At 58.1% G+C, this 67,446-nt stretch overlaps 3 protein-coding genes, 2 long non-coding RNA genes and 1 other non-coding gene across 18 annotated transcripts; 4 read left to right on the forward strand and 2 right to left on the reverse strand.

Moving 5' to 3' along the window:
* Positions 1-936: 936 nt before the first annotated feature.
* ZFP41 (ZFP41 zinc finger protein) lies at positions 937-13,604 on the reverse strand. Of its 10 annotated transcripts, none has more exons than XM_078071915.1 (5): positions 13,515-13,604; positions 8,318-9,923; positions 6,769-6,880; positions 2,719-2,842; positions 937-2,577 (listed from the first exon to the last, which is right to left on the reverse strand). In XM_078071915.1, exon 2 carries the CDS (start codon positions 9,731-9,733, stop codon positions 9,143-9,145), a length of 591 nt encoding a protein of 196 aa, XP_077928041.1. In that variant the 5' UTR covers positions 9,734-9,923; positions 13,515-13,604; the 3' UTR covers positions 937-2,577; positions 2,719-2,842; positions 6,769-6,880; positions 8,318-9,142. The 10 variants fall into 10 exon arrangements, with proteins under 10 accessions (XP_077928041.1, XP_077928039.1, XP_077928040.1 ...); XM_078071913.1 differs by lacking the exon at positions 13,515-13,604 and adding an exon at positions 12,516-12,757; XM_078071914.1 differs by lacking the exon at positions 13,515-13,604 and adding an exon at positions 11,831-12,509.
* A 168-nt stretch (positions 13,605-13,772) lies between these two features.
* Positions 13,773-17,424, forward strand: LOC118544130 (uncharacterized). Its single transcript, XR_013447638.1, has 3 exons — positions 13,773-14,190; positions 14,594-15,922; positions 17,340-17,424. It is a non-coding gene; the product is annotated as an uncharacterized LOC118544130 (long non-coding RNA).
* A 5,113-nt stretch (positions 17,425-22,537) lies between these two features.
* Positions 22,538-28,617, reverse strand: GPIHBP1 (glycosylphosphatidylinositol anchored high density lipoprotein binding protein 1). Of its 2 annotated transcripts, XM_036105753.2 has the most exons (5): positions 28,457-28,611; positions 24,806-24,910; positions 24,164-24,283; positions 23,048-23,164; positions 22,538-22,905 (listed from the first exon to the last, which is right to left on the reverse strand). In XM_036105753.2, the coding sequence occupies exons 1-5, from the start codon at positions 28,530-28,532 to the stop codon at positions 22,670-22,672; spliced, it is 654 nt and encodes a 217-aa protein (XP_035961646.2). In that variant the 5' UTR covers positions 28,533-28,611; the 3' UTR covers positions 22,538-22,669. The 2 variants fall into 2 exon arrangements, with proteins under 2 accessions (XP_035961646.2, XP_035961647.2); XM_036105754.2 differs by lacking the exon at positions 24,164-24,283 and having other exon boundaries at positions 28,457-28,617.
* Positions 28,618-39,529: 10,912 nt separating this feature from the next.
* On the forward strand, positions 39,530-41,855 carry LOC144381699 (uncharacterized). Its single transcript, XR_013447456.1, has 3 exons — positions 39,530-39,849; positions 40,884-41,033; positions 41,136-41,855. It is a non-coding gene; the product is annotated as an uncharacterized LOC144381699 (long non-coding RNA).
* Positions 41,856-45,105: 3,250 nt separating this feature from the next.
* Positions 45,106-47,494, forward strand: LOC118544138 (lymphocyte antigen 6H). 3 transcript variants are annotated; one of them, XM_036105756.2, is made up of 4 exons: positions 45,106-45,201; positions 45,725-45,851; positions 46,582-46,701; positions 46,985-47,494. In XM_036105756.2, exons 2-4 carry the CDS (start codon positions 45,785-45,787, stop codon positions 47,218-47,220), a joined length of 423 nt encoding a protein of 140 aa, XP_035961649.1. In that variant the 5' UTR covers positions 45,106-45,201; positions 45,725-45,784; the 3' UTR covers positions 47,221-47,494. The 3 variants fall into 3 exon arrangements, with proteins under 3 accessions (XP_035961649.1, XP_035961648.1, XP_077927793.1); XM_036105755.2 differs by having other exon boundaries at positions 45,129-45,249; XM_078071667.1 differs by lacking the exon at positions 45,106-45,201 and adding an exon at positions 45,355-45,465.
* Positions 47,495-58,753: 11,259 nt separating this feature from the next.
* LOC118544193 (small nucleolar RNA U13) lies at positions 58,754-58,853 on the forward strand. The gene has a single exon (XR_004921449.1). It is a non-coding gene; the product is annotated as a small nucleolar RNA U13 (small nucleolar RNA).
* Positions 58,854-67,446: the final 8,593 nt, after the last annotated feature.

Here is a 67,446-nt window from a genome sequence, read left to right on the forward strand (position 1 = left end):
GGCTGGGGGCTCGCCTCTCCCAGTTCCCCTTCTCAGTCTGTCCCTCACCCGCTCCTTGCTGGCCTGTGTGTGGCCCCCTGGTTTAGCTTCAGTGGCGTCGGGCACCCTCCTGTTTCCTTTGAGGGTGGGGCTGTGGAGACTCCTAGCCAATCACGTGTCCCGCCTGCCTCTGTCCCACTTTCAGGGGACCTGGCCCAGCCCCGCGGTGCCGCCAGGCTTCCTCAGCCTCCAAAGGCCTCCTGTCAAGTGTCTGGGTTTCCGCAGAGCTGCCTGGCCTCCCCCTCGCCGACAGCTCTACTCTTCTCTGTCCTGCCCGTGCGTCTCCCCCGCCCATCACCTGACTCTGGGGCTAACCTGGAGCTCCATCCTTGGCCGGGTCCTTTGCCACCAGGCATCCTGTGCTCTGCAGGGCCCTGAGCAGCTTCCCCGCTCCCACCAACCAGATGTCAGTAGCGCCTCCCCTCGGTTGTGACAAGCAAAAATGTCTCCAGGTATTACCACGTCCCCTTTTGGGGGGCAGGAGTGCCCTCGGGAGAACAGCTCTTCTGTGGAAGGCAAAGTAAGCAAGGGTATGGGAGGGTGGGCCGACCCGGGCTCTTCAGAACGCAGGGCAGCAGGCGAGGGGCCTCCCAGATCCCCTCCAGGGTTATGACTACAGGCATCAGCAACCAAGGAACCCCCAGTTTTCCAGAATCTGGGGCCAGGAAGGCCGTGTCTCTGGAGGGACATACTATTTTGTCCCATGAGGGCTCACTCTCATCCTGAGTCAGCAGATTCCTTCTGGTTTATATCGTTCTCTTACAAGTTTGGTTAATGTGAGGCAGCCCCCAAGAGACGCATCTGGAGGCAGTGACCAGTTGGATCCCTGGCTCTGCAGGCCCTGGGGCGTCCCGACTGCACCCCCAAACTGCAGGGAGATGAGCGGGACCCAGTGAATGGGTCAGAACAGATGTTTATTACAGGAGAAAACATATCATCCACAAGCAGCAGGACGAAGACGCGTTCGGGGTAAATGCTAGGGAGGCGGCAGGAAAGCACCCGGAACCGGTGCCACATCCGCTGGGAGGGAGACAGCACCACGTGGAAAGTGCACCACAGAACTAGGATAAGACAAGACGGAATGTGTCCCCCAGACGCAGAACACACTCGCTGAGGACTGAAGGAACTGAAGAGATCATAGAGCCGACGTCCATCAGACGGACTGTTTGGAAAGTCCCAGCTCCTGCACCATGACCAGCAGCTGTGCAGGAGCTCTGACAGCCCAGGGGCGCGCACTGCACCGGGGGTGAGGACAGCCCCAGCAGCCAAGTGCTCGAGTCATCAGGACACACGCACGTGTTAAAACCGGAATGCCACAGGGACCTGGGAAGCCTCTGTCTACAGAGACCGAGACAACCACGGGCAGCAGCGGCCACTGGCCCCCATGGCCCCGTCTGGGTCCTGGCAGGACTCTGGTCAAGGGGAGGACGCTGTGGTTCGTGGAACAGGCGGCCGGAGTTTGTGAGGAGGACACCAGGAGACCACCAACTCTACGCTCAGTGCACAGAGGTCCCTGGAGGCACGGGCTGCCGCTCAGAGCAGAGCTATGTCCTTGGGTAGAAGACACGCAGTTTGCCCCATCATCTTCGCAGCCACTCCCACCCTGAACTGGCCCTCAGCCCATTCCCTTTCTGGTCCCTTGGGCCTTGGGGACACGGCTTCCTTGGGCCTTGGGGACACCCCCTTTACCCCTCCGTCCTGGCTGAGAACCCTGCCCTCGCTGGTCCTACTCCAGAGCAAATGTCCCAGTATCCCCCGTGGCACAGGCTTCTGCCACGAGCACCAGGACTGGGGAGCCCCGGGCTTTGCTCCCTGGAGCCGAGGCTGCAGGGCTGCCTCCAGACCTGCATGCTCTGCAGCATGTCTTGGGGCCTCGCTCACTTGCAGGGGAAAGGGATATCACAGCTTGGTGTCCAGATTGGGGATGGACACAAGAGGTCACTGGAAATCAAGCCCAGGTAACACCCTGGTGCCTACAGCCTCCCCAGGAATGCAGCGGACCCAGTCACAGGTGAGCCCCCCAACCTGTGGGGAGAGGAGGAAGCCGAGCCCCACCTGCTGTGTGGCCCTCACTGCCCACTCTCCCACAGTGCTGGCTCCCACCTTCCCTCAGATCGAGGCCGGCAGGAGCCCCGTAGGGACAGATGCTGCTGGATGATCGACGTCACGTCCCTGGGACATCTGCAGGTGTCCTCCGTGGCCCCCGCCATCCCAGCGCCCTCCACGCTGGGCCAGGTGCCGAGGTGCTGCTCTGAGTGCTCTCCAGCAAGAGAACCATGCTCAACGGGGCGTCCTAAAGGTTTCCCATGTGGAAAAGGCATTTCTCTGGGAAATCCCCAGGACGCTGGGAAAGTTGTGGATGTTGCCTGTGGGGTTTCAGCCTGCAGCGCTTTCCTAGAAGGCTGGGTGGTGTCAGCATTGCCCTCCTGGGTGGGCGGGGCGAGAGGCGTGAACTCTGTGGCCTTTGGAGAGGTTGGGGAAGGCCCCGCCAGGAGTTCGAGTTCGGGAGTTTGGGGAGTTTGCTGCCTTCACGGGGCCCTGGGAAGAGACAAGGAGAAGGGAGGCGCTGCCCACCTGCGGCAGCCCCCCTGCCCCCCCAGCTCGGATTTCCTGTCTGGGCCCCGTGCCCCCACCCGTCCCCCAGATGGTTCCTCTCTGCTCACCCAGGGGCCTCCTCACCTCCTCCTCGGGGCTCAGGACTGGGGCACTTTGGTTAGTTGGGAGGTTCACTTCTAGGCACATTTCATCAGGAACCTCTTGACTGGGGTGATCTGCTCTCACGCCAGAAAAGGACAAGAATTACCTTTTGAACAAAGAAATGCAATTATTACCCGGCTGGCTGCTGGGAAGCTACAAGTACACACGTGAGGACACGTGTGTCTCCCCCCGCCCCCCAGTACACACGTGAGGACACGTGTGTCTCCCCCCGCCCCCCCAAGTACACACGTGAGGACACGTGTGTCTCCCCCCGCCCCCCCAAGTACACACGTGAGGACACGTGTGTCTCCCCCCGCCCCCCCAAGTACACACGTGAGGACACGTGTGTCTCCCCCCGCCCCCCCAAGTACACACGTGAGGACACGTGTGTCTCCCCCCGCCCCCCCAAGTACACACGTGAGGACACGTGTGTCTCCCCCCGCCCCCCCAAGTACACACGTGAGGACACGTGTGTCTCCCCCCGCCCCCAAGTACACACGTGAGGACACGTGTGTCTCCCCCCGCCCCCCAAGTACACACGTGAGGACACGTGTGTCTCCCCCCCGCCCCCCAAGTACACACGTGAGGACACGTGTGTCTCCCCCCGCCCCCCCAAGTACACACGTGAGGACACGTGTGTCTCCCCCCGCCCCCCCAAGTACACACGTGAGGACACGTGTGTCTCCCCCCGCCCCCCAGTACACACGTGAGGACACGTGTGTCTCCCCCGCCCCCCAAGTACACACGTGAGGACACGTGTGTCTCCCCCCGCCCCCCCAAGTACACACGTGAGGACACGTGTGTCTCCCCCCGCCCCCCCAAGTACACACGTGAGGACACGTGTGTCTCCCCCGCCCCCCAAGTACACACGTGAGGACATGTGTGTCTCCCCCCACCCCCCCAAGTACACACGTGAGGACATGTGTGTCTCCCCCCACCCCCCCAAGTACACACGTGAGGACACGTGTGTCTCCCCCCGCCCCCCGCACCGTGGAAGCCGACTGGCCAGCGCTGGCAGCAGGGGTTTGAGCCATGCACCCCAGACCTGGACGGCAACAGAACCAGGGGGAAAGTGCTCATGTCCCCCAAAAGTTCAGAAAGTTAGAAAATGTAACATTTCAAATGCATGTAAATCTTGGGTGAATATGATGTGATGCATGAGCAGCTCAAAGCCCCGCTCACGGTCCATGCGGTTTAGGACCCAGACACCCGCCTGCCTGCCCTCCGCCCGAGGGGGGCCGGGCTCCTCTCTCCCTCCGCCCCACTTCACTGTTGATGCACATTTGGGTTATTTCCAATTTTTCTGACATTCCACATGCACTATATTACTGCGCATGTAAAAAAGCTCACTACAGTATTTTAATGAGTGAAATTTCTGGGCTAGCATGGTATGGCACATCTTTAACTTGCTAGGAAATGCTATTTTTGTTTTTTTGTTTGTTTTTTTTTTAAAGATTTATTTGACAGAGAGAGACACAGCAAGAGAGGGAACACAAGCAGGGGGAGTGGGAGAGGGAGAAGCAGGCTTCCCGCGGAGCAGGGAGCCAGATGCGGGGCTCGATCCCAGGACCCTGGGATCATGACCTGAGCCGAAGGCAGACGCTTTAACGACTGAGCCACCCAGGCGCCCCTGGAAATGCTATTTTTGTTGCTAAAGTGAATTGATAGCTTTTTAAAACTGCATTTTGTTAACAGCACAGCAAATTCAATGGACTTTTTTCACTGTGGGGAAATATACATGGTGTTTATTATTTTAACTGTTTGTGTACAATTAGCAGCATTAAATACTCACCACGCTATGTACCCGTCCCCACGCCCTACCCCCAGAGCCTTCTTACCATTCCCAGCAGCAACCCTGCCCTCGTTAAACTCCCCTGCCCCCGCCCCTCCCGAGAACGGGTCACACAGCAGTGTCCCTGGCCGGCTTCTGGCGCTCAGCTCCGGGCTTCGGAGGCTCAGGCTCATGCGGGTCGCAGCCTGGGTCTTCACTCCCTCAGGGCTGGCGGCGGTGCCCGAGTCTGGCAGCGCCACGTGTCCTGTGTCTGTTCGTCTGGTGAGGGACACTCGAGCTGCATCCACGACGGCCACCGCGAGTGCCCGCTACAAACCTTCCCTGATGAGCCCCTGCTTCCCCTTCTGCACCTGGGCCTCCGGGGATCCTGACCCTGACCCTCTCGCGACACCTTGCTCAGCCCTTACGTTTCAGTGCGTTCTGCATAGACGGTGGGACCACCTGCTGAGAAACACGCTCAGGGTTTTCCACTGTAATCCTGTGTGTGTCTTCCTCCTGGTCTGGCTCCGGGCGCAGGGGGAGCTGTGAGGCCGGCCCTCTTGTGCTCTGCGGGCGGAGGGGACACCAGCTACACGGGACCCTAGGCCGCAGTGCTGCTCCGGGTGCTGGGAGATGTTCTGTAGGGGTTTAGACAGTTCTGTTATATTCCTGATTTATGAAGGTCTGTTATCAGGAGTGGATGGTGCAATCTGGCACACAGCTAACTATTCAGATGATAATATGCCCCTCCCCCAATCTGTTGATGTGAGAAATCACATCAGTTTTGAGCCAAACTGGCCTTCCTGACAGAGGCCTCATCTGGCCGCGGTCCGCGCTCCGCTCCTGCCCTGCGGGACGGGGTTTGCCCGCCCCGTGCTCGAGCCTCTGCAGCCGAGAGCACGGACATCCTGGCTGTCCCAGCTCATAAAATAAGGTGAGGTGTTTCCTCTTTTCAATCTCTGAGTCCGTAGAGGACCGGAATGGGTTCTTGAACTCACTTGTGCACCATCTGGACTTGCATTCTTTGGGGAAGACTCTAGACTCCGGACACACTCTGTGCGGCGGGCACGGGGTCTCGGGCCGGCTTCCGTACCTCATCTGTGCTCACGTTCCCTGGCTCCGAGTTTTGTCTCTTCTGATCTCTGACGTACCTGCTGTCACATCCCCTTTGCATTCGTGATGGTTCAGTGGCTCCTGCTCTTTTCCTGGACGCTGCTGCTGGGCGATGTCAGCCGGAACAGTCCTTGTGAACAACCAACGACCACCGCTTTCCTGCCTGAGACAGCCTCCGTTCCCACTGGCTGTGCTCCTCTCTGCTCTTTGTTATTTCCTCTCTGCCACTTTGCGTTTGTTACGCTATTGTTTTTATAACTTTCGAAGCCGGAGGCTCAGCTTCTGATTTCTAGCTCGTCCGCTGACGGGACCAAAGCTCTTAGGGCTACACGTCCCCGTGTGGCTTCAGTGGCCCAGGGAAGCTCTGACGAGTCCTATTTTCAGTGTCAGTGAGGTCTGAGTGTTTTATAGCTCTCATCATGTTTTTTTTTTAATTTGAGTCAGGTTATTGAGAAGGTTTTTTTTTTCCTAGGACAGGAGTTTTATTTGAAGAACAACAGAAACCCCTCAAAGCTGCCTGAGCGACGGGAGGCAGAAAAGGCCACTCACTGATTTGAGTTTGATTTTGTGATTCTTCTCATGACGGTAAACTGTATTCAAAAAAGAATTTCCAAGTCTTACTTTTTAAAAAAGTATTTTTCTGTGGCTCTTTTCCGGGCTGATGCAGCCTTCCTGGGAGAGGCACTGAGGGCTGTCGGCGTGCACAGCCACCTCCCATGCCTACAAGCAAATGTCTGCCTTGCTAAGAACACAAACACACGGCAAGAAGCTCCACACCCGACGTGGGGCTCGAACTCACAGCCCGGAGATCAAGAGTTCCAAGCTCCACCCACCGAGTCGGCCAGGTGCCCCCAGAGCTGACATTCTTAAAACACTTGGGGGGAGCCAGCCCTGCACCTAGGACTTCACGTGCTGACTCACTGCGTCAGGTTAAGCATCCCCATGTCACGCCTGAGGAAACTGAGGCAGCACGAGGAGGTTAAGGGACATGCCCCAAGTCCCACATCGCCAAGGCACCGGCTCAAGTCGCTAAGCCCTGGCCCGAGAGCCTGTGTTCTTCACCACCCATTTCCTCTCTAGAAACCAAAGCCATGGGGTCAGAGTGCGTTTCCCTCTCTTCAAACAAACTGGCAATGATGAAGACCCACCTGCCTGCCGCCGGAGCGGCCAGGGCAAGCCTGCCGTCCATGTGCCGCTGGGGCGCCCAGCCCGCACAGCCCCGAGGATCTCCACCTGGCATTCCGTGTCTGGGGACCCATCCTGTCGGCCCGAAATGCAGAAAAGGTATTTATCTCAGCATTATTTATAACGCCCGAAACCAGAAACAGCCCACACGCCCGTTAGGACACGGTGAGCCTCTGCTCACCGCACCTGTAGGCGGCGGTGGAGACCATGCCTGCCGCCGTGGGCCCGGGGAAACGGGCCGTAACACGCGATACAGATCACACAGCGGACACTGCACGGGAACACACGCGTCCTGGTGTGTCAGAAGGCCGCAGTAAAGACAAACGAAACCACGCCGAAGAGGACGCAGACACCCCCGGACGTGCGTGCCGTGTCCACAGCCCGCGCTCTGGCACCCAAGGTGGGCACCAGGACTCGCTGCTCGGAGCCCCTCCGCGGCCCTCCCAGGGTGTCTTTCGGCTTCCTGCGCCGGCTTCCCCCCCCGCAGCCAGTCCTGGAGGACTCGAGCGCACATGGGTCGGGCTGACTCTCACGCGCCCTCCACCTACAACAGGCCCAACACGGCCGCCGCTGGTCTCTGTAAATACAGCTCTGCTGGCACCCGGCCACGCTCATTCACTGTGTTCACTGCTGTCGCATGTCACAGCGGAGCTGAGCGGGGACAGGCCTTAGGGCCACAGGGCCAAGAACAGCTACTATCTGGCCCTTTACAGAAAATGTCTGCCAACCTGGCTCCGGGTTCAATTTGCTTCATCACTCAGTGCGGACACATGTCTTGTTACTCTGTTTCTCTGCTGAACATCTGACGGTAAAGTGCAGACATCATGACCCTGTGTCCCTGAAAACCTTAGGGAGCATCTTTCACAAGGACGAGGTCTGGGATGGCCGGGGCCGCAAGCCAAGCAGGAACTTGGAAACTGATGCGGGCTGCCACCCAGTGGACAGTGTGGACACGAGGTTTGCCGAATGTCCCAGTAACGTCCTTTACCATCCACTGTGCGTCCCCCCGGATCTCCTGCCACACCTAGGGCGAGCTGCGTCAGGTGGGAGGGCCCGCTGCGCTGGGGAGGGGGGCGGGGTGTCCAGCTCAGGTGTCATAACATCACAGCTTTTAGAAAGAACAGGAGCAAACACTTGCCAACCTGGAGAAGCATTTCCACCGGGAGCATCTGCCCTCTGGCGTCTGTGACCCCCGATGGAGAAACGGGTCTCCCCCCGATTCAGGACCTTCTTGCAGGACGGAATCCCCAAAGAGTAAGGCTATCTTGGGGGTCCAAACAGCTGAAAGTGTAGGCATCAACATTTTCCTAGTACAAAGCCCCATTACCTCCTGGTTGACGGTCGCCGGCCCCCCCTCACACTGTGGGAAGTTCTGGGACACACCACACCACTCTGAGAGCCCGGGGCCCCATCCAGACCACTCCCGGGGGAACCAGGGCTGGGCATAGCATGTGGCCTTGCCCGGGGGATAAGATGGATTTTGGGGGCCAGGCATGAGGAAGTGAAACTAACCTGGAGAGCCGATCCCCGGGGGGCAGGGTGCACTGCCTCATGTCTGAAGACCCCCGTGGCAGATGCAGGCTGGCTCGAAGCTGCGCTCACATCCTTGGGGCCTCCACCACGTGTCCAGGGCGGGAATCTCCCATGGTGGTAGTATGTAGGTCCCGAGCGATCCACCTGGGTGAGTCAGGCCGCTCACCTGGGATGGGGGCTAGGCCAGGGGGATGCACAAAGGGTGCAGTTCCTGGGGATGGGGTGAGGGATGGTGGTGGCACCGCAGCCCGAGGAGGGAAGCCGGAGCACAAACCACTGTCACCATGGCCAGCCGAGTGGGGACAGCAGGTGTCTGGTGCAGCGCTGTGGGCACGACCGCAGAGTACTGCTACCTAGCTCAGGGCCGTGGGCCTCCTGCCAGGCTGCGCAGGGATGACCCGGCAGGTCGAGTCTGCAGACTCAAGTCTTCAAAGGAGCAGGTGAAAGGGCTGAAACCACAGTGGACACCAGAGGCAGAGGCCGCAGAGGGAGGTGCTGGGCCGCTCACAAGCAGTCGCTGCCTCGCGAGCCCCACGGACAGCTGTTGATATCCCCAGAGTCTCCCATGCCGCGAGCCCCTCCCACGTTATCATGGTGTCTTGATCCAGAGATGCTCTGGACCAGAAAGGTCTTTACCATGCTCAAGCACTTGCTTACCCCACTGGGTTGATTTTCCTGATGATGAGGGGGATGCCCGGGCACAGGTGCGCTGAGCTCACGGACCCCCAGCAACGATCAGATGCTGAAGGAGGGACAGCTCCCATCAGCACAAACACCGCGTCTCGGCAGATAGCTTCCCCGCGCTCAGTGCTTCTTCCGTGGGTGGCGCTTCCGATGGCGAATGAGACATGAGCTGTAGGCAAAGGTTTTCCCACATTCCTTGCACTCATACGGCTTCTCTCCAGTGTGCGTCTTCTGATGTTTTAGGAGATTGGAGCCGCAGTTAAAGGCCTTCCCGCACTCGCTGCATTTAAAGGGCTTCTCTCCAGTGTGGATTCTCTGGTGTTTGGTGACATCGGAGCTGTGCCTGAACATCTTCCCACACTCCTCACACTTGAAGGGTTTCTCTCCCGTGTGAACCCTCTGGTGGCGAAGGTGGTCTGTCTTGTGCTTGAAGACGCGTCCACATTCGCTGCACTCATAGGGCTTCTTTCTCTGAAAAGGGATGAACACGGGAACCCCCTCAAAGTCATCTTTAAACGAAGCGTCAAAGGCATCAAATACGTGTTCTTCTTCAGGACTCAGGCTGGCTTCCTTGCTGTACTTTTTCGCCAAAGTGGACCTCTTGTTTGCCTTTTTCTCCCCAGACGCTTTCTCTCCTTTGGGAGTGTCCTTTAGCAAATCTCCTTCTTCCTTTGGGGTCTGTGCCTTCTTTTTGCCCGTGGGCTTTTCCATCTTTCTTTGTTCCCAGGAGAGAGGAAGGGCCACTGGAATCCAGGAAGGGCTAAGGAGAAAGGCCAGGGGCCAGACTCTCCTATTCTTCCGAAAGCTCTCCCTTTAGTCACAGCTCTTCATTTTTCTGAGCTTGTAACGAGACCTCCGGAGCAGGAAGTCTGCACCAGAGAGGACACCACCAATCCTCGTGCTGCCGGAGAAGCCAGACCATGAAGGTTAGATCACACAGGTATGCGGGAGGAACAGAGCTGTGGTGCAGCGGCTAAGGGACGGATGGGGGGGGCGGGAACGTGGCCCCTTCCCTGCTCGTGTGCTCCCCTTGGACACCTCATGAGCCTCTCAATGAGGCTCAACAAACAGCCTGTTCTGTTTGGACATGACCAAACAGAACACTCGCTCTAACCCTCTCCCCGGGGATGGGGTCTCCAGGCCTACGTCCAGTGGGGTCTGATACACACCATGGACCAAAAACTCCGTGTGGCCCCCACATTGGGGCTTTCCCCCCACCATTTTCTCCCTCCTTCTCCACTTCCTGTATTTGGGACCAGAGGATGTGCTTTTGGAGCAGCAGGACCCACATGTGCCCCTTTGGGAGTTATGCTCCTGTCACCTAGAGCCTGGATCTGAGATGGATCAAACTTGGGGCGCCCCAGCCCTCCTCCCATGGTCCACCTCCCTATGGCAGCCAGCAAACCCCTATCAGTACCTGCCCCGACCCCCAGTGGCTCCCCTCATACTTATGAGCCCTATACATGCCTGACCTGGCCCACTCCTCACTCCCCTCCAGCTTCCTTTAGGCTCCTCAAACATACCCAGTCCTTCCTGCCTCAGTGCCTGGCTGATTCCAGGAATTGGCCAAGAGCAGGTGTTCATGGGGCTGGCCGCTCACTTCAGAGCTCCGAACGGGCCCTTCTCAGGGAGGCCTCCCTGTTCCCTAACCGGGCTCTAGTCTTCCCTGGGGCCCTTAACCAGAGCCAAGTCCTCCATCAACTAGATCTTGTGTACACCCTCTGAAACACCTGATGTTCCCTGTCCCTAACTCCACTGAACAGCACCCAATTCAGCCACAAATTCAGACAGGACCCAACAGTCCCCAGTGTCTGTAGGAGCATCACCCACACAGCTCCTAGCTCTTTGTTGAGATCCCTCTTCTATTTCGTTTCTGTATGATTCCTGAGCTTCCTTGCCCTCGTCTTCTCTCACTGCTAATGGAATTCCAGCATCAAGCCTGGAGCAACTTCAGACTCTGCTAGTGAGGGACATCTCCACGACACTGAGAAGCCTCCTTTTTTTAAAGAGAAAACTCCCAAGGCAGGTCCTGTTCTGATCCTCCAACATTCCCTGCAAACAGCGTTCTTAGCAAAGGTATCTCGTGGCCTGTGACGACTACCCTGATCTACCAGGAGGCCCATAACACTGACAGGCTGTCCCACCCCAAAATGTGATGCCCTAGGTGGTAATATTCCCAGTGATGTATTTTTCTTTGAATTTTCTTTTCCATCCCATTTATTTACCATCAACATTTTAATCTGTGTGTCTTTGACTTTTGTACATGACAACACCGTAGCTTTCTTTTTTTTTAAGTAAGCTCTATGCCCAACTTGGGGCTTGAACTCAAGACCCCAAGATCAAGAGTCGCAGGCTCTACGGACTGAGCCAGCCAGGCACCCCCAAGTGGTTTTAAGGTATAAATACTTTGAACTCTCTTAAAGTCAAAAGGGTACACTTCGGCTTTCCTCTTCTCCCCCATGCAGAGGCAATAATAAAATGACTGTCAAGATTTCCCATCCTGACAAGGAGTTTGAGTCTGGCTTCTTCTAAATAAAAATGGTTAGGTACACTTGGTCTGGATTCACGCCTATGTCGCCCGGAAGGCTCTACTTGAGGCAGGTTCTGGGAGGAGGCTGCTCTCAGCATCAGGTGGGAGCCTGAACTGAGGGTAAAGGAAGCTCATCTGGGCCGAGGAGCATGCAGAAATGGGGGGGTGGGGGGCTCTGCTGGGGAGGGCAGAGGATCACCGCACCAGGCAAGTACACTGGAGTTAGTTTCGGTAGTAAACTGAGGAAAACCAAGAACTTGTATGAAGGCGCCCCCCACCTTGTACCCCTCCCCCCGACTGGAGGGCGTGCGTGGGGTTCCTCTGCGCTCCAGCTTCCTGCCGGGACCGGCACTGAGGGCAAGGACCACGGCTCTTTCATCCCTGCATCCCTGGCTACGGGGCCAGAGCCAGCACGAACTGGTGCTCAGGAATCATTCCGGATCTTCGTCTCCTCTGCCCAATTCAAGCTGGCAGGTGCTTGACGGCAGAGAGCGCACCAAGTTACAAAACAGTCAAAAACGGAGTGGACCCGAGGTCCCGGTCCCCACTCCACAGGCCCGTAGACGCGAGTGCCTGCCGCAGCACACAGGCGCTCAAGCCACCTGCCCCAAGGGCTGGTGCTGTGCCCGCGGCAACTTCGGAGTAGCTCCTTCCTCTCTGGGCCAGGCCTCCTGAACTCCAAGCTCTGCGTGGCCCCGCAGCCGGGGTCCCTGGAAACCCCACTCGGGCTGGCCCGCCCCCCCGCCTTCAGAAGCCTGGGTCTCAGGGGGAGCCCGCATTACTAGCGGGTTTGGATCCAAAGGCACACATGCACCCCAACAGTCCGCCGGGCCCCCCGCCTGCCAGCAAACACGAGCTGTGTCGAGGCCGAGGAAAGGGGCCCCGACGGGCAGCACGATGCACCCCCGCCAACGACAGGGCCTCGTCGGCCAAGCGTGCAGGGCCCCGGGGCGCCGCCTTCACCTCGATCCTCTCCGAGCTGCTCCTCGCCCTCCTGCCCGCAGCGCCCGGGAGGCGAAGGAGGGGAGGCCGCTGCCCTGGGCTGGGGGGCGGGCCCAAGCGACGCCGGAGGGCACCGGCGACTCCCTGTCTGGAGGTCGGGGGCCCGGAACGGACGGACCCTCCCGCCGCAGCCCCGTCTCCCCGCGCCAGGGCTCCGCAGCCCCCCAGCCGAGCCGCCGGGCCGCGGTACCCGCCGGGAGGCCCGCCCCTTCCGGCGCCGCTCTAGGAGGAGGGGCCCCGGGCCTCTCAGTGGTACGCCGGCGGACGGCTCCGCCCGGCTCGGCTTTCGTTTCCATTTCTGCAAGGGCCTCCTCGGGCAACCCCGCCCCCGCCGGAAGGCCCGCCCCTCAGGCCCCGCCCCTCAGCTCTGCGCCCGCACCCTCGCCCCGCCCGCCCCTCCCCCGCCCCGTCCTCCCCTCCCTCGCGCCTGCGCCCTCACCCCTGCGCCCCTCCCTCGCCCCTGCGCCCCCTCCCTCGCCCCGTCCTCCCCTCCCTCGCGCCTGCGCCCTCACCCCTGCGCCCCTCCCTCGCCCCGTCCTCCTTTCCCTCGCTACTGCGCCCTCACCCCTGCGCCTCTTCCTCGCCCCTGCGCCCCCTCCCTCGCCCTGTCCTCCTTCCTTCTCCCCTCCTTCTGTGCGCCCTCCTTCTCCCCATCCCCCCTCCCTCCTGCCTTTGTCCCCCTCCCTCGTCCCTGCGCCCCCCTCCCTCGCCCCTGCCCCCTCCCTCACTCCTCTCCAGCCCCCGGACTGCTCCTCACACACAGCCCGTGCACTTGGCCTGTGTCCGGTTGCACTGGTGCCCCCTCGCCTGGGACGCTCATCCCTGGCTGGCTGCCTGGCGCACTCCCACTTCCTGCCCACTGAGAGCTCAGCAACTCGGTGGAGCCCACCTGCCTTCCTATGTGTATTCAGTTCCTGCTCCCCACAAACTTAGCTGCTTAAAACAACACCTGTTTGTTACCTGAGTTCCTGTGGGACAGGCATCCCGGCGTCCAGGCATGGCTCAGCTGTCCTCTGCCTGGTCGTGCCAGGCTGCAGTCAGGTGTCAGCCGGCTGCGTTCTCAGCTGGAGGCTCAAATGTGGAAGAATCTGCCTCCACACTCCCCTGCTTGTTGGCAGGATGCATTTCCTGGGGGCTCTGCTACTGAGGCCTGCTTCTTATTGGCTATTGGCTAGAGGCTGGCCTTGGGTCCTAGTGGCCCCCCCATTCCCTGCCACGAGGCGCCCTCCATGGGCAGTTCCCAACATGGCTGCTTGCTTCTTCAGGGCCAGCAAGAGAGCCTCTCTCCCCGGTCTGCTCAGATGGAGTCTCATAGAAGGCAGCCTAACCATGGGAGTGACCTCCTGTCACCAACATACAACGTGACCTAACTGCAGGATTGACATCCTGTCACCTCTGCCATATTGTGGTTTTGAAACAAGTCACAGGTGCCGCCTGCATTTGGGGAGGGCAGCAGTCTCTGTAACACCACAGTTGGTCTATTCCCCCACCTCTGGACTCCCCAGCCCTGCCCTGCAATTTTTTTCATAGCACATTCCAGTCTCTGACATACTATGTCATCTCCTTATTAGTATGTTTACCAGGCAGGCACGCCTCGGAGGGCGAGGGAAGCGGGGCTCCAGACCGATGCAATGAGGTGAGTCAAATGAACGTTTGGTTTCCCAGTGGCAATCAGAGTTATGCTTACACCACGCTCTAGTCGTTAAGGCTGCAGCAGCATTGTGTCTAAAATATGATGTACATGCCTTTATTACAAAAAAATGCTCTCTTGCTAAAAACGCTAACAGTCACCTGAGCTTTCAGTGAGTCCGTCTTTCTGCCTGATGTTGGTGGCTACGGACTCATCCGGGTGGTGGCTGCTGAAGCTAGGGGGGCAGGAGGGCGCAGCGCTGGCAAGTTCTTAAGACAACAATGAAGTTTGCCACAGTGACTGACTCTTCTTTTCATGAACAATATCTCTGTAGCGTGTGATGCTGTTTGACCACCATAAAATGGTCAATTAGAATCACCTTAGAATCCTTAAAAAAATTCTTTTTCAGGTGCCACCCAAGAGCTGGTGAAGCAATACGTGGGGCTGAGCCTAGTGAGGCATAATTGTAGAGGCTCCCCTGTGATCCTAATGGTCAGTCAGGTTTCCGGGGCAGCAGACGGCAGGCCCCCTCTGGTGCAGTGGCGCTCAGCCCAAGCTGTTCATCTGAAACACCGCAGAGCTTAAGAGACTGCTGCCTGGACCCCACCTCGTGGCAGGGGGGGAGTGGACACCTAACATTGGTATAATTTAAAAGTGCCCCTAGATGATTCTTCTGGGCATCTGGGGTCCAGAACCGCTGCTCCAGAGCACAGGCGTGGGGACTCACACAGGGGCTCAGTGAAGCTTCGGACGCGGAGCAAGGAGGAGACCCAAGAGTCAGGCCATCAGGTTTCGTATTCTTCCAAGAAACATTGATTCCTTACCTGTGGGCATGTTCCTCAATTATGGGTCACACCCATTTACCTGGAAGAGCTAACCTCTGGCCCCTTGAGCCTACAGTTTGTGACAAGGTGGGCGGTAAGTAGGCTCCTTCCCCAGGCTCATCTGCTGACAGGCTTAATATATATATATTTAGTTTTAACTAGACTCCACACCCAGCACGGAGCCCAACCCGGGGCCTGAACTCACGACCCGAGCTGAGATCAAGAATCGGACGCCCACCGGCTGCACCACGCAGGTGCCCCACCGCCAGGCTTCTGGGAGGTGAATTATCAGGGGTTGCATGGGTGTCAACAGGCCGGGGAAGCCTGACCCCCAGGTCATCCCCCTGCTTCCCTGCAGCGTAAGTTCACTGTCAGGCCGGCCTGGGCCCAGAGGCTGTGCGGTGCCTGCGAGGCTTCACTTGGTGACTGTAGGGTTGTGTGACCGCGTGGACAGAAGGCTTTCCTGCAGCTGTCACCTTCAAGGCTTGCTCATCAATGAATGCTCCCAGGTCAGGGCTTCTGGGACTGGGCCCCCCAGGTGGTGTCCTCTGCAGCCGGAAGAGAACTGAGTCCTGGGACAGGCACCTCCAACTCACTGCTCAGCTCAGGCTCTTTCTGGGAGGAATGAGGACATGGGGGGAGGGGGAGCCGTGTGGAGGCTTTCCTGTGTTTCTCCATTCCCGCCCCCTGCCCCCCATTCTCTGAGACCCTGCAGCCAGGCACCCCCCACCCCAGCAGCCCCACCATAGAGCCCAGCCGCCCCCCTGGTGCATCCTCAGGCAGGACACGCCTCTGTGCCAGGAGCGTCCTCTGAGGCTGAAAGGCCTGAGTGTCAGGCGACACTGAACCACATGGGACCCCTCACCAGCTCTCCGGTGGGAGCCCATGACTCCTCTCCTTCTGGAAGGTTCCAGGTGGGTCCTGGGTCCATCAGCTTCTGCAAACCCAGCAGTCACTAGAGGGCCAGTGTTCAGCAAGCTCCATCCTCAAGAACATCCTGCTTTTGGGTCAGTGCTTCATCCTTGGTTCTCGCAGAGAGAACAAGGACAGGAAGTACACCATGGCCACCTGCTTCCTGTTTTGGGAGAAAGGAAGTCCTGAGACCACCCCAGGACTGTCTTGGAAGGGGAGAGTGGACAATGGCAGCTGACCCAGGGGGGCCATGGGTGGGCAGGAGACGGGAAAAGCCCCAGCACCGTGGGAAGGATGGAGGCTGCAGGGACGGGATGCCCAGGGAGTGTTTGTGTGCGCCCTCCCCCCCAGGCCCCTTGTTCCAGCAGGCAGGTCCTGTGGGCCCAGAAGAGGGAACAGAGCATTCTTCCTGAGCTTGCTCCCAGTGCCAGGACTGGGTGGGGGTGCACAGGGCCCTGAGGTGGCCCCAGGGGCTGGTTTCGAGGTGGGGGTGGTGAGACAGCTTGGGTAGGAGTCCCTCAGCCTGTTTGTACTCTCCATGTCAGGGGCCGGCTGTGGGGGAGCAGAAGGGAGCGGGGTTAGTGGGCAGATTCAGTGCTGGGAGGGGGATAGAGCTTGAGCGAGCCTGGACCCCACCCCCCCAGGAACAGCTCCGAGAGTCCGAGGTGGGAACGCCACCATCACCCCTGTCACTAGAGCACCAGCACGTGGCGGCCAGTACCCGTCGGCCTCCACACGGAGCCTAGGAGATGGGTTCTGCTTTTCTCTGGCTTTGTGGGCCAGGGCACTGCGCACAGAGAGGCCATGTGGCTTGCCGAGATCACACAGCTGGGAAGCGGCCCATTCAGGCTTGAGGCCTGGCCAGGGGCCAGCCCTGGGGCTGCATGGGCTCCTTGTCCTCTTAGCAGCTCCCAAGCACACTGACAAAGGCCAGGGAGACTCTCGACAGCATCCAAGTGGCAGGGCCACCAGCTCCAGAAGTTTCCAGCATTAGGCTCTTGAGGAGTACCCTCTGGGGGTTCGGGTACCTGCAGTGCCCTGGGGTGAGGACCGCTGAGGTCTGACCGAGGCCCGGAGGCTGGTCTACCAACTGCAGCCTCTCCCTGTCCTAAGCTACTGGCCTCTGGGACAGACGTGTCCTTCCCTGTCCATGGGGAAGCCCGGCTCTTGGAAGCCTCATGCCCCCTGCTTTCAGTCTAGAAGAGGGGACCTCTCCCAAGTGCCTACTGCCACTCAGAGGTGGCACCAGCAGAGCCAACGCACTGCCCAGGAGGCCTGTCCAGAGGAGCGGCTCTGGTGTCTGTAGGACAGACTTCGGGGGAACCACGGGGTCAAAGGGTGTGCTGGCTTGGCCCCCCCGCCCCCGTGCTGCTAACAGCCCCTCCCAAACGCCTCGCTGACTTGTATGCCCACTTCTAGATTCCTGCGGAGGCTGAACATTTTTGCTGCTTTGATGATGGACAGCTGTGTCAGGCTGCAGCACCCCCAAATGCCACAACCTCCCGAGGGCGGGGGTGGGGGCTGGGGGATGGGCGCCATGATCCTGATTCCAGCGCAGAAGTGGGGCCTCTGCACGTGTTAACCTTGAAAATAAAACTTCTAGTCATTTTACCAGCAAGAATGGGTTTATTGAGGAACGGCGGAGAATTGCAAGCTGGGGCAAGCAGAGCACCGCAGGTTTGCGGGGCGAAGGACAGCAAAGCGCTCTCCCAGAGGAGAGGGGGAGCTGGGAGGGGCTGTTGTCAACTGAAAGCCCATTGAGCTAAACGGGGAGCTGGAAGTGTACTGGCGTCTCATTGGCTGGGCTGTTGCCAGGGCCGGAGGAAAGCTCCCCTCTTCCAGCGCGGCAGGGAGTGCGGGAGCAGGGAAAGCAGTAGGGCGGGGGAGGTGCCTCACTTCCCGTCGGATCTGTACGTGATGAGAGTAGGAGTGGGTGAGAGCTCCCGCTGCCCAAGCTCCTGACTTGTGCTTTAGTGAGGTTCCCTTTGATTAATTTTCTCATTTGGGTGGGCCTGGGCTGCGCACCTGCCAGCAGGCTGCGGTGGGACAGACCCCTGTGTGGCCCCCAGACCCTCACGTCGGGAGGGGCCCTCCGTGGTGCGCGCCCGGGGTATCTGCCTGAGGCTGGCTCAAGCCGAATCACCATAGAAAGCACCAACTCTGCGGGACAGGGGACGCCCTGGGGAATCGGGGTGGTGCGGGGTTTGCTCAGGGTTTGAAGTGGGCAGGGAGAGGCCGGTCTCCATTTACAGAAGTCTGTGTGCAGAGCGCGCGCTCCTGGCTGCTGCTGCTGCAGACTGCGTGGGGACACAGGCCACGCAAGCGGCCCTGACCAGTCAGTGAGCACCCTGATGGACAGATGGACAAGGACCGAGGAGGCCAGCAGGATGTGGCTACCACATGCGCTCATAAAGGCCACGGGCCAGGGGGCCCCGTCCTGCTTTGGCTGCTGCGCCCATGTTCCCCAGGCCGTGGGGATGCGCCCAAAGCCAAGTCTTTTTTCTAGGTACAGTTAGATGGATTTTCTGTTCCTTGCCTCTGAATACACTGCAGACTGATCCAGACAAAGTGAGCAAAGGTCTCTTCTTGGGAGAACACAGAGTTTGGCCTTGAGGAGGCCCTTGCTGGAGTCCGGACATCCAGGAGGGGAGTGCAGATGGGGGAGGGCACCCCGCATTGGAGCCTTGGGGAGTGTGGGCTCCGGCAGGGTGACACCGGGGGGAGGGCGGGCATGGGGCAGGGTGACGCCGTGGAGAGGGCAGGCATGGGGCAGGGTGACACCATGGGGAATGTGGGCACGGGTAGGGTGACACCATGGGGAGGGCGGGCATGGGCTTGGGGAGGCCGGGCATGGGCATGGGTGGGGTGATGCCATGGGGAATTGGGGAGGGCAAGCACAGGCAGAGTGACGCTGTGGAGAGGGCGGGCACAGGCGGGTGGGGTGACACCATGGGGAGGGCGGGCACGGGCATGGGTGCGGTGACACCATGGAGAGGGCGGGCACGGGCATGGGGAGGGCAGGCACGGGCATGGGTGGGGTGACGCTATCGGGAGGGCAGGCACAGGCGGGGTGATGCCATGGGGAGGGCAGGCATGGGTGCGGTAACCCCATGGGGAGGGCGGGCATGGGTTTGGGGAGGGCGGGCACGGGCACAGGCGGGGTGATGCCGTGGGGAGGGCGGGCATGGGAGGGGTGACGCCAGCAGGTGTTTGCTTCTTCCTTCATCTTGCTTCTCAGCTGGAATGTGGAGATGGGCATGCAGCCCACTCTAGGTAGGGGTTGATTTATTGCTGCCCAGAGCAGGGCCCTCCAGCCAAAAGACAGAAGCTTTGGAGGACCGAGATTTGAGGAGGGGCACGTGGCTCTTTCACCAGGCTCCTGAGCCCCCTGGCTTAATAGAGGACTCAGCGAGCCTGAGGTCCTGCAAAGTCTGGGGTGCTGCGTGATCGTCTTTGCTTCACGGGAGTGGGCTGCACACCCTCTGGTGGGGGGGAGATGGAGACGGGGAGGGAGTGAGCTTTGCCAGGGTGCGGCCGGGCTGGCAGCGGGTCTCAGAGCCCTGGGGGAGGAGATGGCAGAGCACAGAGGCAAGGATGGGGGGCTCAGGAGGGCGAGGCTTTGACCTGCCCCTCTGTGTGCACATTGAGTTCAGGGGTTTAAGAGACAACCAGTCGGGCCCATACCAGGGAGGAGCCTCATTCCCCAGACATCTGCTTCCAAGGGAGGGTGAGCGACCTTTCCAGGGGGAGTGGCTTCTGGGGAGGCCTGTCACCCTCTGGCCCTGCCTCTGTCTCTCCTGCAGCTCCTGGGATCCGCCTGCACCACCCCCACCCTCACCCCCCCGGCCTGGGGCCCTGCATCCTCAGTTGCATCTTCCTTGGGGGGTCTTAGATCCCCATGTGTCTGTGTGCCTGTGTCCCCAGCTGGTCAGAGCTCGGGGGGAGGGAGGTGTGGTTAGAATTTGTCCCATGAGTTGGAATCAGGCACCACATCCAGCTCTGCGACAGCCGGGGGACCACAGGGCGCCGGGCACAGTGGTGTGGGGCATTGGCGCATCGGGTAGAGGGAAGGGTGTGTGTGACTTGGGGGACTGCCTGCCTCGGGGCACTTCAGCCCAGGCAATCTGCCACCGCAGGCTGAGGGTGACCGCAGCCTCCAGGCACAGGGAGGCCATGCCCGTGGATGCAGTGTGGGGGAGCCCGTCCGTTCACTGGATGGGTTGTCTTTCTCCTCTCCCCCACCCGCCCATCATAGATTCCATCTTAAAAATCCCAGCTCTCTAGGAGCCTGAATCTAGTAGTGGCAAAGGCAAGGGCATCTGAATCGTGTCTGGATGGCAGGAGTGTTGCTAGAGGCCACGCGGGGGCTGAGAGCCACGCCTGACTTCTGGGCTGTGGCCCGTGACCAGCGAGCTCACCGTCCTTGGGTCCAAGGCCCGGCACACGGCCAGACGTGCAACGGCTGGGGGCTCTGACATTGGGCAGTGGGTGACGCTCAGTAATGACTGGCTAACATCCAAGGCCTGATCCCTGGAGCCTGGAGATGCGTGGCCTCATGCGGCGAAGGGGTGACGTGATGGGGTTGAAGGTCTTGGGACGAGAGATTGTCCTCGCTTGGGTGGTGGCCCCATGTCACCACAAAGGCCTTGATAAGAGGGAGGTGGAGGGAGATTCGAGGCAGATGGTGGTGAGGGGCCAGAGTTCCAGAAACGCGGAGCCAGGCGGATGTACAGTGGGATCTGTGAGTGCAAGCACAGGGATTGGCTCACGTGGCTGTGGAGGCCGAGGGGTCCTGTACCTGCCGTCTGCAAGCTGGAGCCCCAGGAAGGCTGGGGGTGGGATTCACTGGAGTCTGAAGGCCTCGGAACGAGGAGCTCCAGCGTCTCAGGGCAGGAGAGGATGGAGGTCCAGCTCCAGGGGGTGAATTTGCCCTTTCCGCCTTGTTGTTCCGTTTGGGCCCTCAGTGGATGGGGTGCAGCCCCCCCACATTGGCAGGGGCCATCTTTGTACCCGAATGCTAATGTCTTTGGAAACCCCCTCCCAGACATAGCCAGAAATCATTTGGGCCTCTCTCGACTCAGTCAGGCTGACACAGAAAACGCACCATCACAGGCTCCGGAAGGAACAAAGCCCTTCATTTCAGACTTCTGAGCTTCAGAACCGTACGGTGATACGTTTGAGCTGTTGTGAGCCACTGTGTGGTCACCACAGTCATGAGACATGGAGGCAGGGATCCAGCTGGACACACTCCCTGGCCCGCTGTGCGGGTGGCTGCAGAGGTGCTTCCCGGGCTGGATGAGAGGGAGCAGCCCTGCGGGACCACCTCCTGACTTCCGGCAGTTCCTTCTTGGGACTGGCCTAGAATGTCCTGACCGTCCCTGGTACGTCAGACTGGCCTTGGCCTGGGGGTCCAGCTGGATCTTGGCCCTCATCCGGCCTCTCCCAACCTCTGGCTCAGGCCTGGTGCTCTTCCCCCGTAGCGCTTGTCGGTCTTCACTGAGGCTGGTCCTCCCAGGAGGGCCCCCCTACCCTGCCACGTGGCAGACAAGGAAACCCAGTTGGGGCGGGGGTTTCGGGGGAGGTGAAGGGGTTCGTCTGGGTCACGGAGCTGGTGGGGCATGGCGTTCATGCGGGTCGTGGAGCTGGGGCAAGGGCTTAACTAACATTTTAACCCAGACAGGGTGAGCCCCGAGCTCTGCTTTTATCTGTGTGGGTGAGCGTGTGTGACCATGAGTTCATGCACTGGCGGGAGTAACATGAGAGTGTATGTACCTGCAGGAGCCGGTGTGTGTGACAGTGTGTGAAGAAGCAGTGACAGAGAAATGACTCACTTCAACTCTGCAGCCATTTATTTCCCTCCCAGGGAATGGGGTACCGAGGTAGGCAGTGGGGGGCTGGTATAATGGCTCCTGGTCACCATGATCTCTGCCTTTCCTCCTTGCTGCCCTGCCATCCCAGTGTGCTGCCTCATGGTGCGAAGTGGCTGCTGAGCCGCAGACATCACTGCAGCCAGCAGGAAGGAGGAAGGAGAAGAAGACAGACCTGTCTCCTCTACCCCGGGGATTTGCCCCCCAGCTAGGCCTTGAGGTTTTCTTTACTAAGGAGAGAAGGAAGCGGAGAGTGGGAGGCTACCGCACCTGCTGCAGCTGCTTGACAGGCAGGGTAGGACTCTGGGCTGCTGGGCTGGTGGGGATTGAGGGTCCTCTGAGCCTTGTTCCATGCTGCTCTGATGGGGAACCTGAGGCCCAGACCCAGGCCTCCTCTCTCCTATCCCAGGGCTCTGTCTTGTCACCAGCCAGGAAGGCGGAGAGCCCCCAGCACCCAGTGGTGCCGGCCTGACCAGAGCGGGTCCTGGGCACCCTTGGGTTTCCTTTCCCAACCCCTCCCACTGCCCACTCCTCTTCTCAGGAACCCAGGCAACAGTCTGCGGGAGGGGAGGGGAGAGAATGTGGCTGACTCCCCCTGGCATAGGATGCATGTTTTCTCTACCCAGCTGTGTGGACCCGCCCTGTGAGCAGCCGCGGCCTGGACCTGGGGCCAATGTGCTGGCACAGGTGGTGGGGAGAGGAGGAGGCTAAAGATGCCAGACAGCCAGGAAACAGGAAATGCAGACGGGGCAGTGTTGGCCGGACCATTAAAGATGCTCCAAATTTATTCATCAAAGCTGGGGCGGGGAGCCAGGTGGGTAAGGCACTGGACAGAGTGCTGGCCATCCAGGGTGTGAGTGGGGTGGGGGTGGGACCACCCATTCAGGACCCCACGGCCTGAAGGCCGGGAAGGAGGCTGAGCAGGAGAGCGGCGGCCACCATCGTGGGGCTGCCCTGGGGGCTACCAGCTCCGTTGCCTGGGGGTTCCTGCCAGGGTGGGATGTTGCAGAGAGTGGACTGGCAACAGGTCAGGGTCATCAGGGTCCCTTCCAGTGTCTTAGTGATGGGCTGACACGTGTCTGCACACCATGCGGAGTAGGTGGTCAGAGGACCCGACTCTGGGAGGGAGGAGGGGTGGGGGAGAAAGGCTTCGTCACGCTGAACAGGCTGGGGCAGGGAGGAGGCCCCTCACTGGGGTGCACGCCTTTCTGCGTGGGAGGTGGGGTACCTCCTGCCCTGGCCACCGCGGGGCCTGCTCACCTGTGTTCCCGTGGGAGATGACGGCTTTGCAGAAGCTGTGGCCGTGGACGCAGTTCTGAACTTGCTTGCAGCGCTCCCCCCTGTACAGGGACTGGCAGGCATAACACTGCAGCAGCCCTGGGAGGCAAGAGGGCTCAGGCCAAAGGGCCTCCCCCTGCAGCCCAGAGCCTCCTCCTGCAGGCCCAGAGCCTCCCCCTGCAGCCCAGAGCCTCCTCCTGCAGCCCAGAGCCTCCCCCTGCAGGCCCAGAGCCTCCTCCTGCAGCCCAGAGCCTCCCCCTGCAGGCCAGCTCCTCCCCCTGCAGGCCCAGAGCCTCCCCCTGCAGCCCAGAGCCTCCCCCTGCAGGCCAGCGCCTCCACCTGCAGACCCAGAGCCTCCCCCTGCAGGCCCAGAGCCTCCCCCTGCAGCCCAGAGCCTCCCCCTGCAGGCCAGCGCCTCCACCTGCAGTCCCAGAGCCTCCCCCTGCAGGCCCAGAGCCTCCCCCTGCAGGCCACCGCCTCCCCCTGCCGGCCCAGAGCCTCCCCCTGTAGCCCAGCGCCTCCCCCTACAGGCCAGCGCCTCCCCCTGCAGGCCCAGAGCCTCCCCCTGCAGCCCAGTGCCTCCCCTTGCAGCCCAGCACCTCCCCCTGCAGCTCAGCGCCTCCCCCTACAGGCTTGTGCTCTGTTCCCAGCTGATCCCTCCATAAGCCTCTGCCCAAGCCTCCCTGCATCCCTCCTCAGGACTGGTCAGCTCTGCCCTGCCCTGCCAGCACCCAACCGTCCTGTCTGGCCGAGCTGGACTCCATGCCCAGGGCCTCTACACTTGCTGGTCTCTCCAGGCAGGGACTCCACTGTGCCCCTTTCTGCCTAGTGAACTCCTATTCAGCCTCCCTGCCCGGGAGTGGTTCCTTCTCTAGGCTCCCTATTCTGGATGGCCGTCGAAGGTCACAGCCAGGGTGAGGTGAGGGGCGTGCTGAGTGTCAGGGCCCTTCCTCTCCCCTCCTCTGCCCCCAGGAAGGCTTTGCCTGTTGTTCTGCCTCATGCCAGCCCCGCGCCGAGCCTGGCACTCAGCGGAGCCCACACAAAGTGTTGCAAAAGAGGGATGGGTGCCTGCGGCCTCGGGTGGGGGTGGACGATCACCTCTGCCCTTGCCACCTGCAGCCACACTGGCCTCCTCCTCCTCCTCATCATCATCGTCATAGCCTTCAGGCCCAAAGTCCACGTCGTCCTCCTCCTCCTCGTCCTGCGCCTGCCTGGTACCTGGCCACACAGGGATGCCTGTAACCCCCCAGTTCCCGGGCACAGAGCACACATGCTCCAGGCCCAGTGCTGTGTCCCACCCCTTCCATCTGTCCTTCGACACTCCTCCACCCTCTTCCTCCCCACTCTGTCCCCCAGAGGGCCCCCAGCTGCTGGCCCTGCTTGCTTCCCAGCACCATCACCTGCTGTGGGGGCCTACCCTTTGCAGCAGCTGCCTCCCCCCACCACCGCCCCAGTAAACCCTCAGGATGGCCCGCCTGTTTGACAGAAGAGGACACTGAGGCCGGGACAGAAGAGGTAACCCGAAGCCTGCATTTCAAAGAGGTGGGGTCTGGAGCTGGGGAGGGGTAGGTTTGGGAACCTGCGGGAGCCCACGTCCACGTCCCTCCAGCCTCAGACTCCAGCTTGACCCCCCTGCACCCCATGCTGTGTCCTGCCCCCAGGCTGGGTGTCCCGAGGGTCCCCATAGGCCCAGACCGTGCTGTCCCCTCTCGCTGCAGGGGTGTCCCTTTGCCCGGGTACCTGGCTGCCCACACAGCAGCAGGGCCAGCAGGAGAGCCGCGGGTGCCTTCATCCTGCTGGGGTCTGCCGGGTCTGCTCGCTCCGGTTCTTGCTCAGGCTCTGGATCTGTGGGAAGTGGGACAGAGGGCATTCCGGGGGCTTCCTGGAGGCCCCTGGGCCCCGGCTCCCCCCCCACCCAGCTCCAGCCTCAAACAATGGGCCTCATACCGGCCCCAGTGCCAGGCATCAGGCCAGGGACAGCCATTTCCCTCCCTGACTTCAGGGGCCTGGGGGACAGGAAGTCATTGTGGGGGCCTCCTGTCCACCTGTGCCGCTCCGCCCTGGCCCGGCTTGCTGGCGTGAGCAGTGCGGCTGGTGAACCTGGCCCTGGGCTGCGGCAGCGCCGGACAAGTCTCTCCCCGCCTGCCTCTGGAGCCTGTGGGGACCAGGCCCAGGCCACTTGGCCACAGGAGCTTGTCGTCCTGGATCCTTAAGCTGCCCATCGCTCACCTGTCACCTGCAACCCTGAGTCAGCCTCACTGGCCTTCCAGAGCTCGCTCCCACTTCAGGCTCTTGTCCTGGTCATGCCCTCCGCCTGGAGTGTGCTATTCCTGCCTACATCCCCTCACCTCCTCAGGGCTCCTTCCAGCCACCACCCATCCCCTGCCCTATCTTCCCTGACCTGGGGGTACCCCTGCCCTGGGGAGCAGGCTGGTGGAGGAGTGGGGAAGCTTCCTGTGACCGAGCCTCTGGGGCCTGCTCTCCTGGCTCCTTCTACCCTCTAGCCAGCTTGGCAGCCCCCCGGCTCTCTCTCTGGGGACACCCCTCCTCTTCTGCAGGGCACAGACCTGAAGGGGTATTGAGAGCCCCTTCCCCCTTCCTGGGGGCAATGGGAAAGTGGGCGGGGGCCGGGGGCGGGGGGCTGGGTTGGACCTGGAGCCCAGGGTGCAAGCCCGCCTGCTATTTGCACGCGCGGCTCAATGCCTGGGCCCCTCCCTTGGCGTGCTGGGGGTCATTTCCCTGACTGTCAGCAGGTGTGTGGGACATTCTCTGGGGCCACCTGTAGCGGAGGTGAGAGGTGGCTCTGGGGTGAGACCGGCTGGGCCCGGGGCCTGGCTCCTTTTCCCCCTCTGCGTCTGGGACCAGCCCCCTCTTGGGCCTCTGGGCCTCAGAATCCTCACAGGATGTCTTGGCCATCGGGAGCCAGCGCCTGCCGGCGTTTAGGATGGTACCTGGCTCGGTCCCCTCGGGGCTGGCTGCGAGGACACTTCTCTGAAGCCTCAGCCACCAAGAGGTGCTGTCCTGCCTCAATTCCTAGGGAGACGTGCACCCTCCCCTCTCCCAGAGCCACCCTCAGTTTCCCGAGGAGGCTGCCCCCAGCCCTCCCCCACAGCCCTTCCCCACAAAGGGCCAAAGTCACTTTTCAGACAGGCTCCATCTGTTGGGTGCTCATGGCTCTGGACCCCACCCCCACCGCACCCCAGCCGCTGCAGCAGACCCAGAGCTGCTCCCAGGAGGGCCCCGGGGGGGGGGTCCCAGAACTATTAAGGAGCAGGGGTGCCCCCTGCCACCTGCGCCCCCCACCCCCGCAGGCCAGAGCTGCTTGTGAGAAGCCTCTGGGGATAATAACAGCCCCATTTACTTCACTGATTGAAACATTGTTGCCCCTCAGCAGCCCCCCGGGGCGCTGTTAGGGCCCTGCCTTAGGGACCAGGAGCTACCGCCCAGCTTCAGCCCTGCCGGCCGCCCCTCCCCTCCGCTGCAGGTGCTTGCGCTGCCCCCGCAAGGGAAGGAGCTGGTCCAGTCCTGCCCCTGCAGATGCAGCTGCACAGCCAGCCCAGGGCTGGTGGCTGACTTGTGTCCATGAGGCCTGTCGAGGCTGGGGGAGCTCGGCCCCCTGCCCCAACACCTTGATGGCAGACACTTGCGTCCCTGGGACCCCCCAGCCCTCAGGTCGGGGTGTGTGTGTGCGCCCACCCTTCTCCCCACCCAGACCTTTTCAAACGTTCTGGTCCAGAAAAATGCCCATTAGTGGCAACTTCCCTGACCCCAGGCTTCCAGGACAGGGGTGCCTCCTGCAGACCCCAGCGCGGGGACTTGGCTCCCTTAGACACCCCCAGGGCCAGGGCTCAGGGCTGCCGGCCCCATGGGCAGCTGAGGCCCATGTTAGAGCTTGCATGCTAAATGGCCTGCGCCCTGGGCTCAGAGCCCTTCCCCCTTAGCCATGCCCATATCCAGAGGCAGGCCCGGGGCCCCCCACTCCTGACCTGCAGACCCCTGCATAGCGTGGACCCAGCCTTGCCTGTGTTGCCCAGTGTGGCCGGGCTGGTTCCAGTGGGTGGCCCTGTGGCCGTGGCTGGTCTGGAGTTCCCCCACCCCCCAGACCTGGCCTCCCTCCAGCCAAGTGAATCTAGTGGGTCGCCTTGCTGTTCCTGGCAGGAGCAGCCTTGGGCTCAGACCTCATGCCAGTCGTGGACAGGGCATCCCGGGCAACCATATTTGCTCTCACGCTGGCAGAGGAGGAGATGGTGGGGGTGAGGCAGGTCCTGCTTTCCCTGGGTAACTGTGCTGTTCTGTCCCGAGCTCTGAGTCCCTATTCTATAGCCCCTCATCCTCCCCACGTGGGCCTCTGGGGTCACCAAGTTGAATCAGGTCCAGACCTGGGGAAAGGTGAACAATGTTTCTGACTGAGGGGCAAAGGTCTAGCATCTGTGGGGACAGGAAGGGCATCTGTCCCCACCTGCAGTACACAGGCCTGGGGAAATGGGGCTTTTGGGGGCAGATGTGGGCTGTAGCCATGCTGGTCCTCACGTGCATCTCTCTGCTCCAGGCTCTTTCCCACTCTCTCTGCAGCTGACCCTCTCGGTCTCTGGGAGCAGAAGAAGGGGCTTCCTTCTTAGAGCAGAGTCCAGACCCTGTCACCCCGGTGGGCAGGGAGCCATGAGGGGTCCCTCCTGGGGTCTCTCTCTGCCTGCTGCTCTCTTGCCCAGGCAGGCTGTTCCTGGGGTTTGCCAGGGGGCACAAGCCCCATTCTTCCCTGGAATCCAGCACTGAGAAACAAGCAGAAATGGGGGGGCTGGCCACTGAGAAACAAGCAGACATGGGGGGCTGGCCACTGGGAGCAGGCTCCGGGTGGTCTTGAAGGGCACACTACCCTGCACCCCCACTCACACCGGGAACCTGTGGGGAAGCTCAGGGTCTCAGAAGCTCATCCGTTAGTCCCTTCAGGGACCATGCAGGCACGCATTGTTCATTTGGTCAGCCTGCTCCCCCACTCCCTGACGCACATCTGCACCTCAGGAACCCCTGGCCTTCATTTTCCCTAGTCCGTGGACACCTTTGTCTCCATCCACATCAACCCTGGAGAGTCTCATCCTCCCTTTCCCTGGAAGCCCCACGGTGGAGGGTGAGCGAGGGTCCCTGGTATCTGGCTCAGTTCTGGCAGATATGCCCCCCCCCCCCCGCGGCGCCTCTGTTGTGACGCCTTCCCCACCATCCACCTCCAGAACTTTTCCGCCTTTCCAAACTGACGCTCTGCCCATGAAACACTAGCTCCCCTCCCCCAGCCCCTGGCACCACCATTCCACCTGCTGTCTCTGAACCTGATGATCCTGGGGACCTCACAGAAGTGAAACACAGATGTGCCCTCTTGTGACTGGCTTATTCACTCACATAATGCCTTCAGGCGCACCCATGCTGTGGCGTGTGACGGATCTCCCCTCCTTTTTAAGGCGGAATAACATTCCATTCTGCGGATCCGCTACATTTTGTTTCTCCGCTCGCGGGTGCACGGACACTGGGACGGCTGGTGCCCCGTGCCTTCGGGCTGCGGCGGCGACTCGCGGTGTGAACGTGACCTGCGCGTATCTGTTCAAGTCCCTGCCTGCACTTCCGCGGGGCGCGCTCAGCAGTGGGGCTGCTGGAGCAGACGGCGCGTCTGTGTCTGATTGGTTCCTCTCCTTCCGCACGTGAACACCTGTGTGTCTCATTAAACTGCCACCAAGCTCGGGCTTCCACGTGCTCGCGCAGGTCAGGGCATCTGGGAGGCTGAGGCTCCAGCCCCGCCACGCACCCCGCCCGCCTGGCCGCGCCCCCTCTGCCTGGGGCCCTGGAGGGTCCCTGGGCGCTGCCTCCCAGACACCTCCTCCCACCCCGTGCCCCTGCTGAGGGGTTCCTTGGTTGGCCCTCCAGTTGTCTGGGGCGCCAGTGCTACGTTGGGGCTCCCCTTGGGAGAATCCACGGGGAGGGGGGTACATGGTGCGTGTCATTTATTATCTCATTAGAAACCTATCTCCTTCCCCAAACTGAAAATAATTTTGCAGGGGTGCTCTGCAGCCATATAAAGGGATGAAGAAGCTCTTTGTGTCCCGAATCAGAAAAAGATGACCTGGATAAAGCCAGGGTTTGCAGAGCTGGGTAAGTTACCCAGGGAAAGCACACGCTACTTTTTGAATGAATAGGGAGGAAACAGGTCTCCGAAGTACCATCTTCCATTCAAATTTGCCCCCCTGGGACTGTCCACCCCCTTGCAAAGGAAGGAGTGCATGTGTGCGTGTGTGTGTGTAAGCCCTGGGGGCCTGGACGGAAAGACATCGATGGCTGAGCTCGAGATAGGGGTCCACACTTGTGGGAGGGGGTTCCCTTAAGTCCTGCATGACAGCAGGGAAGCCTCAGGGCAGCCTGGGGCCCCAGGGTGAGCCTGAGCCCCCTCACTGGGTTATGGGCTGGGTCCGGCCCCAGGCCTCCTGGCAGCAGTGCGTCTCCCACCCATCAGAGCAGGGGACCCGTGTCCTGGAGAGGTCCCCTTGGATTCCTGACGGGTATGGTGGCAGATCTTCAGATACAGGGTGTGGACATGAATAAAAGCAGACCTCACTTAGATGGAGTCTGGAGGCCTGCAGGGGTTGCTCTCACCCCCTACCACTCCTCCTCCGTTGCAGGCCCAACAAGGAGAGATGCACCTTGCAGGCGGATACTACCGAACTAACCCTGTGGGAGGAAGGAAAGTTTCCTCCTCCCCCAGCCAATGAGGGGCTGTCAGAGCTCAGCCAATGAAAAGCCACTACACTTCCAGCTCCCATTGTACTCCAATGAACTTTCAGTTTACAACCCCCTCTTTCTTACACCCCACCGCTCTTTCTATAAAAGAGCCTCCCCTCTTTGTTCTCCGAAGGCGCCTACCTGCTTGTCCCACCTTGTCTCTGCTGTTCCCTAATAAATCCACTTCTGCTGGTAAAAGAACTGCCGGTTTTATTTTTAAGTGTTAAAAAACAGAATTCGAGGGAGTAAATGTGAAGATCTAGCTGACTTTATTATTTATTTGTTTAATTAATTAATTTATTTTTAAAGATTTTATTTATTTATTCATGATAGAGAGAGAGGCAGAGGCAGAGGGAGAAGCAGGCTCCCCGCGGAGCAGGGAGCCTGATGTGGGACTTGATCCCAGGACTCTGGGATCATGACCTGAGTCGAAGGCAGACGCTAAACCGTCTGAGCCACCCAGGCGCCCCTCTAGCTGACTTTATTAAACGATTCGTGAATCAGGCATAACCCTGTCTAGCACGGAGAGGGGAGCTCGGAGAAGTTGTGCAAGATGGAAAGTTTTTGTAGGAAGGAGGGTGAGGCGAGAAGGTTATAAGCTGTTAACCTTAAAAAGTAAGGTTTAGGGGCGCCTGGGTGGCTCAGTCGTTACGCGTCTGCCTTCAGCTCAGGTCATGATCTCAGCGTCCTGGGATCGAGTCCCGCATCAGGCTCCCTGCTCCGAGGGAAGCCTGCTTCTCCCTCTCCCACTCCCCCTGCTTGTGTTCCCTCTCTCGCTGTGTCTCTCTCTGTCAAATAAATAAACAAAATCTTAAAAAAAAAAAAAAAAAGTAAGGTTTAACTGAAACCTGTTTATGTAATTTGAGTCGGACTTTCGTACTCTCCTGTCTGGACTCTGACTCCTGTTAGGGGGAGCCTATGAGGTCCGTCTGTACTGTGGGGGTTCGACGTCCTTGGTCTCCTTCAGTGCCATGCAGTATTGTGTTGTGGGAACACACCCCACAGTTGTTTTATCCATTGCACAGCTGATGGGCTGTGGGTAGTTTTCAGCGTGTGGCTGTGAACATTCTTGCACATGTCTTTTTGTTTCATGAAAAAGATGACGATAGAATTTACATATAGCTAAGTATGCAAATTGTACACTTAAGTGTACAGATTGATGAAAACATATATATAGAGAGAGTAAAAGCTCATATCAATCAAGACGCAGAGCATTCTAGAAACCCAGAAGGCTCCCTTGGGTTCCTCTCGGTCAGTATCCATCCCCTGAAGGTCACCACTATTCTGACTCCTATTCCGACACACTGGTTTTGTCTGTTGTTAGACTTCGTGTAAACGGCACCATGCAGTGTCAGCTGCTTTGTGTCTGATTACTTCTGTCCAGCCACAGGGCTTGTGAGAACGGCCCCCGGCCGCGAGTGTTGGTATTTCTGCCGCCGTGTAGTGTTACACGGGGTGGGGATCCCAGAGCGGGTGCCCCATCCAATGGGGTAGCGTTTGGATCGTTTCCAGTCTGGGTTTTTTTGAGGAAGGCTGCTCTGCACGTTCTTTCCGCCGGCTTTGGCGTGGACAAGCCCTCATGTCCACGGGGAGGACCGCAGGCGTGGGACTTACGTGTGATCAGCTTTGGGAGGTACTGCGAAACATTCTCTGCCGGTGTTGTAGGAGCGTTCTTACACGCTGTCTCCACCTGGTTGTTGGAGTCTTGCAGTTGCCCCACAACCTCACCAACACTTGGTATTGTCAGTCTTGTAGGTTGTAGCCATTCCAGTGGGCGTAGTAGTGCTCACTGTGCTTTTAACTTTTTGTGTGTGGAAATTGATCAGCGGATTCCAAAATCTATATGAGACCAACCATACATCAGAGTTCTCTCAACTCTCCAGTTCTGCTTGCTCGTTTCTCTGGCCCCCCAGGGTGGCCTCTGCCTTGACCACAGTCAAATTCTCAGGCTGTCAGCAATCTCAAGGCGCCGCGCGCTCCGAAGACCGGCGGTGAGTTGTTCGAGGGCAGGTCTGCCGGTTGCCCATCTCTGGAATTTTAGTCCCTCTTGTCTCTGTTGCTTCGCCAGCTCTCCAGAGTGTAAACAGGACAGTTTCTGTGACTTACCGGCTCTTTTGTTTGTCGGTGGGAGCATTAGGCCACTGCAAACGACTTTACCCTGAGACGGAAGTCAGCCGTTAGGGAAGGGGGTGGTGTGGTGCTCGTTGTCAGTGTCCAGTCAGAATGATCCAGCCTCCAGACCTCTGGGGTGAGGTTGGGGGTGCAGTTCCATGCCAGGCGCTGGGGGTGTAGGGAGAAGTCACAGAAGCGTCGATGAAGCCAGGCGTTTTACCAAGATTTCTACCTGCACCTGCTCCGTTAGTGCAGGTGCTGACCCTGTGCACCGGGGACCCCCATCTTCACGTGGGAAAACCAAGGGGAGCAGGGAATTGCTCAAGATCACACAGCTGGTAAGCCGCACAGCTGGGACCTGAACACTGGTTCTTCTGCATCAGTTTTATAAAATGTAAAGGTTCTTCTGATGGTGGGACACATCAGGATGACCCTGGGAAAGAGGAAGTCAGACTCTGTGACTTGTGGTGGGACCACGGGGGCTGCCCCCGCCTGGGGTCTGCAGGAGCGGCCAGCGGACGGCCCGTGGGGCTGGGCAGCTGGGTTGTACAGGCTCCCTGCAGATTGGCTCGTTTGAATACTTTTCGCATCTCTGGGCACAGGGGCTGTCTCTAGTTGTCGGGTACCCAACCCTGGGGCAGGTAGGGTGGGTGTTCCAGGGTCCGGAGTATGGGAGCCAGATAAGAGACACCATCGGCTGCCCACGAAAGGCAGCTGACTGGCCTTCAGCCAGGACTCAACCCTGGGTCAAGACCGCATAATCAACACTGCTTGACAGCAGAGCAAGGGCCTGGGCTCAAGCCCTTCTGTGCCCCAAATTCCTGTTTCCCCATGACTGGTCCCAGCATCCCCCTTCCTGGTGTCTGGGACTCTGAGATTCTGCACCAACTTAAAAGAAGACAAATTCAGGGGCGCCTGGGTGGCTCAGTCAGTGAAGCGTCTGCCTTCGGCTCAGATCATGACCCCGGGGTCCCGGGATCGAGTCCTGCATCGGGCTCCCTGCTCAGTGGGAAGCCTGCTTCTCCCTCTGCCCCTCCCCCTCCTTATGCTCTCCCTCTCTCTCTCAAATAAATAAATAAAATAAAATAAAGAAGACAAATTCAAGTAGTGACAGAAGTTTGGGTAACTTTTTTTTTATTATCCTCATGCATTCAAGGAGACACATGGGGACAGGGTCCGGCCCCTCTCCCCATGTAGCCGTTTCATTATGAACACTTCAAAGCACTCACACTCGTAGAACACTGTGATATCATGATCTGTAATGAGAAATACCCACCGGCACAACTTGTTTTATTGGGCTTCGCAGATACTGTGTGTTTTACAAAGGAGAGTTTGTGGCAATCCCACAAGCAAGTCTATCCACGCCGTTTCTCCAGCAGCATTCGCTCACTTCATGCTTCTGTGTCATGTTTTGGTAATTCTTGCAATATTTCAAACGTTTTAATTATTATTAATTTGCTATGGCTACCTGTGATCTGTGATGTTACTATTGTAACTGTTTTAGGGCGCTACAAACCACGCTCAGAGAAGGTGGTGAACTTAATAAACGTTGTCTGTGTGCTGGCCGTTCCCCCATCGCTCTCTCCCTCTCCTCGGGCAGCCCTATTCCCTAAGACACAACAATATTGAAATTAGACCAGTTAATAACCCTGCAATGACCCCTCAGTGCTCAGGTGAAAGGAAAGGTCACACGTCTCACTTTAAATCGAAAGCTAGAAATGATCAAGCGTCGTGAGAAGGCATGTCGAAAGCCCAGACGGGCGGAGAGCCAGGCCTCTGGCACGCCACAGCCACTCTGTGAACACAAGGGAGAAGTTCTGGAAGGAAATCATACATGCTTGTCCAGGGAACACACGAATGGTGAGAAAGCGAAACAGCCTCGTTGCCGACACGGGGAACGTTTCACTGGTCTGGACAGAAGATCCCAGCAGCCACAGCATTCTCTTAAACCAAAGCCTCACCCAGAGCAAGGCCCGCACTCTCTTCAATTCCGTGAAGACTGGGAGAGGTGAGGAAGCTGCAGGAGACCAGCTGTAAGCCAGCAGCGGTTCGTGAGGTTGAAGGAAGGACGTCTCCATACCATGCAAGTGCTGACGTAGGAGCTGCGCGAGTTCTCCAGAAGATCGAGCTCAGATCGTTCACGAAGGTGGCTGCACTAAGCCACAGACGTTCAGTGTAAGTGAAACGGCCTTCTACTGGAAGGAGACGCCATCTAGGACTTTCACAGCTGGAGAGGAGACATCAGTGCCTGGCTTTAAAGCTGCAAAGGACAGGCTGACTCCCTTGATAGGGGCTCACGCAGCTGGTGCCTGTCAGATGAAGCCGGTGCTCAGTGGCCATTCTGGAAGTCCTAGGGCCCTTGGGAATCACGCTTAATCTACTCTGCCTCAGCTCCGTCAGCCGGACAGGAAAGCCTGGTGGACGACCGTCATCTGTTTACAACATGACTTACTAGAGCGTGGTGTAAACATGGCTTTGATCGCCACCGGGAAGCCAAACGTTCATTTGACTCGCCACACTGCGGGGTCTGCTTGCTGCGGGGTCTGCTTGCTGCGGGGTCTGCTTGCTGCGGGGTCTGGCCCCGCCCACAGTGCTCTTAGATGGACCTGTATTTTTACCTGCAATTGTTTGCAAGGGAGACTGGCCCCCAGAATCCTGGTGTAAGGGGTAAAGGATGCAGTGTTTGGGGGACCCCAGCTCCCAGCCAGTGTGCTCACCTCTGTTACTGGTGGGGAAACACTTTCTCAGCTCGCAAGAGGCTTTACTGACAGCCGATGTCAGAGTCAGAGCACTCACAAGGAAGGCATTCTGGTTTTGTTTCTATTTTTGTTTTGTTAGGGCGTCAGTCCTGGTCAGGGGCTGCTTTGGGTGGGGTCTTCATCTATTTGGGGTGCTAGTGTTTGACAGGTTGGTATATCACTTTATTTGTGGCTCATCCTAGGATTCAATGCGTTTTCCTGAGTCTGATGCTTGGTCATGTTGGCCACTGGGCAAGGGGCCCGGGGTCCCCTGGGCTGGCCGTGGACTCTGTCTCCTGAATGCACATGTAAGAACAGACTGCCTAACGGGGAGACGGGTGCACAGGATGCCCAGGAGTGTCCTGTGGGATGGACACACTGTGACTTGGGGTGTTTGCCCACAAGGACGAGCTGAGGGGCTCAGCCTCCCTGGCATGAGTTGGATCCCAGGGTGGGACTGGGGTGGGGACCCCAGAGGGGGTGGGCTGGGCCTTGGTCCAGGCCAGGCTGTTGGGCTGGAGCCTGATCCCAGAGTTGATGCAACCATCCACATGTTTCCTTTTTGGGGCCTGGGACCTGAGTGCAGGAAGCATAGGCGTCTCCTAGAAGCCCCTGAACCCTGAGATCTGGCCCCAGCAAAGACTGCACTCAGGGAGCACTGGACCACGGACTACCTAGGGAGGGGGTTGGATGAGGAGCGGGGGGCCTTGCTGTCCAGAAGCTCAGGTGTGGTATGGGAGCATGGGGGCAGATACACATACAAATGTTCTCCGGAACCTGCTGTGTGGGACCTTGAGCTGGGAACTAGGGACAGAGAAATGGGGGGTAGGTGGAGATAGGAAAAGAAGGAATACTATGTTAAGGGCTCCTCATGAGGTGGGAGTAGTTGGTGGGGATCTACCAGGGAGGGCTTCCTGGAGGAGGTGGCTTTTGAGCTTGGTCAAAAAGAGACCCTCAGGTGGAGTGAGTGAAAGATGGAGAGGGCTGGGCTGGGTGTGACAGAGCCATCAAAGGCTGAGGAGGAGTCAGTCTAAATAACTAAGGCCTACTGGTTTAGACGTTTCAAACCCCCACAGTTATGGACCCCAGGATGTCTCCCACCCACACTTCATGAGCACTGGCTGCTGTGTCCCAGTCCCTTACATAAGCACACACACCTCACTCAGTGATGAGAGAGTCTGAGCACTGACAACTGGGTATGGGGAGCACAGTGTGAACAAGGCAGACACACTCAGGAGGGTGAGATCTAATGGAGACTACGACCAAGCCAGCAAGTCTGCAAGCAATTGTTTAATACGGTGGTATGGTGGTTGGTTCTACAGAAAACAAACCCGTGTAAGTGCTGTGAGAGCACGCAGCCTGAGGAACAGTGTGGGAGGGCTTCCCGGGGGAAGTGACATTTAAGATGGGACCTCAGAGCTGCATAGGAGTTGGCCAGGTGCAGGAGAAGGGGTAAAATGGTTCCAGCCTCAGTGAGCAGCAGGTGCAAATGTCCTGAGGCAGGAGGAGTCTGGCAAGTCCAAGGAGCTGAAAGAAGGACAATGATTGGAGCTAAGGCAGTGGGAGAAGAGGTGGGAGGGGCTGGGGTCAGACCTGCAGCCCTGTGGGCCCCGCAGGGGACTCTGGACTTTATTTTCAGAACTATTGGGAGGCCCTGAAATGTTTAAACAGGGATGTTTGCTGAAGCCTCTCTGGCCTCCTCTGGAGAATGGGTCGGAGTAGGTGGGAGTGGGTGCAAGGAGCCCAGGTGAGGCTCTGGTGGGGATCCAGGTGAGAGGTGGTTGGGCCCAGACCAGGTGGGGCCTGAGGAGGACGACAGATGGACAGAGAACTCCCAGAATACCGCTGGCTCCGGGGGGGGAGGGGCAGGAAAAGGTCAGGCCTGGTGGACCCAGTGGGAAAGTCAGGGGGGTAAAGCTGGGGCAGGGTGGGGGCAGCCTGAGCCCCCCAATGGGGCGGAGGGGGTCTGAGAGCCGCCCCACGCTCTTCCTTGGATGCTGAGGTGGGTGCTGGTTCTGCAGAAGATTGCAGGTGGTGTTAGCCCCTGTAGAGCTGATTTGGCGGGGTCTTGTCCTCGGGGTGTGTCCTGCGTGAGGATGAGCTGTAGCCGCACGCAGGGGCCCTCCATCCTGTCCAGGTCCTGCTGGGCCTGGGGGGAGTCCCTTCCCCTTCCCGTCTGCTCCGAGGGTGGACCCCTGCTCTTCTCCAACGCGGAGGCTCCGCCGCCTGCCCCTCCTCGCTAGGCTCCGCCCCTCCTCCCTAGGCTCCCCCTCTCCGCCGACCGGTCTGAGCCTGACGGTGAGTGGGAGCCCAGCGGCCCTCTGCTGCCTTCCCCGGGCCCAGGTCGCGTCCCTGGGTCCTCAGAGCACGGGAGGCCCTTCCGGCTTCTCGCACACGGGCAGCTGGCCAGGGCTGGGGAGCAACTTCCCCCCTCCCAGCGCCGATGACACCCTGTGTTTGTTTCCTGCAGCAAATCACAAACTTGGTGGGTCCTTCCCGCTCCTGCTGGCTCCTTCCGCGTCTGGTGGCTGCAGGAGGGCGGTGGCCTGTGGCCACCCCCCCTCCCCCAGGGTAGGCCTCTGCTGCCACGTGACCTTTCCCCTTGCTTTTGTGCCTCAAACCTGTTTTCTGGCTAAGGACACCAGATGAGGGGTGGAGGGCCCATCCTAAATCCAGGATGACCTCATCTCCAGATCCTTAACTTTATCTCCAAATAAGGTCACATTCTGGGGGTCAGGACTTGGACATCTTGTTGGGGGCCACCATTCGGCCCAGCACACACCCTGCCTCCACTATTCTGGGGGGGGGTGTCCCTGGGAGTCAGAAACTTTCTCCCTCTCTGAGTTTGGCAGCCCTTCAGGAAATGTTTGACATGTGAGTGACAGTGTCCACCATTGGCTGAGAGGCTGGCCCTCTCTAGGAGACAGGGCAGTCTTTGGGGAAAAACTCCTTTGTAGCCCTGGCCTGCAGCCACACCCACAGTCTTGGACGGCTTGGAGGGGTTCTGACAGTGTTGGCCAAAAAACAAGGCAGGAAGCTCTGGGAGCGGATCTCAGGCAGGACCCCAACCTTGTCTTGTCCTCTCGGTTTCTGTGGGCTTAGGGGCTCAGGATGCTCAGCTGCCAAGTGCAATGGCTTTTGACGCTGTCCCTGGTTCTGACCATCTGAGCTCCGCCTCTGAAGTGGGGAAAGCCCACCCGCCAGTCATCCTGGGCCCTGAGCACATGGGATTTGGGCTGCCATATAGCCGTTCTGGCTGCAGAGTGCCGCCCCCCCCCCCCCGCCCCGAGCAGAGCGGGATCCCCGCGCTTCCTCACCAGGATCCGGGCATCTGGGCCAGGGCAGGCTGGGAGGACGGAGAGCAAGGCCGGCGGTCACCAGCTCGGTGCAGGAGCTGTCCAAACTGCAAGGGCCCGGGACACACATGGACTCAGTTCTGCTCTCACTGCTTTAAAGAAAGCCCTTTCTTCTGCTAATCATGACTGGTTGTTATTCTTTGTTTGCAAAAATCCTGATAGGGTGAAACTGACCCACATGCTTTGGAAGGAGGCAGAGTGGCTTGGAAACTGGGTTAGGAATCACCATCTCCCTGGCAACCAAGCCCACCCAGCCCTGGAGAGCTCAGTCTTTGCTCTTGGACCAGCAGACCCAGAACCACACGCCCCAGGGGTTGGCGCCAGACTCCTAGGACATTACTCTTCCGACACCTGACATCTGTTCCCTCACATCATGCCCAAGTCAGGCCCGATCCACCTGTGTTCTCTTTTACTGCAAAACAAATTACCCCAAAATTTAGGTGCTTAAAACAACACAGTTTATGCTCTCCCGGTGTCCGTGGGCCAGAATTCCAGGCGTGGCCTTGATGGGGCCCCTCAGGAGGTTGCTGTCAGCTGTGGTCCAGGGCTGTGGTCTGTTCCGAAGGGGGCCTGGGTGGGACAGTCGGCATCCAAGCTCCCTCGTGTGGTCGTCCGCAGGCCTCACTCCCCCCTCAGGGCAGCTGGCTTCCCCGGGATGAGGGGATGAGTGGTCTGGTAGTGGGAGGGAGCCTGCTCAGAAGCCACTGTCTTTTTATAACCTTGTCTCAGAGTGACATCCTGTCCCTCTGTCCCTCTGTCCCCCTCTCTTCACTAGAAGCAGATGGCTAAGTCCAGCCCATGCCCAAGGAGAGCGTTCCACGAAGACCAGATTAGCAGGGGGTGCACGGCTTGGGGCTCTGACAGCCCACCCACCACGACACCAACTCCAGATGTTGGGGCTTGGCTGCCTCGCCCTAGGCCTGGCAGGGACCTTCTTCGTCTCTGGGCAGAGATTTGGCCGAGATTCCTATTCCTGGAGTGGACTGACTGTGGTCGGCAGGGACCCCCATCAAGTGCACCCTACAACCACCCCATGCCTCCGGCATGCAGTTGACCAGAAGGGACAGAGGCTGGCCTACACCCAGGAACATCTGTCCATCCCGCACCACCAGTCCCACGGAGAAGGCAGTGTGAATCTGAAATGGGTGTGTCAGTTCTGAGGAGGATGACAGGGTCTGGGCACAACCAGCCTCGAAACTTCCCTGGGCCCCACGGCTTTTAGAACAAATTCCAACCCTTTTCTGCACACAGCCTTCCTACACTCTCCTCCTTCTTCTCTCCCCCTCCTTCCCTCTCCCCCCTTCCATCTTCTCCTCCTCTTCCTCTTCCTCCCCTCCCCCTCTATCCTCTCCCCCTTCCCCTCTCTCTTCTCCCCTCCCCTCCCTCTCCCCCCTCTTTCCTCCCCCTCCCTTCCCCCCTCTCCTCCCCCTCCTCCTCCCTCTTCCTGCTCTTCCCTCCTCCTCCCTCCCCTTACATCACTTGGCTCCTCTCCCAAACACTCCTGCTCTCTCCCATCTCTGGGACTTGGAGCTTCTGGCAGCCTCATCCTCCAGGCCTTGGCTCAATGTCCCCTTCAAAGAGGCCTTGTCCCCGCCCCCAGATTGCTCTCAGAGCCGCTCACATCACTCCATAGCCACCTTTCTGTTTGCGCAGTCATCCCTGCTGCCTGCTTCACGGGGCAGGACCCAGCTGTCCCTCTGGCTTGGCGGGCGGAACGGAGGACTGTGTCGTGATGGCACCCTCCCAGGCGCCTGGGCCAGATGCTCAGCGAGCACTTCACTGGCGGCATCGTGTGGGATCCCCACAATGCTCTTGCAAGGTAACTAGCCCTGCCCCATTCTACAGATGAGGGACTGAGGCTCGGGAGGTCACACAGCATGCCCAGAGCCACGTGCCCTGGTGGTGACTCACGCTGTCTGCGCCCAGAGCCCGGATGTCACCACTGTGCCACTCTGCCCAGGACACGCAAACGCCCACGAGAGCACAGAACAGAGCCCTGTGCAGTGTTGGGAGTGACAGGGCTGACCCACTGGGTCTGGGGTCTCAGTGAGTGTGTGAGTGAGCGTATAAGTGTGTGCAAGTGTGCAGAGGAGATGCATCAGTATGAACGCAATGTGTGTGGGTGAGTGTGCACGAGTGTGGGTGAGTGTGCACGAGTGTAGGCAGCTGGGGGCTGGGGTGAGGGACCTTGAGTGCACCCGCCTTCCCTGCCACTGCCTCTCCCCTCCTGGCCCCGGGCAAGCGTGGTTCCCAGGCCCGAGGGTTTCTTGCAGGGGTTCCCTCAGTGCGGCTGCCCCGGGGAACTTCTCACACTGGGGTGGGAAGGGGTTCTTTGGAGCAGACCTGAGCATCCAGAAAGGTTGGGTGTCTTTAAGGAGACCCTGCATGCTGAGATTTGGTCTGGGCAAAGGCAGATGCGGGCACGTGGGCCACAGAATCCTGGCACTGCAGGTGGGGTCACGTAGAGGCTCTGTGCCAGGTGCGGGGCCAAGGGGGGTTCCCAGAGGCAGTGCGTAGGTGTAGCCTAGGGAGGGGTGGGTCTGCAGAACAGCGGGGCCAGAGAGGGGAAGGGCCCTCTGTGTGAACCCTTTTGTTGGCACCTGAGCCAAAGTGGGCCCAGTGGCCTTAAGAGGAGGACCAATACCAGACAGCTCCTGGCCTCGGGGTTGCTGGGGGGCGGGCAACAGTGACGTGCCGTTGGGCCCTTATCCGCCTGTGGAATGGCAAGCGCCTATGCCAGGACTTGGTTTGTAGCTTAGCTGCTTGGGGCCTCGTGCTCTCTCCACCTTCTCACCTGGTGAGTCCATCTGTTCCTTTGTGCCAACCAGGACCACATTTATGTCTCCACCCCAGACCCTCCTCTGAGCCCCTCAGGGACCTTAGGTCTCTTGTTGGTGCTGTCCAGGCATGTCCAACGAAGGAAAATGCTTTAACACCTCTCACGTCCAATGTGCTCGCCGTCCTGCCCTGGACCCATCTGCTTCCCGAGCCGGAGCCCTGCAGGTAAGCATCCTGGACACACAGCACTAAATCTTGTGAACCACATCTATGCTGCCCCTGCGTCTGAACCCCATCCTCCTCACTGACCCCCTTGTTCTGTTCTAGAAATTCCAGGCCATTCTCTACTCAGCAGCCATGGGGATCATCTGAAATGTCAGCTGATGATGTGTGTGCCCTGCCTCAGCCCTTTCCACCCCTGCTTCTGCAGACAGTGCTGACCACCGAGCTTGAAGCCATCCCAGCTCCCTTTCCCTGTGTGTCTTCCTTTGATATTGATGGGAAGGCTGGGAGGCTCAGGGGAAAGGGACAGAGCCTCCGGTGAGCTTCGAGCCCCACCAGCCCTGACTCACCAAGTGTAAGTCACTCCCTGTGACGGTCAGGGTTCTCCTGAGAAGCAGAACCAATGGGATGTGTATATTTGTACAGAAAGATTTATGTTAAGGAATTGGCTCATGTGATTTCCGGAGTCTGGCAGGAGGGTCAGGAAGAGCCAGTGCTCCTTCAAGTTCAAAGGCCGGCTGCGGGCAGTACTCCCTTTTGCTCAGAGCAAGTCAGTTTTTTGTTCTATCCAGGCCTTCAACTGATTGGATGAGGCCCCCCCACACCATGGAGAGAAATTTGTTTCACTCAAAGTCTACTGATATAAATGTTACAGGAACGCCCAGAACAATGTTTGACTAAACATCTGGGCGCTGTGAACCAACCAGGTTGACACACAGAATTAACCGTCACACTCATGGATGGGTATTTTGACTTGTAATTCAAAGACTTCCCAACTAGTACACTAAAATGCTTGGGACACAGTCCATGATCTGTAATATGACTTCAAAGCCACGAAGGGTCTGACATTTGCCCTCTTTTCTGATTTCACCTCCCTCCACCCCTGCCCCCCAATCACTGAGTGCCAGACACACCGACTTTTCCATTCCCAGCCTGTGCACAGGTAGGGTTCCCACGAGGTGCTGGTTACCTCGAAACCTTCCCTGCATCCTTAACGTCTGAACACAGTCTAATGTTCGTGGTGAGCAGCGCAGCCGGTCAAACGGTGCAAGGGTCTGGGGGCCCTCTGACTCAGTCACCTCCTCTTGTTCCACATGCTGCAGCTCAAACTTCACCTATCGCACACTCCTACCGTCTTAGACGACAAAGCGAACAGCGATTTCCCTCTCGTCAGCCAGTCTCTTCACACCGTTCCTTCTCATGTCTAGCCCTTCCCTCCTGAAGTACATTCTTTAAAAGTGCCTGCTAGAGGTAAGCTCTCTCAACGTCTCCAACATGTCATCTGAAGACATTTATTTGTCTAAACTTTGAATTATCTGAAACATTTATTTTCCACTGATTTTTGGAAAACAGTGTGTAAAGTTCTTAGCTGACAGTTCCTTTCGTCTGAGCACACTTCCTGGGTGCTTATTCCCTGTCTTGGCGCCCCTGCTGCCGAAGCTGCCAGTCTAGCTGCTGTTCCTTTGGAGCTCAGGCAGGTCCCTTTCTTGTCGGCTACCGAAGCATCTTCTTTTGCCTTCAGTGGTCTGCAGCTTCACAACCTTCACGACGCTGTACTAGGTGCGAATTTCCTGCTTGTTGATTCTATTTAGCACACATGGTGCTTCTCTGTAAATGCTTCTTTCATCAGTTCTTTTTTTTTTAAGAGAGAGAGGGGGAGCGGGAGGGGGAGCAGGAGAGAGACTCTCCAGCAGACCCCCCACCCCCCCATCCCCCCCACCCCTGCCCAGCGCAGAGCCCGACACGCGGGGCTGGATCTGGAGCCGAAATCAAGAGCTGGACGCGGGCGCATCTACATCACTGGTTCTGACGCATCATGTCTTCCAACACTGGCTCTCTTCCCTTTGGGGCTCTGCCCAGACTTCCCTCAGCGCTCCGCACGCGACCCGTTGGGTGTCCTGACCGCTCCTTCCATCTTCTATCTCCTCACCCCTTGCACACGTTCTTGATAATTTCTGGAGGCTCAGATTCCAGTTCGCGAACTCCTTCTTCAGTTGTGTCTCCTGTGTGTGCTCATGCATTTGCTGTTGTTTCTACACAACAGCTTGACCGAGACGCAACTCACATGCTGTAAAGTTCACCTTTTAAAGCCTCTGATTCAGTGGGTTTTAGTACATTCACAGTGTGGTGCAACTACCATCACTATCTTTTTAAAACATTTTCATCACTTGAAAAGAAACCCCTTGACCTTTAGCAGAAACTCCCCATTCCTCCCTCCTCCCAGCCTGAGGCACCCGCGAATCTCCGTTCCCTCTTCTTTGGACTTTTCCATTCTGGATGTCTCATAGAAGTGAAGCCATACCATGTATGTTTTTAGTGACTTTATTTTCATTTGGCATACATCTCTCAACGTTTCTGATAACCTTTTAATTTCGGTGGGAAGTTTTTTACTTCTAGAGGCGCTCCTTTTTTTCCACTAAGCACAGTCAGTTTTGCTAGTACCTCGTTCTTTCCTTTAAGTACGTCTTAAACCCACAAGATAGGTTAATTTTATATTCTATATCTACCACTTTCAGTTTAGAAAGTTTGTAGAGATTTATCTATTTTTTTTTTTAAAGATTTTTAAAATTTATTTATTTGACAGAGAGAGAGATAGTGAGAGAGGGAACACAAGCCAGGGGAGTGGGAGAGGGAGAAGCAGGCTTCCCACCGAGCAGGGAGCCCGATGCGGGCCTCGATCCCAGGACCCCGGGATCATGACCTGAGCCGAAGGCAGACACTTAACGACTGAGCCACCCAGGCGCCCAGTTTGTAGAGATTTAAATCTGTTCCTCTTCATTGTTTCTGTTGTGTCTCTGCAGGCCTGTTTTCTTTGGATGTTTACTGATTTTTGACTTTGAACTCCTGTTTGAACTGAATCTGTGGGAGCCCAGTCCCCAGGCTGGGCTTGCCTGTCTGTGTCCTCTGCCTTCGGTCCTCCAGGGCGCTGAGCGCTGAGGTGGACAGGTCCTGCCGCCAAGCTGCTTAGGTTCCAATACCAGCAGGGTCACCTGGTCACCGTGTGACCTTGGGCAGGGAGCTCAAGCTCTGTGCTTGGGCTTCCTCATTGTAAGATGGGGATGTCAAGAATACTTCCACAGCAGGTGGGGGTGGAGCTATCATGACACACGTGCCTGGAACAGAACACACACTAGGTGCTCAGGCAAGGCTAACTGCGATTGGCTCCTCTCACAAGGGCATATCAGTGATGATCCTTTGTCTGATGCAAGACTGGGTGAACATTTTCGTTGTGTTGTCCCAGGCCCAGGGCAGCGATCGGCTGACAGTGGGTACTCCATGAATATTTGTTGGCCAAATGAAGGCAGGGCAAAAAGGAAGGACCCCCAACGCTTGCGCAGTAGCTGGGGCTCAGTGCTCAGCAGAGATGGATTCCAGGCGCAGGGGACAGCAAGTGCAAAGGCACAGCACTCAAAAGCTTTGTGGGGCGGGAAGGCGAGAGACAAAGCTGAGACACTGGCCAAGCAGGCAGCGGACGGCCTCGAACGCCGCGAGCAGCCCTTGGGACTCGACCCTCCGACGGGGGCGTGGTTGGAGCCCTCAGTCCCTGGGGCAGCGGTGACTGGCGGGGGTCGTCGCGGGTGCTCTGGGTCGGGGGCGGGGTGGGGGAGCGCAGCCTCAAACCATCGAAGCCGCGACGACGGAGCTGGGGAGGGGACGGCTCCAGGTACGCGAGCCTGCGAACCAGGACCTGCGCGAACCACCTTCGCTGTTACCTCCCCCCCACTCTGCGTCTTTGTGCGTTTCGCTCGCTTCCTTTCGCAGTAAACGTTCTTCCGAGAAATTCCGAGGGGATCTCGGCCAAGCGGAGGGGGAAGGGATCTTGCCCACGGCCGGGGAGGGGCGCGCGGGGCGGCCGCGGCGGGAGCCGGCACCGGAGGGGGCGGACGCGCGGGCCGGGCGCTGCCTGTCGAGGGGCGCGGACGGCCCAGGACAGCGACCCGCCGCGGCACCGAGCCCCGGGCGCCCCGCCCGCGCTTCTCCCGCCGCCCCCGCCCCTCGCGCGCCCCCGCGCGCCCCCGCCCCGGCTCCGCTCCGCCCCTCGCGCGGGGTCCGCGTCTGCGGCTGCGTTCCCCGAAAGACAAGGCTGCGCCCGGGTTCCGGTCCGCAGGGAGACCGAAGGGCACCGCTCCTCGCGCCTCCCGGAGCCCCGGAGTGCCGACCCCCCAGGGATGTGAGTGCGCCCCCGATCCGAGGCCCGCCCTCCACGCCCCGACCTGCGGTGAGCGCCCGGGCACGCGCAGGAGGCGACGGGAGGGGATTCGGCGCGGGGTTCCCGGGCCCCCAGCCCAGGGGTGGGGGTGGGGACGTGGCTCGCGCCCCTCCTCCATCGGCAGGTACCGCCTGCTCGCACCTTGTCCAGCCCTCTTCTCTCCGGACGCACCTACCGCTCCCCAAGGAGGAGAAGACGCGCTCCCCCTGACCCCCCACCCCACAGGTGCCAGGAGCGGGTTGGGGCGTTTCGTGCTGTCACCCTGCCCGAGACGGCAGACCTATTCTCCCTGGAGGGAATGCTGTGATGGTGGACGCTCTGGGGGATGGGCTGGGGGTGGGGCTTTGCGAGCTTGCGAACAATCTCCCCCCCCAGCTCTGAGATCCCGAGGAGGGGGTACATTGCGATCCCGTGCCAGAAGAGGGGAGGGGGCTTCGGGCTTGGCAGGAGGCTGGGGCTCCTGACCGAGGCTTCTCCTTGCCAGGCCCGCGCCCAGAGGACCTCCGCCCACAACCCCCGCGCCTTCCCGAGGCCCGCCCGGAGCATGCTGCCTGCAGCCATGAACGGCCTCGGCCTGGTGCTGCTGGCCGCCCTGCTGTGCTCTGCGCCCGGTGAGTGTGGGGGCGCCCCGCGGGCCTGGGCCAGGTCGCCGGAGGAGCCCGAGGCGGCTCCGGAGAGAGCCGGGCTGCGGGGCCGCCATCCTCCGACGGTGCCGGTCACATCCACACCCTCTCCGGGACCCTGGCGACACCAGCCGGCCCTCGCGCCTGTCGCCTTCACTCACGGTGCTCCAGCTCCAGCCCCAGCCCCAGCCACGCGGGGTCCTCCTGGCTCCTGAGGGCACCGAGCGGTTTTCCTCCCGGTTTTCCGCACCGGCGGCTAGTCCTGCACGGACGCCCCTCGCTCAGGGCGGGGTTCTCGCGCTCCATCGCTTCTCAGAGCCCCACCTGGCCTCCCATCAAGTCTGTGTGGTCCTTCCTTCCTCGAAGCAAGAGAAGTCTGCGGGGAGGTGTGAGAGGGGTAGGAGTGTGCAAGAGAGCACCAGAGGGCTGAGAGATGTGGGGCTGGCCTGTGCACAGCTGTGCCTGCCGCCGCGAGGGCGCCCAGGGGCTGCCGGAGTTGCAATGGTGGGACCCTCCCCCCAAGTTGCGGGGAAGGCACACAGGTTCCCCCAGGGCCTGACCTCCAGGTGCCTGCTCCCTCCTGGCAGGGGGTGCTCGGCCTCCTACAGCGGCCTGGTTCTCCTAGCAGTGCCCGCAGTAGGCGGGTGGGAGGGGACAGGGGGACGGCTGGCTTGGCCCCCGGTTCCTCTGGTCATCGGAGTCCTTGTGCCCTGCCCAGCTCATGGCCTGTGGTGCCAGGACTGCACCCTGACCACCAACTCGAGCCATTGCACCCCAAAGCAGTGCCAGCCGTCGGATACAGTGTGCGCCAGCGTCCGGATCACCGACCCCAGTAGCAGTGAGTCAGGACCGGGGCCTGGGTGGGGAGCGGTTGGGGGTGTCATCTGAGCCCCTCTGTCCTCGACTAAAGGCGCAGGGCTGTGGGTGGCCTGCTGTGTGAGGCTGAGCAGGTGCCCCGTGTGGCCCTCTCCAGGTCGCTGAGACAGGGTGGGTGGGTTGAAAAGCTCAGCTCTGCTGTCTGGGGTCCCGAGCTGCGTCCTGGGCTGGGTCCTGGCCCTGGGCGTGAGGCAGAGAGGGCCCAGGTGCCGCTCCTGTCCCAGGCTCTCCTACCTCTTCCCCAGGCAGGAAGGATCATTCCGTGAACAAGATGTGCGCCTCATCCTGTGACTTCGTGAAGCGACACTTCTTCTCAGACTATCTGATGGGCTTCATTAACTCTGGGATCTTAAAAGTGGACGTGGACTGTTGCGGGGGAGACCTGTGCAACGGGGGGCCGGGGGCGGGGGGCAGCCTCTGGGCCCTGGCCGGGGGCCTCCTGCTCAGCCTCGGGCCCGCCCTCCTCGGGGCTGGGCCCTGAGGCCCTCTCCCTCCTGCAGGGCTCCGAGCTTCCTCCCTGGAGCCTGGCCCTTGCCCCTCCCTGAGCCGTGAGGCCTCCCTCTCTCCACCAGCTCTGAGTCCCGGCCAGCAGGACGCCTCTAGGAGACCCGGTGTCTGCAGGAGGCCCCGGGGGGTGCGGGCTGGGAGCTGGGACCCCCAGGTCTCCGAGGGGAAGCCAGGCAGAGCCAGGCCCAGCCCAACCGACGGCTTCGAGGGCATATTCCGCAGAGAAATAAACTCACTTCTGGTCCAGAGACCTGGGTCTGAGCCTGGGTGTGGGGGTCAGGCTGGCAGAGCAGGGAGAGGGGCTCCGAGGACGTGGGCCACTGGGACTGGGGGTTTGTGGGTGTGCTGGGCAGCCTGGGGCACCTGGGGCCTGGTAGCGGATGGGAGCGGAGGTTAGAGTGGACAGAATCTCGGGACAGGGACACGAGGGTAAGGCCTTGTAAGCGTGTGTGAGTGCACGCGCACGCCCATGCCTGCAGGGGTGTGCTCCGCGTCCACGCCCACTCGCACAGATGCACACGCCAGCCCCCGCAGACGTCCACAGGTGTGCACGCTGAAACAGGGATGTCACACGAGCGCCCGGACTGGTGTGCCCCAGCCCACACACATGCACGTCTGTGCACACACAGGGACATGCAGACACACACGCCCTGCGTGTCCCCTCCTCTTGCTCTTTCTCTCACTCGCTCTTTCATGGAGCCTTGCTGTGATCAGACTTGGGGGCCCGCTCCCCAAAGAGCTGTTGGGAGCACTCTTGTGCCCAGACTCGGCCTCTTAACCAGAGACCCTTTGCCCCCACCTAGGGCACCTCCTTGGGCAGGGTTGTGAAGGCCAGCCCCTGAGCGGGGGCTGAGGCGGCCCCACGTAGGATGGCGCAGATGGACTGGGTGCTTCGGGTAGGAGGAGGCAGGGGAGCAACTGCAGGTAGATCTTAGGGATCATTTCTGGCCCTTCCTGCTCCGGTGGTGGGTCTCTGGTTTTGTCCCTGCACCCCTGGGTTCAGCCCAATCTCCCACGCTCCCAGGCCACGTGGGTCACCCCGTGACCCAGGCTCACCACGTGATGTCAGCAGTCACTCCAGGCTTCTCTGGGGTCTGGCCTTTAGTCAGTTCTTCCTCATCCTTCTGTGGCTGACCCAGGCTGTGGGCGCTCCTGGGTTCTGGACCCCTTGGCAAGAACCGTGGTTTCACTAAGAGCTGGCTGTGGCATTCCTCCCGGGGCTCCTGCGTGTGGTTGAGGGAGAGGGACCTGGGAGTCCGGGGTGAACAAGACAAGAGAGGAGTCGCTGGAGACCGTGTCCATTTCCTGCTGGTGGGACTGGCCAGGGACGTGTCTCCCGCTCCATTTTAAGTTTGCTCTGCTGCCCTGCAATGCACCCCGTTCCCACCCCGCCCAAACCTCAGTAAAGTGTGCTGCCCACCGCTGTGTCTGGTGTTTGGTGGCGTGTAGGGACTGGGCACTCTCACTTAGTGCAAGTGTGAAGAGCGGCTTGAGGATTCAGAGGCCGGAAGCTGGTGCCACCTAAGATGCGGTTCCGTGGGGGCCCTGGAGGTTCCCGGAGGACAAGATGCCGCCCCATGGGTTCAAACCAACTTTCGGGTCAATCTTTGTGTGCGAATTTATTACCTGAGGGAAGTATTTAAAACACAAAAAGTGGGGAGATCCTTCCAGCTGTGCGATTCAAGGCGAAGGGAGGCTCGGGGCAGCATGGCCCAGAGAGCCTGCTCTGAGCTCTCCGCTCTCCACTCCCCAGCTGCCCCATCCAAGTCTGGGTCCCCACGCCTGAGAGTGAGTCTCCACCGTGATGAGTTGCCATTGCAGGGTTGAACCCCACCGTCTGTGAGGCGTGCTGGGTCCGGCGGGGCACATGGACAGTGCGATGTGTGCCACTTGATAATTGTTCTGAAGAATCCACCAAGGTCATCCTTTCCGGATCTACGCAGACCTTTTGTTTTCAGTGTCTGCTTAGTATTCCCCTGCCTGAGCAAACTGCGCTTTTCTTCACCACCCCTCACCTGAGGCAGAGGGGCCCGCTCTCAGCCTCTGATCGGCACTGCCGTGACCACCCTCGTCCTCATGTCCTTATGGGGTCCAGTGACTCTCCGTCTCAGGCGGATTCAGGAAGTGTGTGGTTGAGCCAGAAAAACCCCATCTCCTTGGAAGGAGCAGATCTCCCCGAAGGAAGGCTGCGCCCGTCCCTCCTCCCGGGCCCCTCCACCCTTCCCCCATGGATCCCCTGGGAGCTCCCGTCAGCCTGGGAGACGAAGAGTAGGATCTTATCCTGATTTCCATTGGAGAACTTAGTAGTGAGATCGAACGTCTTACAAGTTTGTTCCGACTTACGAGTGTTTCTTCTGTAATTGCCGGTCGCACCCTTGGTCCACTTTGGGCTTTTGTCTTTTCTTACAGAAGTATAAGGCCCTTTTGTGAGTGAGGTACCGTCTTTCCTGTGGTCTGTGTTTTCCAAGTATCTTCATTTTTGGTGTTTTCCCAGTACATGCGTGCACGTCCTCAAGTTCTGTGTGGTTGAATCTAATTGTTCTTTTATCGTTTCTGGCTTTCAGATCGTAGGAGAGCCTCCTCTGCCCTTATCTTAGGAAAACAGTCTTTATATTCTGCTACTGTTACGGATTTGGCTACTTCCTTCAGGTACCCGATGCACCCGGAGTTTGTTTACCATGCGGCAGGAGGCAGGACCTCTTTGAAATACATGGCCGGTGTTTGTCAATGTTGTTCATGAACGCACCTGTCTTTCCCCGTGACTCCAAGTGCCACCTTGGTCATAGCACGAATGACACCCATGGTGTGTGTTCCGGCCACCGCGCGTGGGCCCCACCGGGCGTGGCAGCTTCAAGTCACGTTCACCAGCTGGTGAGGCGAGTCCCCTCCTTGCTCCTCTTTTGAAAAGAAGATTGTCACTTCTTGCGATTTATTCTTACAGGTGAATGCTGGAATCCGTTTGTGCAGTTCCAGAATAACAGTCAGGATGTTGACTGCAGTTTCATCGGTTTGCGTGCCGCTGGGGCCGGAGGCTGTCTCCGCAGCATGAGGGCTTTCCACTTGGGAGCGCGGAGCTCCTGTCCATCCGGCGGCCACCTGATCGCACCCCTGTTCTGGCTCGTTCCCCCCTGTGGGTCTTGTACCTCCCTCAGCATCTAAGCTAGGTAACCTGTAGTTTTGGTGGTTGTAACTGGGACTTCCTCCTTTTCTTTAAACCACAGTGGTCATTTTTGGTGTGGTGAGCTGGTTTTTCATTTTCTTCATGCCGTTCTTTCTAGAAGTGCCCACCCCCCACCTGGCCTTCATTTAAGCAGGACGGCTGGGGGTTTGGGGTATCAATAGGGCAGACAACCGACAGAGCCCGTGGATCACTGGCCTCCATGTTTCCAAGAGCTCCCCCCTACGGTGCCATGGTCCTCTCTGAGTCGGAGGGAATAAGTCTGCAGAGAAGCCCGTGGAAACGCTTCAAGACGGGGAGGGAGAGCGGGACCTTACTCAAACTAGGCAGAGATGCCCCTGGGCTGAGCCGGCAGAAGGGCTGGAAGGAGCGGAGGGTGGGGTGGGTCCCAGAGAGAGGCTCCTGAGCGGCAGGACCCGAGTGGTACCTGCTGGCGGAGGTCTCGGTAGGGGGGCTGCAGACAGCCTGGGGCCTCCACGCTGTGGTGGGGCCTGGGAACAAGGGTCAGGGCGAGGCCACAGTGACCCGAGTGAGGGCACAGCCTGTGTGTCCTGGGCGCTGTGCATGGATCAGATAGGGCAGGGGTGAGGCAGTGGATCTGCCTGTCGTCCCTCATTGCACGCAGCCCTGGGAGGGAAGAGACCAAGACATCGGGCTTCTGCCGCCTGGTGAGATGGGTCTGGAGAGAAAAACTGTGACAGAAAGAGTAAAGTTCCGCTCCTCGCTGGGCTGTGCTCACACGTGTGAGTTCGACAGCCCAGGCCGCGGGCGTCAGTGGAGGGCTTTCAGGAGGGGCTCTGCTGGTGGGGGGTGGGGGTGGGGGCTCTCCAGGCAGGCGGAGCGTGGCCCCTCGCCCCTCCTCAGCCCTCCTCGGTGGTGTGGTCTGGATGCATCTCCCCGGCAGAGCCAAAGTCATGTAGGGACGCCCTCGGGGCTGGGAGGCTGCTGAGTGTGCTCCTGAATTCCAGAAGCGTGCGGCTCACATGCAGGGGCGTCCACAAGGTGCAGAGGGTGTGGGCGTGGCGTGGGGCGGCCACCGACAGCGCTGAGCCCACGCAAGGAAAAGCTACTTATTTTCCAGCACTGAGCTCTGCACGTTCCATTGTTGCTGTCGTCTCTTAGATGTTCAAGGTGTGCCACCAGGCAGTGTGCAAGTGAAGACTACTCTGCTTTCCCAATATTTTTGCTGTGTGTTCAGTTTTTGTGCCTGTTGCGTTAGCGGGGCCTTGAGGCCGCCTGACCGATGACACGGCCCAGGGCGTGGCTGTTCACCGGACTTCCCTGTGGCACCTTGAGTCGATGTTTGCTTTTGGAGTTGAAATCAGTCTTTATTCAGCTTACACTATTTATTCATATTTCAATTAGATTTCTTTATGAGGAACAGCTGATGAGTTTAAGAGAAATACCCTTTCACCATTTAGTGATACGAAGACATGTCCCCTCGTCTAATTAGTAGTTACTGCAGTGGGTTCTATTGCTCGGGGTCCTGGTGGTGAGGCTCCTTGGCGTTCGCAGCAGGTAAATGCCGGGGGGTCACGCCAGACTCCCACTGCCAGCGCCTGGTTAGGATCGCTGCATCAGAGGACTTGTGTGCTGGCTCCAGGATTGAGATGGGTCTCTAGTCCTTCGGGTGTCTTCATGGGAGGTGAGCTCAGGATTTTGGCAGCCTCACAGAGGAGATGGGCACCCACGCTCTGGAGCAGCCTGGCTCCTGGGGGGTCTCGAGGGCCTCTTGTGCAGGCCCAGGGAAGCTGCAGGACCGGTGGGGCTGGGGCCTGTCCCTCTCAGAGCAGCTGTCCATCTCCTCGTTTGTACCTGACCTCAGCCCGGTTAGAGGTCTTGTTATGCCCGCTTGACACCGAGGAAACAGACCTGGAAGAGGTAAGACCTGACACACTGAAATCTTCACCGCGTTTGCAGGAAATGCCTGTACTCAGATGTCTCTTGCTGTTTGATCTTGACCAAGTCCTGCATCCCCTCTGAGCCTTGCTTCTGTCTGTGAGGTGGGGATACACCCAACTCGTGGGGTGCCGGGGGGGTGCAGACAGAGGAACCTTGTTCCAGCTGGCAGGGTGGATGGCACGGGGGTGGGTGGGGGGATGGGAGGGTGGACATCCTTCCTTTCTAGGGGCCTGAGGCTTGCTCTTGACCCCTCCCCTATTCTGCCAAGCCCCCCGCCTCCCCAGACTTGCGACCTCCTCTGAAATAACAGCTCCTCCCAGTGCACCTTCCCTGGCGGTCTTTCTCCCACCCTTCCCCCTGCCTGTGCCCCCAGCCCCCCACAGATGCATCTGCCTTGTCCGATCCAGTCTGTATCTGGTGTCTCCACACTGCCGGACCCTGGCCCCTTGCCCCGCTCTCCTGGCTGCTTCCGTCTGCTCCTGGGGTCCCAGGGCATTGCTGGCAGCTCAGCCCTGCACACGGTGCTGGAGGGGGGAGCCGTGCTGGACAAAGCCCCCCAGGCACCCTGCTCCTTCACCTTCTATAGGAGGGACATTCACCTGAGATGTCTCCAGGTATCTCCCACCTTCACCCAACATCTGCACACTGGAGACCCAAAGGTCCTTGAGTTTCACAGGAAAGTGGACCTTTCTCTGAGCAGGTAAGGAAGTCAGTCCTCCCTGCAAGCTCCCTGGTGGCTGTGAGATCCCAGCAGATGAGGGCTTGAATGCACACGCCTGGGCCCTGTACCCAGATCCCGACTTAAAGTGCCCAGTTTGGGCTCCAGAAATCTGCACCACCCACAGCCCACAGCAAGCAGAGGGTGCCCACCAGAGAGATGGGGAGAGCAAGCTAACGGTTTTATGTGCTTGTGGATTCATTTCCACTTTTGGGGAGCTAAGTGCTAGGCTCTAGGCCCCAGGGACAGAGCAGTGGGCAGACAGGTGAGGCGGGCCTGGTCGCTCCCCTGCAGAGGGTACCAGGAGGGGCCAGAGCTTCCCCCGTGGGCTCCAGAGAGTGAGGCTCCGGGGCTTCTTTCCCCTTCCTTGAGGGGGCTGCTGGGGCAGGGGGTACAGGGACCCCAGTCCTGGGAAGTAGCTGAGGGACTTCCACATTTTCTTTTAACTTAAGTTTTTGAATAGAGGCCATGTGCCCGTCAGCGAGGTGAGAAGTGTGTCTCCCGCCCCAGCCCCACCGCTATCTGCCTGGGGCCCCTGTGCATTCAGGGCGTCTTCGCGCGGGAACGGGGAAATGCGGGGATGATTGTATTCTCTGTGCCCCCTGTGCCAGGGGGTTGTGTAGTGCTGATGCGTCTGCATGACGGTGCAGAGGCCTCCCCCGCCTCCCGGGATGCTCTCAGTGTCCACCTCAGGTGGGCTGCGGTTGCTTCACTGTCATGTGTCACTTGGCAAGTGCATCTGGGGATCGGATCCCCTGTGCTGGCCTTGCTGAGCCACAGGGTCCGTGGCTTGTCACTTTGGGGGGTGTGGCTGTCTCACCAGCCTGAGGGGCTGTGCCCATCCCAGTCCCCGCAGGGATGCGTGAGACAACAGAGGGTTCTCCCTTCAGTTAGACTTTGCACTTGGAGGGTGTTGCGGTTTTGTTCTACGTTTTGAAAAGTCATTCTCTTGTCTTTCTGTCAGAGGTTGATGCTTGGGTCTGTGTTGGCTGCCATTGAAACCCCTAAGAACATTGATCATAAAGTGACCCCGAGTGAGAGAGGGGGCGGGGGGGGCTGCAGAACCGGGGCATGGATCTACCTTGACTCACCCCTGAGTTGGCACTTTGAGAGCCTGGGCAGACAAGGTGAGGTTGTGCAGGCCACAGCCCTCAGCATGTGGGCAAGGGATCTGGATCTTACTGGGGAGAACACGTGCTGCTGGCCCTGAGCTTCGGGAGGGGTTGACAGGTGGGCCTTTCTGCCAGCAAGCTTATTAGGGGACAGGGTGGACAGTGATTGGGGAAAGTTCGAGCCTGAGGAGCCCAAATTTCAGGGAACCAGGCTGGCCTGGACGCCTTTGAAGTCCAGCCTGCGGGCAGTGAAGAGCTGACCATGTATTGGACTCATGGGCTCACATCCAGGTTCTCAGAAGGACCAGTGGGTCACTATGTGGAGGTGGGGGAGGGCTTGGACGGTCGGGGACCAGAGCATGTGACAGGGTGGTTGGTGCCTGTCTAGGGCAGTAGGATTCAGAATTCTGGGAGGGGACGGCTGGGTGGTGGGGAGAGTGAGGGCTGATGGAAGGGACGGCCCATGCCTGGCCTAGGGGAGGATCACCCCGGGGAGGGCACAGATGAGGAGCAGTTTGGGATAGGTGGAACCGGTGACAAGCTCAGGGCTGTCTAGGCTGAGCTGGGGCATCCACGGGACATCCAAGGGGACGTCCTAGAGGATGGAGAGATAGAGGGTGGGGCCCTTGTGTAGAGGAGGAGAGTCTGTGGGCAAGGTGGGTGTCATATCACCTGCCTTTGCTGAAGTTCCAAAATTCCCAGGCTGAAGGCAAGTCTCCCCCACTCCTCACTGTGCCCAAGTTCCCCCGATCTCACACTTTTCTTGGTGCTGGTCAGATGGCTGGGAGCAGCCAGGGAATATTGGCTGGGTGAAGGCCAGGGAAGGGTTTGGGAAAACTTGCCAAGTGTCTGTCCAGCCAGGAGACTCAGTGACCGTGTGGGAGGGTCTGGAGGCAGAAGTGAGGCTGGGGGCTTGGTCTGTATGAGTTGCTTTGCCCAGGGAGCACTCAGCTGTTTGTGTGGCTTGTGTGTTGGGGGGGGTGTTGAAGTGGGCAGGGTGTCCATGTCAGGCTCCATCCTGTACTCCCCTACCCCCCCCCCAGGTGGGCTGCTTATTGGGAGGTTGCTCATTTGGAGCCGGGACCCCAGGCCTTCCTTGGACAGAGATCCCCGGAACTCTCCTCCCAGGCCAGCCCCCCTGGCAGGGAGTTGGCAATTTTGCTGAACGAATGAGCAAGTAGAATGAAAGATGAATGAGTGAAGGGTGGAGGATGATAGTTGGATAAGTCATGAGTCACGGGTTACAGAGAAGGGGGCTGACGGGGTGGTGAGTGTGGGGCAGCTGTGAAGGTGTGCAGGTGGTGGGGGGCCCTCCTGTGGGCTGCAACCCCCCGTGTTAGCACTACCTCTTGACCCCGGTTCTCTCCAACTGCCCCCTTCCCAAGCCTCCTTATTCGGAAGGGAAAATCGGGGCCCCCGCTCCAGTCCCTCCAGAGCACTGGGCCTTCATCCCTTAACTTGGGGAATAGGCAACATGTGGGTCTGGTCTGGCAAGGAGACACACAGATGGTCAGAAAGACAAGCTTTCATCTTCCTGAGACAACATGGTCGGGGGTCTTGATCCAGGGGAGGCCTTGCAGGGGAGAGCTGGTCTACCTGATGAGTGCAGCTGGGAAGACTTAAAGATTAGCTGATCAGAAATTAAGTCATTCTTTGGTGAGTGTTCCCCAGTGTCCCATGATCACCATGGTTACCATGCCTTCAATTCCTCTGGGTTTTCTCACAGAGCCCTCCTGCTCAAGCCAAGCACTCATTTCTACTCTACAGAGGTTTAGTGGAGCCAAGGAGAGCCTTCCATAACCCGGGGGACATGCGCAGGTGAGTCACAGAGCACGTACACAGCAGAGACACGTCCAGCTTCACTAGTTACCAGGGAAATGCCAGTCAGGAAGAGTCAGTTGTACCCCTAGGTTAGCAAATGTTCACAAGTCTGATGAGGCCACATGATGGAGACCACGTGTACTGCCAGATTCTCTTGCACCCTGCACGTCAGAGATACTCTGGGGCAGCCGTCTGGGGAAATAGTGTGGTGTATTCTCTGAATATTCTGTTCCCCATAATCAAGCAGTCTCTTCCTGGCACATCACCCAGTGAAACATCTCACATGTGTATGCAGGAGACGTGTGAGAGAACGTGACCGACTGCATTGTTCACCAGAGCAACTGTCTGAAAGCAGCCAAAATGACCGTCGAGGGGATTTGGGTTAATGAGGGGTGATACAGTCATGTGATGGAATGCTCTGTAGCAGTTGCAATGAGTGAGCTGGTCACAAAACAATATGGAAGAAGGCTAGCAGCATGAAATTGAGTAGGTGAGTCCCAACAAATTACATAAAGCTGATGTTCATACATTAAGTACTTTACACTGTTGTTTTATATAAGTTTGATGGGACAAATATAGCTTCATAGACAATAAAGCTCTATGTCATCTATCTGTGTATCTGTCATCTATCTAACATCCATCTGTCCTTCCATCCATCCATCCACCCATCCATCCATCCATCTGTCCTTCCATCCATCCATCCATTGTCCGTCCATCTGTCCATCCACCCATCTGTCTGACCATTCATCCATCCATCATCCATCCATCTGTCTGTCCTTCCATCCATCATCCGTCCATCATCATCCATCCATCTGTCCTTCCATCCATCATCCATCCATCATCCATCCATCTCTCTGTCCTTCCATCCATCTGTCCTTCCATCCATCCATCTGTCCATCATCCATCCATCCGTCTGTCCTTCCATCCATCCATCCATCCATCCATCATCCATCCATCCATCTGTCCATCCACCCATCCATCTGTCCTTCCATCCATCCATCTGTCCATCATCCATCCATCCGTCTGTCCTTCCATCCATCCATCCATCCATCCATCCATCATCCATCCATCCATCTGTCCATCCACCCATCCATCTGTCCATCCATCCATCCATCTCTAGCAATCATCTATCTGGGGAGAATGAGAACAATCAACTCAAGATTCCAGAATGTGGTGTCACTCCCCTAGGACAGGGAGGCAGGGGTGTGTAGGGGCACAGAGGGGACTGAGAAGGGTCTCACAGGGAACAGTAAGCTTGTATCAAAATGTTAGTTTTCCTGTTGGTGAGCTCACAGAATGTTGTTATATTATTAAAAAGAAAGAAAGAAATCAGGGCTGTGTCGGGACCAATGAGGAGCGGGTGTTGCAGACCAAAGACCATGAGTAAAATTTGGTTTTGTGTCCCTGAAGTATCAGAAATACCTCACGTGAAACAAAACAGCAAACTCCTCAACACTCATGTCTGTGTCACGCACCTCACATTTTGAACATGTCACTTGTCTGCTCTGAGCTGGTAAGTGGGAGGCCTCCCAGACGTCTCTTCCATCCCTTCAGGTGGATGGGAGTCATTGTCCTGGGGGAACATTGTCCGTTTATGCTGTAAATGCTGTCCCCAGGGGCAGGGAGGCTTATCACGTCCCAGCGAATGGCGAGGTTGACTTTCGCTCAAGGGGCCTATAAACCTTGGTGAATGAATGCCTTTCTTTCTTTCTTTTTCTTTTTTCTTTCTTTCTTTCTTTCTTTCTTTCTTTCTTTCTTTCTTTCTTTCTTTCTTTCTTTCTTTCTTTCTTTCTTTCTTTCTTTCTTTCTTTCTTTCTTTCTTTTCTTTCTTTCTTCTTTCTTTCTTTCTTCTTTCTTTTTCTTTCTTTCTTTCTTTCTTTCTCTTTCTTTCTTTCTTTCTTTCTTTCTTTCTTTCTTTCTTTCTTTCTTCCTTCCTTCCTTCCTTCCTTCCTTCCTTCCTTCCTTCTTTTTTCTTTTTTTTTTTTGAGAGAGAGAGTGAGAAGCAGGGCGGGAGGGGCAGAAGGAGAGGGAGAGAAAGAATCTTAAGCAGGATCCATGCCCAGCTCAGAGCCCGATGCAGGCTTGATTTCACGACCCTGAAATCATGACCTGAGCCAAAATCAAGAGTCGGACGCTTAACCGACTGAGCCTCCCAGGCGCCCCCAAAAGGAGGCTTCCTTGGGGAGGAGAATGGGGTTTTGAGGGGCCTTGGACCTGCAGAGGCCAGGGGCAGAGCTGGAGGTGGGAGAAGGCTGTGGAGGGCAGCTGGCCTTAGGACAGGCTCTGGAGACCTTGATGTCTGAGCCTCAGCTGTGGGGATGCTGTCAGTGTCCTGGGCTGTTGTAACAAAGCACCACCCCCACAGTCTGGGGACCAGACGCTGAGATCGGGGTGTTGGAGGACCATGCTCCCTTGGAGGCTCTGGGGGAGGATGCTTCCTGCCTCTTCCAGCTTCTGGGGCTCCTGGTGTCCCTGGCTTGTGGCCACGTCCCTCGGTCTCTGCTCTGTCTCTGCCGGGTCTCTTCCCCGGTCTCTGTGGGTCCTTTTCTGTCTCTGACAAGAACACTCCCATTGGATTTAGAACCCGCCCCGGTCGGGAATGGTCTCACTGCAAGCCTCACTGTAATCACACCTGCAAAGACCCTATTTCCAAATAAGGTCACATGCTGAGGTTCCCAGTGGGCATGAGCTTTGGGGGACGCCATTCACCCAGTACGTGGGTTCAGAGCTGCGTTCCCTTCCACTCCCAGGTTGGACTTAGGACGGGGCTCCAGGGACCCCTCTGTAGTTTGTAAGCGTGATGATTGGGTGTTCACACCCTTCACATGTGCCTCCCTCAAACCTTGTTATGACCTCGGCACATTGCCCGTCTGACATGGAAAACAGAAAGAAAGAATGGGGCTCCCGGACACCAGGCAGTGGGGACAGGGGGTGCAGGTTGGAGCACATTGTGGCCTGAAGGTGAGGCTGCAGGGGGACCTCAGCCACGCTCAGTCTCCCGCGGCTGTTGTGTGGTGGCAGGAAACGTGCGCAGGAGGCTGGGGGAGCAGGGGGCTGGCTGTGAGGCTGGAGAGTGGTCTGGACGCCCCCACAGTCAGGTCGTCCTTACAGCCAGTCTGGGGGGCCTGATGTTTGGAGCTGCTGCGCCGTCAGCCTCACGCCACCTGTCCTGCGCTCTGCCCTGCTAGCTGGCTGTTGGGGGACATTGCCCCGAGGGGAGTAGAGTAAGTCCCACTAGAGTAAGCAAATGGACTTCCCTTCCTGGCAGTAAGAATCCTTTGTTTAAATTTAAAAGCCACTTTCATTACCCCAGTAACTCCGAGCCTTGAGTGGTCCCCATTCCTCTCCTTCTCGGACTTACATCCAGCTGCTGCTCGATCCCAGAGGTTCCAGAACCTCCCCAGCCCTTTCTTCCCATTGCTACGACCCTCGTCCAGGACTTCACCACTTTTTTTAAAAAAAGAAAAGATAAACAGAGGCGCCTGGCTGGCTCAGTTGGTGAAGCATCTACCTTTAGCTCAGGTCATGATCTCAAGGTCAGTCCCATGTCGGGCTCCCTGCTCAGCAGGGAGCCTGCTTCTCCCTCTCCCTCTGTCGCTCCCCCTGCTTGTGCTCTCTCTGACAAATAAATAAATAAAATCTTAAAAAAAAAGATAAACAATTTATTTATTTATTTATTTATTTATTTATTTATTTATTTTAAGATTTTATTTATTTATTTGACAGAGAGAGACACAGTGAGAGAGGGAACACAAGCAGGGGGAGTGGGAGAGGGAGAAGCAGGCTTCCTGTGAGCAGGGAGCCCGATGCGGGGCTTGATCCCAGGACCCTGGGACCATGACCCGAGCCGAAGGCAGATGCTTAATGACTGAGCCACCCGGGCGCCCCTAAACAATTTATTTAAGCTAAAAAAGCCAACAAAACAGCACAGCCATTTCTCCCATCCTGTATCCCCCTGCCTCCGGCAACCATCAATCTGTTCTCTGTATCTGTGAACTTGGTTTTTTAAAAAGTTATTTTTATATTCCACCTATAAGAGAAATCATACAGTATTTGTTTTTCTTTGTCTGACTTCACTTAGCATAATGTCTTTTAGGTTTGTCCGTGTTGTTGCAAATGGCATGATTTCCTTTCTTTTTATGGCTGAGAAATATTCCATTGTTTATATACACTACATCTATTCCATCCATCCATCCATCCATCCAAGGACACTTAGCTTGTTTCCATGTCTTGGCCATGGTGAATACTGCTGCAATGTCCATGGGTGCAGACATCTCTTCAAGATCCTCTTTTCATTTCCTGCGGATATATACCCAGATGGAATTGCTGGATCATATGGTAGTTCTGTATTTAATTTTTTTAGGGAACCTCCATACTGTTCTCCAGAGTGGTTGCACCAGTTTGCATTCCCACCAACAGTGCGTGAGGGTTTCCCTTCTCCACATGCTCATCAACACTTGCTTTCTCTTGTCTGTGATACCAGCCAACCTGACAGGTGTGAAGTGGGATCTCACTGAGGTTTTGATTTGCATTTCCCTGATGACGAATGATGTCCTGCACCTTTTCCTGTATCTGTTAACTATTTGCATAGCTTTGGGAAAATGTCTGTAATTGGATTATTTGGGGTTTTTTTTGCTTTTGAGTTGTATGAGTTCTTTATATATTTTGGATATTAACCCCTTAGTAGATGGTTTGCAAATATTTACATATTGATTGGTTGATGAACACATGTGGCCAGAGGCTTGCAGGGGGCCTAACCCTGCGTTTCCCCTCGGAGCAATGTCTAGTGTTCACTAATGCAGTGTTTGCGGTGCCGTCATAGAACAAAACTATCTTGAATAATGAGAATTGACAATATTTGCAGCCAAGGAAGGTCCATGGAAACATCTGCCTTAAACAATCGGGGCTCAAGAACTGGGCTGGAGTGTTTGGAGTTGGTTTGCAGGGCCCCCATTGCCTGCCCCTTGCTTGGGGCATGAAGCGGCTAAACATTGCTTTCTTCTGTGACCAGGAGGGGGACACTTGTTAGATTCCTCACTTTTGTAACAGTTGCCTAAACATGATCAGAACTTCCAGTGAGAAATGGAATATTTAGTAGGGAAGAATTCCAGCCCCCATCACTGACGGTGTGATGCATGTGTGCATGCTCTATTCCAGCTGGGTTCCTGGTTCCGTGGGAGGCGCTGAGTCCCTGCGAAGCCAGCTGGGAGCAGAGGGCTGGTATCTGCCGGCAGAGGGGAGGGAGTGGGGCCGGGGCTCCATCACACTGTATCCTTGCCCTCAACGATTATGTCAGGATTTCGTATGTGTCGATGGAAGCATTTAATTGTGTGTGGGATTTTTCAAAGGCCAAATGCTCCTTGCTTCCCGTCTGATCTGTTTTCAGAGGTGCTGCATTGACACAGTTTCCAAATAGCCTCCCTAGACACGTTCTCCTCCCGCTGTCATTGTTGGCACCAGCCTGCTTTTCTCCCCCTTCATTTAATTTCATCAGTAATTTTATAAGCCTTTTGTTATACCGTACGCCTGTGGCAGAGAGATTAAAATGATGTCTGCTACATGACACTTGAAATTACAGCATCATTTCCGTTCCTTCGGGGCAGAAATGACCTTCACTCATGTTCCAGCTCCCGGGAAGTGGGGCGCCGCTGGGAGGTGGTCCTTCAGCCAGAGCCGCGTCCCTTCTGGCTTGTGGACGAGCCACCCCCAGGTGGAGCAGCACAGATATTTGCAGGTTCCGGCTTCCGGCTGTGCTTATGGAATGCTGGTCAGTGACACCTGCCCTTCCGGAGGGACGTGGTCAGCCCAGCCAGCTGCAGGGTCGCGGGGTCGAGCTTCTGTTTATGTTGTGGTCCTCGGGTCCTCAGAGGCCACACTGACCAGCAAGGTCCTTCCATGACTCAGACTCGCTGGAGTCTATTATTCCTCCCGCCCCAACCCCTGCCTGGCCACTGACCTTTAGATGCAGCAGACGCCACAGTGGTTAGAAGGCCTCGCGCAGCCTCCCGGGTGAGGAAGGAGGCAAGCCCTCTCCCTCCTCGTGTGGCTGATGGGGTGGCCATTTGCTAATGGCTTCTATAGGCCTCCCGAGCTAATTTCCAGCCAAGGTCCTCTTCGTCATGATGAGCTTTGAGGATCGTTTCTGCCTGACTCAGTACCCCAACACCAAATCCTACAATCCCACAGGACTTCTGGCAGGATGGGGCGAATCGAGGCCAGCGTGCGTGTTTCTGCCATCGAATATGGGTAAAGTTAGCTCAGTTTGGGAAGATGGTGTACTTCCAAACACGCGTGTGTCTGTAGGGGTGAACTCACCGGGTGTTCTCTAGTCCCGGCCTCGGCCGCCTGGCTGTGTCAGAAGCCGCTGTGCGCCCCCAGCCCAACCGGCAGCAGGGGGGCTGTCCCTGCCCTCGGGCGCTAAAGCCGCACCTCCCCCGAGGTCACCCACACCCACAGCCGGGTACTCAGAGGAGCAAATCAGGCTCCGACCTGCGGCAGCGGGAGGGCGTGGGGGGGGGTGGGGGGTTCTTTGGGGCAGCAACCTGCTCCCCCCACAGGCCCGGCCGATGGAGGCCACCCCGAGGGCACGCCCCCCTCGGGCTTCACGCACGTCCTTTCTCGCAGGTCATCTGAAAAATAACCAGATGGTAACCACAGCCATGTATCCTGAGCTGGTGGGCAGCCCGCAGAGACACCGAGGGGATGCTGTCTCATGCGTGTTCCCAGACCCCCGGGGAGGCTGCTGGGCAGGGCTCCGAAGTGGGCAGGACTCCTGTCCCACCCTGGGGAGGTTTTCCATTGACGGCCCTCAGCGGGCACCACCTCTGGATGAGGTGGCGCGGGCGCTATTGTGGTGCCCAGGGCCCCCCGGAAGCCTCGGGCTGCGTCCCTCCCAGGGATCGGGCCGGGGCGCCCCTGCTCGGAGCGGCAGGCGTCAGCTCTCCCCGGGAGCAGGAGGCCACGCTGCTGCCGCCTCTCTCCTGCCTCAGCATCGATGGGCCAAGGATCACAGGATGGCCCTCTTGCTGGGCGCTGTGGCCACATTCACAGGCCTAGTTTGGTGTCACGGGGTCAAGCCATGACCCAGACTAAAGTTCCTTCACGCGCATGTGCTGCCGACGTTCAGGGCAGGAGCACCGGGGCCTGGGACCAGAGCCCAGGACTCTGAGAGGTGGAAAGGCATGAGGTGCGTGCTACCCCCGCCCCCCCGCCGCCAGCCCCTCCAATCCCAGAAGCCTGCCCGGAGGCGGTGGCTCCGTCCGAGGGCACGCTGGGTAAATGACTCGGCCCCGCTCTCACCTGTTCACACCTGTTCTGAAAGCTGGTGCTCCGCCCGCCCCTTGCAGCCCTCAGTGGGACGGGGCCGCCTGGGCACGCTGGGGGCCGTGAGGGCGCGTGCCTGCCTCGGGAGAAGTGTGGCGTCGGGGTCCGCCGGACCGCTGGAGAATCGTGTTCTGTACGGTTGCTTCCCTCGCCCACGAGCGACACTCGGAACAGCACCAGCTCCTGCTCAGCCCGCCAGCTCCGGGGCTCCGGCTGGGCTGGCCGTGGCCTCACCGGGTGCGGGCCGAACGCGCAGTCCGCCCGGCCGGGGGGCAGCGAGAGCGCGGGCAGGTGCACACAGAGCCACGTCCGCCCGATTTCTAACTCCGCCTCCTCAGAGTTGGATTTGAGCTCCTCCAGAGTGGGGAAAGCGGGCAGATGGGGGACCCAAAGAGGGGCGATGGGTCCCCGTAGCCCCCTGACCGCCTGTGAGCAGCTCCCTAGCGCCAGCCCCGCCCGCGTCCACATGTTCCATCTGGTTCCTTAGCAGTCAGCTCACGATTCCACCTGGTTTTTGTCCCCGACCCCAGTCCCCCCTTTTGGTTACACGGCCTTCTTCCCCACCATGTCCCGCACCCCCCAGGAGTAGGGTTGTGCAAGTTCCCGAGATTGGGAGGCCCCCGAGCATAGGATCTCCACGTGCACCCAAAAGGCTCCGTGCACTCGGAACTTGCCCACTGCTTTGGAAGGACCCGTCAGTTGTGGGTTGGGGAGCAGTTCCTTCTCCGGAGATAAGACCCCCCTTCACCCACGGCAGCAAGTCGGTTGTCAAATGTCTGGAAGTGTTTGCTCATGACAGCTTGTAGCCGCTCGGGGATTGGCAGCTATATGACCGCATCCAAGTAATGGCTCCCCGTCAGCAGGATCTAGAACAAGGGGTGCACCTGCCCTCTCAGTGTTGGGTTAAGAACCCATGCCAGAAACAAGTCATCAGATTCCTGCTGCCTCCCCCCGCAACCCACCCCTGTGCCCTGGCTCCCTGTCAGCAGGATCTAGAACGAGGGGTGCACCTGCCCTCTCAGTGTTGGGTGAGCTGTGCCCTAGCTCCCCGACAGCGTGCCCCTGGGACTCCACGGCTCCCTGGCTTGGTCTTCAACCGCCAGCATAGGTTTCTGGGTAATCAGTGTTCTTAATTGAGCTACTTTCCAAGTGAGTGCGACATCTGTTTAATTGGTCACAGGAGAAAGAAGTTTCCGCTGAGCTGAGAAACTCTGGCTTTTCCTTGTTATCCCAGCAGCTTCCAAAGCTCTAGCTTCTTCCTGGGCTTTGCTGGCAGCAGCCAGAAGATAGAACCTCTTTTCCTTGCGCCCACCCCCCCATCTGCCCACCTGGCCAGTTCCACGGGATCCAGTCTACCCTTTCCTCAAGACTTTCACCGTCTTGTGTCAAGGGCAGGGAGACAAGCGTCCTGGCACCCAAGCCCCAGGGTTTGCTTTTCCCTCTTTTTCTTACCCCAGAGACTCGTAGTCATTACGAAGAAAGCCGTGCTCCGCACCGCACCGGGCTGAGAAAGCACTGGGAGCCACGTGGTCAGATTGGCCCGTGAGAGCCCCAGCCGTGCGCACCCCCATGGCCCCTTCCTCCTGACACATCACACACACTGGGGGCCATGTTCAGAGAGAAGAACTCCCGAGTGAGCACGAGGCCATCACTTCCACAAAGAGGTGTTTGCATTATAAAACATTTTCCTTTTAAACTCCAGTAATTACATGGGGGATGCTGACATCTCCCAGGAGCCATGCCCTATGCATCCAGATGTATTTGTGATGCGCCTACACAGGTCAAGATAGGAACACTTCTTTTTCTGTCCACTAGTAAATACCAAGCTCTGATTACAAATTTATAAGGAAGTGTGGCTGGTACCCTTTTTTTCCCCTTATTTTTCTCTCTCCAAGGGCATCCCCGGGAAGGGAGGAAGAGTTGCAACCAGCTGCAACCTGTCCTTTCCTGGTGTATGTGAGTGTGTGTGAGAGTGAGTTTGAGTGTGTGTGTCTGTACACTCACATGTGTGTTTCTTGATATGGGTCGTGGCCCTGGAATGTCCCCTGGCTTAAAGGACTGAACTCAACTCATTTTCCTGAAGTTACTTCCGGATCAATCCAGATCACGGAGGCAGGCATGCCATGACCCCTCTGTTGTCAACTGTCCGTCCGCAGCCTAAACATGCCCAGAAGACACGGTGGAACTCCCGTCACCGACGTGGCCACTTCTGATGTCGAACTCCTGTCACTGACGTGGCCACGTCTGAGGTCGAACTCCCGTCACCGAAGTGTCCACATCTGATGTCGAACTCTTATCACTGAAGCGTCCACATCTGATGTCGAACTCCTGTCACTGACGTGGCCACATCTGAGGTCGAGGGGCCTGTCCCGTGTCCTGCTTCTTGTCCCTGTCTTGTCTGTGAGGACATTGGGTTGGAACTTGGACATCTAGGGACCTTGCTGTGCTTTGGCTAGTGGGTGGGAGAAAGGGACACCTGCCCTGTTTTTCCACATTGGATTCCAATCTCCTTCCCCCACCCTCCCCACCCCCACTCCGTCTGAAGGCTGTGGGGTTCAGCCTTGGGTTCGCTCCTTCGTGACTGATCCACGTCACACCTTTGGCTTCCTTCCCCTTCCCTCTTCCCCTCCAATCCCCGAAGACTCTGATTATCAGCTTCTATGGTCCTTCACTCTCTGGTTCTAAAAGTGGTGAGTGCCTTGGCCTCTCTGGCCCTCCCATTTCGTGATTCCCGCACAGGGCAACCCCTGCAAATCCAGCCCTCGCTCTGCCTGGTTCTGAATCCACCGAGTGTCTCTCTCAGACCCCTTGGAGCTCTCTGGGGATGAAACAAAGAATAAGGTTAAGTACAGATGGGTCTCAGGGTTGATTCACACCCGCACAGATGTGAGCACGCTCCAATGCCGTGGGAACATCACAGCTCCCGCGCCGCGGGCACAGCCCCAGCGTGACACCAGCGTCCCGGGCTCTGGGGCTGTCAGGCGTCTTCCCTTGACTCTCGAGGAGCACAGTTCAGTATTTGCACTTCCTATCTCACAAATGACCTGATCGCTTTCTCTTCCCCGCCCCCACCTGACTCTGCAAAATGAATGCATCTCACAACAGGAATGGGTGGGCATTTGCTACCGAGCCTTACCTACTACCTTCAAGAACTTTAATTTCATTCTCAAGGCCCAGCTTTCCCTACGTGTCTTATTTATCACAATGGCCACACTCTCTACTCACCACCCACCTAAGCTAAAGGTTAATACAAACAAGTAAAAATTTATTTGTACTAGTAAATTACAAAGAGTCTTCTGATACATTTATGGATTAAAAATGAAATCACAGGGCACCTGGGTGGCTCAGTCGTTAGCATCTGCCTTCGGCTCAGGTCATGATCCCAGGGTCCTGGGATTGAGCCCCCCATTGGGCTCCCTGCTCCGCGGGAAGCCTGCTTCTCCCTCTCCCACTCCCTCCTCCCCCACTCATGCTTGCTCTCTCTCTCAAATGAATAAATAAAATCTTTAAAAAAATGAAATCACAATGGAAATACAAAACTATCTCTAACTAGATGCTAATGAAAAAACTACATATCAAAATTTTGAGGTTGCAAGGAAGTGGTGATTTCTATCCTTAACCACTTCTATTAGAGAATAAGAGAAGCTAAAAGTGTCCAACTTTGAACTTAAAAAATGAACAACAGTGTGGGGTGGGGGGTGCCTGGGTGGCTCAGTCAGTTAAGCAACTGCCTTTGGCTTAGCTCATGATCCTGGGGTCCTGGGATCAAGTCCCGCGTGGGGCTCCCTGCTCAGCAGAGAGTCTGCTTCTCCCTCTGCCTGCCGCTCCCCCTGCTTGTGCACATGCGCTCTCTCTGACAAATAAATAAATAAAATCTTTTTTAAAAATCTTAAAAAAAAAAAAAGAACAATGGGGGTGCCTGGCTGGCTCAGTTGGTGGAGTGTGCGACTTGATCTTGGAGGTTGTGAGTTCAAGCCCAATGTTGGGTGTAGAGGTTACTTAAAATAAAATCTTAAAAAAAAAAGAACAACAGATTAGATCTCCAAAAAGAGATAATAAAGTAAAAGTGGAAATGAATGAAAAAGAAGAGTGATGGTGGAGTGATCAAACCAGAACTCATCATCCCAAGACCAACAGAAGAAGTTC

The sequence above is a fragment of the Halichoerus grypus genome, chromosome 5, assembly GCF_964656455.1.
Source record: "Halichoerus grypus chromosome 5, mHalGry1.hap1.1, whole genome shotgun sequence".
Taxonomy (NCBI): Eukaryota; Metazoa; Chordata; class Mammalia; order Carnivora; family Phocidae; genus Halichoerus; species Halichoerus grypus.

Coding starts and splice junctions, on each gene's coding strand:
- ZFP41 (XM_078071915.1), bottom strand. CDS start 9,733: ATGGAAAAGCCCACGGGCAAAAAGAAGGCACAGACCCCAAAGGAAGAA.
- GPIHBP1 (XM_036105753.2), bottom strand. CDS start 28,532: ATGGAATGTTATTCCGCCTTAAAAAGGAGGGGAGATCCGTCACACGCC. Junction 24,911..28,456: donor GGTGCGCCTGAAGGCATTAT/GTGAGTGAATAA, acceptor CACTTCCCACAG/ATCCAGAGCCTGAGCAAGAA. Junction 23,165..24,163: donor TGCAGGTGGCAAGGGCAGAG/GTGATCGTCCAC, acceptor CTTGCCTCCCAG/GGCTGCTGCAGTGTTATGCC.
- LOC118544138 (XM_036105756.2), top strand. CDS start 45,785: ATGCTGCCTGCAGCCATGAACGGCCTCGGCCTGGTGCTGCTGGCCGCC. Junction 45,852..46,581: donor CCTGCTGTGCTCTGCGCCCG/GTGAGTGTGGGG, acceptor TGCCCTGCCCAG/CTCATGGCCTGTGGTGCCAG. Junction 46,702..46,984: donor GATCACCGACCCCAGTAGCA/GTGAGTCAGGAC, acceptor CCTCTTCCCCAG/GCAGGAAGGATCATTCCGTG.